General features: G+C 31.1%; 5 protein-coding genes across 7 annotated transcripts in view; all 5 read right to left on the bottom strand.

The window, feature by feature from the left end:
• The window catches only part of LOC107935085 (dihydroflavonol 4-reductase), a 4,315-nt gene extending 1,835 nt beyond the window's left edge, over positions 1-2,480 (bottom strand). Inside the window, exons 1-4 of the mRNA XM_016867639.2 lie at positions 2,181-2,480; positions 1,677-1,846; positions 913-1,107; positions 58-217 (exon numbers count right to left, since the gene is read on the bottom strand). Coding sequence (XP_016723128.1) covers positions 58-217; positions 913-1,107; positions 1,677-1,846; positions 2,181-2,298 — 643 coding nt within the window. The 5' untranslated portion in view covers positions 2,299-2,480. The remainder of the gene's footprint in view (positions 1-57; positions 218-912; positions 1,108-1,676; positions 1,847-2,180) is intronic.
• A 28,412-nt stretch (positions 2,481-30,892) lies between these two features.
• Positions 30,893-32,034, bottom strand: LOC107935057 (F-box/kelch-repeat protein At3g06240). Its single transcript, XM_016867602.2, has one exon. It carries the CDS (start codon positions 32,003-32,005, stop codon positions 30,962-30,964), a length of 1,044 nt encoding a protein of 347 aa, XP_016723091.1. The 5' UTR covers positions 32,006-32,034; the 3' UTR covers positions 30,893-30,961.
• A 4,894-nt stretch (positions 32,035-36,928) lies between these two features.
• LOC107935059 (glucose-1-phosphate adenylyltransferase large subunit 2, chloroplastic) lies at positions 36,929-40,020 on the bottom strand. 3 transcript variants are annotated; one of them, XM_041094866.1, is made up of 14 exons: positions 39,612-40,020; positions 39,411-39,518; positions 39,143-39,316; positions 38,984-39,076; positions 38,829-38,912; positions 38,695-38,750; positions 38,528-38,621; positions 38,246-38,431; positions 38,076-38,156; positions 37,888-37,974; positions 37,705-37,809; positions 37,523-37,629; positions 37,355-37,431; positions 36,929-37,271 (listed from the first exon to the last, which is right to left on the bottom strand). In XM_041094866.1, exons 1-13 carry the CDS (start codon positions 39,843-39,845, stop codon positions 37,359-37,361), a joined length of 1,482 nt encoding a protein of 493 aa, XP_040950800.1. In that variant the 5' UTR covers positions 39,846-40,020; the 3' UTR covers positions 36,929-37,271; positions 37,355-37,358. The 3 variants fall into 3 exon arrangements, with proteins under 3 accessions (XP_040950800.1, XP_040950799.1, XP_040950801.1); XM_041094865.1 differs by having other exon boundaries at positions 37,355-37,415; positions 39,612-40,015; XM_041094867.1 differs by having other exon boundaries at positions 37,355-37,415; positions 39,411-39,525; positions 39,612-39,747.
• Positions 40,021-52,192: 12,172 nt separating this feature from the next.
• LOC107935060 (abscisic acid 8'-hydroxylase 1) lies at positions 52,193-58,270 on the bottom strand. Its single transcript, XM_041094864.1, has 10 exons — positions 57,895-58,270; positions 56,690-57,011; positions 55,490-55,639; positions 55,192-55,375; positions 55,029-55,108; positions 54,198-54,284; positions 54,011-54,089; positions 53,242-53,348; positions 53,008-53,132; positions 52,193-52,404 (listed from the first exon to the last, which is right to left on the bottom strand). The coding sequence occupies exons 1-10, from the start codon at positions 58,149-58,151 to the stop codon at positions 52,299-52,301; spliced, it is 1,497 nt and encodes a 498-aa protein (XP_040950798.1). The 5' UTR covers positions 58,152-58,270; the 3' UTR covers positions 52,193-52,298.
• Positions 58,271-59,495: 1,225 nt separating this feature from the next.
• LOC107935062 (probable jasmonic acid carboxyl methyltransferase 2) lies at positions 59,496-62,753 on the bottom strand. Its single transcript, XM_016867608.2, has 4 exons — positions 62,629-62,753; positions 62,109-62,516; positions 61,747-62,019; positions 59,496-60,015 (listed from the first exon to the last, which is right to left on the bottom strand). Exons 1-4 carry the CDS (start codon positions 62,692-62,694, stop codon positions 59,647-59,649), a joined length of 1,116 nt encoding a protein of 371 aa, XP_016723097.2. The 5' UTR covers positions 62,695-62,753; the 3' UTR covers positions 59,496-59,646.
• Positions 62,754-72,089: the final 9,336 nt, after the last annotated feature.

The raw sequence follows: 72,089 nt of genomic DNA, 5'->3' as shown, positions 1-72,089 counted from the left end.
CCTTTTTAAAAATTATTAATTAAATCCCTCAAAACTTAATGTTTAAGATCTACTTACCAGTAAGGGGTGAAAGGCCAGTAATTAGACTAGGTGGCATTGAAGGCATAAGAAATGGACCAATGACAAGAGTTGGAATTATAGTGATGAGATCCAAGTTATTCTCCTTTGCAAACTTCCAGGCAGCTTGCTCAGCCAATGTCTTGGAGACAAAATACATCTACAAACCATAAAAGAAAATGAATTTCAGTTTAAAAAAATCAATTTTAATTAAACAAAATTCGTATTTGTAGGGGTGAAGTCAGAAATGTAATATAGAAAGAGTCGAGATAGTAAAATAAAAATTGTTGAGATTAATAAATTCATTAATCGGAATTTCATCTATAAATACGATTCGGGTTTTAAAATATGACCTTTAATTAATTATAATTTTAGAATGATTAAATACAATTTTACCTTATAGTATTTAAAGAAAATTAAAAGAATAAGGGTCCCAAACACATAAATAATCCTTTTTTATTATGGATGCTTAACTTGAAAATTTGAAGTACCAAACAAAAAACAGTTTTTTGTTTATTAATAAATGCTGAGACCTGCAAAATAGTTAGAAATTTATTTGGGGTTACTGCCTGCCAACCACCTTTTCTTTCCCAAATAAATATTTTTAGAACCGGATAAATGATCGAACTGACAAGATTAGTGAACCCATTGTTTTATCAATCTGGTCGGTTTGATTAAAAAATATAACAAATAAAAAATTCGGTTCAACTGTTGGTTCAATCGATTTTTAATCAATTCGATTGATCCATACCAGTTCACGATTCAACTGGTCCAATCTGGTTCTAACATTTTAAACATTTTATTATCGATGTACCGAATAATAATTATTTAAAAAAGAAAAAGAGAGAAACTAACCCATCCAGTCATTTTCTTGGCATAGACAAATTCCAAATCACTCCAATTACTTTCATCATAAACAGTTCCTTGGTGTTCTTCAACATTGACAGTTCCAGCTGATGATGTGAAAATCAATTTTTTTACTGTCTTTGCTTTGATGCATGCTTTCATTATATCCAATACTCCATTTATTGTTGGCTTTATCACTTCATTCTGCCAAAAAAAGAGAAAAAATCAACTCAGCAGTAAAAAAGTAAAAAAAAAATTCTAGCAAAATAGGGTTGCTATTTGCAGACACACCCCTTTTTACAATATAATGTTTTGATCACCAAAGGGCCAAAAAAGTTACCCATTTTTAGACTTATCATAATGGTTTCCATCCATTAGTTACTATCATATATAACATATGGTAATATATAAAAATTAGTAATAGAGATTTGCTTATAATGATGTAATATTTTAACGATTCAGTTGTTGAATTTATTGATATAATTGTGCTTGTCAAGCATGCAAATTCTGAAACTAATCTAATATATCTATCATATAGATCTAAAATACTATATATTTTTACATAAAATAAATAATTAAAATTTTTTAAATAATATCAAATTTGACATGTATGATTTATACGAATGAAATATTAAACATGACGATTGAATTGTTAAAATATTAATCGTACAAATAGATTGTTATATATTATATATTGTATAAAGTATTTTAAATGAAAATATATATTATATACAACAGACATGCAAATACATCAGTGTAAAAGGAAAACCAACCTCAGGGTCCTTGGACTCAAAATCCATTGGAGTGGCAACATGGAAGACACCACAACAGCCATTAATGGCTGCATCAAAGCTTCCTTCTTCAGATAAATCAGCTTTCCACAATGTCAAATGGGTGTTGGCTTTTGGTAGATCAAGCAAGTGCTTTACCTTCTTTTGATTATCTATTTATATGGGAAAAAAATTAGTTTCACTGTATTTACAGTTAGTTTAACATTACTTAAAAAAAAACACATATATATTATAAAAGTAAATATCTTTAAAAGCCAAAAGCATTATTTTTTTAAGGTTTAAAGTTTAGCTTGTAGAAACCATTATTATTATTTTATCGAAGTTAAGAGTATCAACTGGAGATCGAACTCCTGACCATATTGAAACCATGATTTTAATAACAAAAACGGATCATTATTTTTACTATGGAAATAGCTTGCTGTGACCTCAAAAACTACGCCAACATATCTAGAGAAACGTGTATCGAAAATAAAAAGGGAAACGAACCGGGATCACGGACGGTGGCGCGGACAGTGTAACCGTGTTCGAGTAGCCTCATGACCAGCCATGAACCAATGAACCCAGAGGCACCAGTAACACAAACAACTTGAGATTCAGATCCCATCGTTGTCTAGAACATTTGATAAAAAATGGAGAGTTTTTTCAGTTTTGGAGCTCAAAAACAAAGTACTGTTTTATCTTGTGTGATAAAAGTGTGTCGGAAACATGTATATAAAGAGATTTGGGGGGTGAGTGGGTATCTGCTTGTAATAAAAAGGGGACCTTCAAAGTCAATGATTCAGTTCTAGTTTTTGGTGATGTTTTTTTCTTTCTTATCTAACAGCCAACTCCCAACAATTTGGTTAAACGCACGTGGTCAACTTACCGATATTCACGTGCTTGGTTGGTAGGTCACGCCGTCACGGGGGTAGCTTTGTGTTGTCTTTGATAGGGATGTGTATTCGATTAAATTAAGTTGAATTAAATAAAAAAAATTTCGAATCGAGTCGAGTTAAATTAATAAATATTATTATTTATACTCAATGTTCTGTTTATATAGATTGATTACGAAGTATAATCTTTTAGATTAATTTTGAGTAAAGGAAAAAGGGAGAGTGTGGCAATTCGGGAAGGAAAGTAAGACTAATGGGTAAACATTTATCAAAACAACGTAGTTTTAGCTTTTAACTTGATAGTTTTGAATTTTAACTTTAAAAAATGTAAACATTTATCAAAACAACGTAGTTTTGCCTTCTTTTTTTATTTGGATTTTTGGATAACTCGAATTAGAGGTGAGCGTTTGATTGAATCGAGTGAAACTGTTTGAGTTAAATTAGAAAAAAATAATAATGTTAAATTAAAATCTTGTACAATATAACTATTTCCATGTTAGAACACAAATTTAAAAAAATATATATTAGAATTTTTTTTAAAGAAAAATAAAAAAAAATATTTTAGTATGATAAACTTGAATCATTAATCACATATTTAGATTCCAAAATTATTATTTTATTAAATTTTTATATATTTTTAGATTTTTTAAAAATTTATAATTTTTTTAAAAATATAAAATTTAGAAGTTCTATAAATATTTAGAATTTTAAAAATTATTTTCAAAATGTGAAAATTACTTTGATTTTTTTGTTAAGAGAGATCAATTTGCTCATTTTCAAAATTGACAAGGACCAAAACAGTATTTATACTAATCTGTTATTCAAATTATTCGAGTTATTCGAATTGTAAAAATTTAACTCGACTCGAACTCAAAATCCAAAATTTCTTATTCGAGTTGACTCGAATAATTCAAATAACTCAATTTGATTAACTTGAAATTTGAATTTTTTTTTTATTTTTTTGAATTGAATTGAATTTTGCTCACACCAACTCTTTGATATACACTTTCTTGAGGTACTAAGTTGATAGACTTATTGTTGATGACTTACCTTCGTAGGTTGTTTGGGAATAGAGGGCGGTGGCCCTCCAAAATTGGTAAAATTGCTTTATAACCCCTTCAAAATTTAAAATTACAAATTAATATAATGTTAAATTTGCTAAAGTTTAACGTAAGCGGAATGGCAACTGAGGAAGCTACGGGCTATGGAGGAATAACCATGTGAAGCCATTAATATAACGTAAGAGACGGGGAATGAACTGTAAGAGCTTTATTCTCGGGACCATGTGATGCCATTGATGCAGATTCAGCTGAATTAGGAGCAATGATTACAGCGTTGGATGTAATAATTGAGATAGGGTGAAGGGGATTTGATTTGATTATTGTTGAAATAGGGTCACTGGTGACGTATAACTGGTTATTGAACAAAGACAAGAGACCTTGGTTGCAACAAACTACATTCGCAGATATGGAAAGGAGACTAGCCTATGTGGGTGAGGTAACATTTTCAAAAGCAGAGCAGCATGGCAATGACATGGCAGAAACATTAGCGACAACAGGTATTAATCGCAGGGTTATGTTCAAGGCGTGGTGGTGAATGTTAGATTGGTGATTGGAATGCCTGGTTTTCATGTTATAATAGCTTGTTTGACAATTATATTGTTTAACTAGAACAACTATTCTATTACTTTTAAACAGAATAGATTGAATGAAGAAAAAAAAATTGCAAGTTGTCACTCAAAAGATATGATTAATCTCTAACCTCTATTAAAACAATTTTTTGGCTTTGCTCTTGATGGGTATATTTTAGTGTTTGGGTTGTCATGTATGAGGATTGGATATACGCCAATAGATATCCTATATTCATGTCAAGTAGGTGGTACCAATAATTCGGGTTTGTAAGTGTTTCAGTTCTTAAAATAATTCTCCTTAATTAAAGGTGTTGACTCGTGAGCTATAGGTATAATAAATATAAACTCAAGTTATTAGAAAAGTAGACACCGTAAAACAGAAATAGACAATAATATTTAATACTTGTTAAGTAAATATACCTTTGATTATACCTTAATTAGGCTTGCATTTGATGCATGTCACATAGATAACTAATTAAACTTAGTAATATATCAATAATGCATTAAACATAAAACATATATATCTATATTTACCTATAGTCTGACTAATTTAATGAGGGCAAGTTAACCATCTAAAGGAAATCACATGTTGAACCTTACATTCTATTTTTCGATTCAATAAATGGAAAACTAATTAGATTCTTCTTTTTTCTAAGATTTCAGTGCTATCACTATCTTTCTTTGAATGTTTGGTAATAAATATAGGCAGGCAGCCACTCTTTGTAGACCATAGTATTTGGTCTACTAAATAACTATAATTTGAAGGGTGGAAACTATAGTAAACCCCTAAATCAAATACTATTTAAATATTTAACTATTTCTTCAACAAATATTCAAAACCCATTAAACTTGATAGTAAGAAAGTTGGTTGGTAGGTTTTTTACGGTTATAAATATGATTTATTTATAGAAAGTTGAGGTGGTGGATGTTCAAGATCTAACTCGAGAGTACTATTAATTGAAAAAGGTTAACGATTTGTTTTTGTTGAATTTGTCGAGTTCGTCGTTATTACAAGAAATATAACAACAATGTTGTAGGAACTTTTGAATATCAAGGTTAATGAACCTTCAATGAAAATAAAAATCTTAACGTTTGAGATGTTTCCGAAGCTCGCTGGAAAAAAGCTGTCGAATTAGATGTTACAACATAAAATTCATCATGTACAAGTTTAGTCACTTGATCGCCAAACATTCCTAACACAAGATTTGCGATAAAATTCATCTCCCCATAGCATTCAGTTCCATTCACCATTCAATCTAGCTAGAAATTCTAAATTCGACAGATTTGCCGAACAAATCTTTTTCACCACCAACACCAATTCAACAATATTACTCCTCCGACTAAGTTGTTTAGAGGGGATGGGACCGAATTTTACATCATCAACATAAGGGTTGTAGTTCGTGAAACAATATGGATCTTTTTCACGAAATCTAGATGAAGTATGTCTGATATTAGATATATCTTCAATATAATCTATGTGAGTTGTAACTTCATGTTTCACTCGTGCATTGATATTCAAAACTATTGAAAAATATAGAAAGGATGAAGGAGTACCTGCGAGAGTTCTCACTCGTTGGCTAACTACGACAGTTGAGATTGTTTCCATATTTGGGTTATTGACAATTTATTGAATAGGATATTTGGACTGAACTAATATTGTGGAAAGTATCTAGCCCACCAATAAATATTATATCACTTGAGGAAACTTGTTGGAGATTGGATTGGATCATACTTATCAAATCCCTTGGATCGAGGATATTAGATTGAATTGGAACATTGATATATTAGTTGCCGACAATCCTTGTTTACCTTATTTGTTATTGTTACATTGTATTCAACCAGTTTACCTGCTGTTTAATAGAGATTATAATAGATCTTCATTAGATCTCAAAAAATTCTATATAATTGAAAGACTTGTAAAGGTTACTGTACTGAGATATATAGCAATTAATCTGTTCAAGTGAAGAAGTTTATTTTTACGAGTGCGTTGCGATAGTAAAACCTATTATAGTTTTACTTACTAAGTTTATTGGGATGAATTTAGTGCTGATAGTATCAATTTTAAAAATAATTTTATTGATAACAATATTTTATTTTTAAGTTCGCAATGGATATACCTAATTATCCCACTAAGGCTGTTCGTTACGAGCCCCAGATAGTAATGGCTCTCGACATCCCCACTGATGTAGGGCTATCGATGATAGCAATTTGTTTGCTTTTAGCAACTCATATTTTACTAACCATTTTAGTTAGTTCTACCCTTTTGGGTTATTAATTAATATTTTACTTTAGCCGACCAAAAAGAAAAAGCTTTACTAATTTAATCAGGGGAAAAAGCTATACTAATTTAATGAGGGACAAGTTAAACCATTTAAAAGAAATCACGTCGACTCTATACTTTTACCAATAAAAAATGCTTTAATGAAACTAAAAAGAAACCTTTAGATTCTATTTTTTATTCAATAAAAAATTTAAATTTTCGTGATTGGCTCAGTGATAAAGGATGTTGACCCCTAAAATTCATCTGGGTTCAAATCTCCAAAGAACAAATTGAACACCTTTATTCGGTTAGCTTTTGTTTAAAGTAACGAGATAATATTATAAAATTTAGGGTCAAAATAAAAAAAAGTTATGTTAAAAATTCTTAAATTAAATTATTAATTTTTCAAAAAGGTAAAAATTAAAATTTTTGGTTTAATTAAAAATTAAAAAAGAACTAAATGTTAGTCAAATGCCATTTAATTATGTTACTATATTTCCAACCAACTGAAAATCCATTGACCTTGATAGTATGAAAGTTGGGTAGTCTTACCTTGATAGTATGAAAGTTGGGTAGTCTTACCCAATTTTTTTAAATATAAAAAAATAGGCAGTGGAGGTCTAAATTCAAATCGATTTGACAGTCAGTGTCGAAGATTGAAAAAGAAAGCTGTTTGGACTTTGGTTTACATGTTCGTGACGTTTAAAGTAGTTTCATGAAAAAACTAAAATGTAGAAAAAAAGAGGGATGAGAGCTTTCAATTGTTGTAAGTGGTGCGAATAGAGAATGTCATACGGCAACGATTTTAACAACCCGATAACTTAAATGAAAACTTTCGAATAGATCAATAACCATTTTGTAACTTTTTAAAATTTAGTAACCAAAAATAAACTTACTAATAATTTAATGACCTTAGATGTAATTTACCTTTTAAATTATTGGAGTCGTAAGACCAACATACTTATGTACAATTTCCACCAAACTTATTCATTGTATGTGTAATGCCCTGAATAATTTATTTCTGTTTCTGTAAATCTTAACACAAAAATGAGTGTTTGCTTTAATGGCTAAATGTTTTGGGTGTGTGTGTGAGGTCTTGGTTTCAAGTCCCACTTTTGGCAAATTCTATTATTTTTAATCTTAGCCTTATCCCTGCTGGGTAGGCTTATGTCTTATTGTTTGTGAATTCATATTAGAATAAGCTTGTTGGTTCGAGTGGTAAGGAGTTAACTTATTGGAGGTCTTGTGTTCAAATCCTTGTGCGAGCGTGGATGTTAATTTTTGTCTCGGTTGTCTGAGAGAGTTTGGATGGATTATTTTTCTCTCTCTTCCCAATTTTCCTCTGATGTTAGTTTCTTCAATTTTCTGACGTTGTCTTTTCCCTTCTGACATTCTTCCTATTCTCTGTAAATCTTTGCTTTGTTCTTCTTCGATTCTGTTCGTGAACCTGTCGTCCAATTGTGCTATTAGAATTTTCGAGTTCTTTATTCGTCTTGGTAAGTAGAACTTCGTTTGTCGTTAACGTTTGATTTTTGAGATGTTAACGATGTTAAATGGTAGCCATTATTTGGTGATTAATCGATGAAATCTGTGATTAGGTGAAGGTTGGGAGGCGAAAAATTACATTTCAACGACTTAGTACGCGTTAGCGGGTGTTTATCGTCGGCGGTGAGTTCTTCAAGAACTTTGGGCATTGTTGAATTTCTATCGTGAATTTGTATTTTGGTTGCTAAATCGGTGTTTGGGGTACTAGTTTTTAGGTTTAGAAAGGCTCGGGATTACTTTCGCATCGAAACTGTACCAGGTGTGTACCCTAAACATGTAAAATTGAGGTTTGGCAAAAGTTAAAAAAAGGGTCTGTCGACACTACACGGGCGTGTCCCTGACGTGTGGCTGGCCGTGTGCAAGACACGGCCGTGTGATAGCGAACGTGTGGCCATGTGGGCCTCATGGGCTTGGGCATGTGGGCCCACACGGGCAAGCTATATGGGTATGTGGGCTCAAAATTCTAAAATTTTCCTTAGGGTCACACGAGTCATTCTGATTGCCTGTGGGCCTATCGTAGGGTCAGTAGGGCAAGCTATACGAGTGCGTTGCGATAGTAAAACCTATTATAGTTTTACTTACTAAGTTCATTGATATGAATTTAGTGCTGAGAATATTAATTTTCAAGATAATTTTATTGATAACAATATTCTATTTTTAAGTTCGGAATGGATATACCTAATTATCCCACTAAGGCTGCTCGTTACGAGCCCGAGATAGTAATGGCTCTCGACATCCCCTCTGATGTAGGGCTATCGATGATAGCAATTTGTTTGCTTTTAGCAACTCATCTTTTACTAACCATTTTAGTTAGTTCTACCCTTTTGGGTTATTAATTAATCTTTTACTTTAGCCGACCAAAAAGAAAAAGCTTTACTAATTTAATCAGGGGAAAAAGCTATACTAATTTAACGAGGGACAAGTTAAACCATTGAAAAGAAATCACGCCGACTCTATAGTTTTACCAATAAAAAATGCTTTAATGAAACTAAAAAGAAACCTTTAGATTCTATTTTTTATTCAATAAAAAATTTAAATTTTCGTGATTGGCTCAGTGATAAAGGATGTTGACCCCTAAAATTCATCTGGGTTCAAATCTCCAAAGAACAAATTGAACACCTTTATTTGGTTAGCTTTTGTTTAAAGTAACGAGATAATATTATAAAATTTGGGGTCAAAATAAAAAAAGTTATGTTAAAAATTCTTAAATTAAATTATTAATTTTTCAAAAAGGTAAAAATTAAAATTTTTTATTTAATTAAAAATTAAAAAGAACTAAATGTTAGTCAAATACCATTTATGTTACTATATTTCCAACACACTGAAAATCCATTGACCTTGATAGTATGAAAGTTCAGTAGTCATACCCAATTTTTTTAAATATAAAAAAGTAGGCAGTGGAGGTCTAATATCAAATAAGAGATCAGTGTTAATTAAATATTTGAATGTAACTCTGATGGGTGTCGAGTCCACCAATATAAACCTACGCCTAATTTGCAATTTAAGCAGTATAGGGAGTAGGGTCGATCCTTCAGATACTGGATTTACTGCAAATTGTTGCTCTCTTGACCAGATTTATGTTGGGGCAGTTGTCGTGCCCAAGATATTAGGGAGGAGGATAAAATCGAAAACCTGGAACCTAAAATAAACAAATAAAACGCGTAAAAAGTAAAAGTTGAAAATGAAATAATAAAAGCAGTTAAATAAATTTGAAGAAAAATTAATTAGAATAAGCTCAGCTTTAGGCACGGGTTTTCCTCGTCTTTGAACCGATCCTCGAAATTAGATGAACTCCTCTTTTCCAATAAGCTAGTTATAGCTACCAAGGACGCCTCGGACACCAACTCTTCCTTGTGTAAATTAGTTATGGAACGTCCAATAACTAACCCTTACCGATCGAACAACCACGAAACGTTCGTGATTTAGAACTCCGACAGCCTTGCGTTCTAGAAGAGCCTAGCTCGAACCAATGTCCTCAACCGCGTGGGACATTTAAATCCGGTTACTACTTCCCTTGACGGAACCAAACATCTATCTCCACTTGGCACGCCAATGTGTTCACAGAAAACCGATTAGAAACGTTCCTTTCGAAATTCCAACTGTACGTCTAACCACACTAACTCAAATGACGTCTTTTTTGACTTAGTGTTGATCTGACTTTATGAGCTGACAAAATCATACTCTTAATCCGGAGAAATAATAAGTACTGGAATTTAGGAGTTAATTTGCTCGGGTTCGTAACTCACGAGTTTTGACGAGGCTAACTTCAACCTAAAGCTGAAAATGGATTTAGTTAACTAGGATTTGGGACATGATGGTATTGGGCATAATTGGATAAGGTAAAAATCGGTGGAAAGGATGGGTGGCGTAATTAAGTATGGGGCTGGAATTTTGGTGGTGTATTAAAGTAGGGTGGCTACTGGAAAAAAAAGAAAGTTTGAAAAAGAAGTTGTAAATGGTAAGTGGTAACAAGCTGGAAATTTACGAATTGAAAGTAAAGGAAACTAAAGACAATAAATTCGTGAATAGAAAGGAGAGAATGTATTGAAAGATGAAAGCTTGATATTTCAATTGATTCATTAAGATGAACAATGTAGCCTCTATTTATACTAGTGGCCTTGCTAAATTAAGAGCCAACTAGTATAGAAAATCAAGGAAAAATATTCCATAATATAAAAAATATCCCAAAATAATCTCCCACTAAGTCAACAATTTCAGCCAATTATTCTTGAAAAAATTCTGCTTTGGCCCTCCTTCTTTGCTTCTTTCTTCAATCTAGCCCAATTGTTTCCTTTTTCTTCTATTTAGCCCCAAATTGCATCCCTGCACAAAATTCAACAAAAACATGGAAAAATTAGTGGTGCACTCTCATAAATTAACCAATTTAATTACATAAAATATGTAACTTTGGCATTTAATCAAACTCTCTTTATTATTTTACTCGTAATTTTATTGAAAATAATTTTCTATCTTTGAAAAGTTGAAAAATACATAAAGATATTAGATGTGGATCCCAACTTACAAATACTAGGAAGCTTAACTCGAGATGAAACTTGGTTCTGTGATAGTGTTGGACACAGAATGCATCTATATGGCTATGAATAAAATTCGGATTAATGTACATTTGGATGAGCTGTGAAATTAGTACCTATAAGATTACGGTGAAATTAAACATTGTAGCGATAGTATTTGATATTATACTAGTGAGATTAAAATCAATTGTGAGATATGTATATTTGAATTCAATTATAGTGATGATAATGAAGTGAATTTTAGTGAGAAGGGAAAATGATTATTGTTGATACAGTGTTCTACAATGGGAGAGTACAACAGTTGCTGAGAAGGTAAGTTCACCTAGTCGGGACGGAGAGCTGGAAGTTATGAAGAACGGAGGTGGAGAGAGTTTGAAGACGAGGGTTGGAGAAGTATAGAGAGAGAGTAGGCTTAGTATCCTTGAAAAGTCAATCCTTTTTTCATAGTTTTTGGGGGTATTTAAAGGCAAGAGTCTCAAGTAATATGATGTTAACGTGCTGGACTTGTCATCTAGCCATTATTACGGAGTGCGGGGGAGGAATGTCTTCGATAAGACGAGGATGTCTGTGATAGGACAGACCCTGTGATACATTTTGACTATGATGGGATAAAGTAGTTGTCTGAACGACAGTTGTCTTATTTGGGAATGAACCACAATTATCTGAATGGAATCACCTATATATGAAATCATATTCCCAATAAAGACCAGGCCATTCGTTTTCTGAGTGGTAGTCTTCTTGGAAGGATGATTTCATAGGTGATTTCCTGGCTTGTTGGTGGCAAGTTTATTGTTCAGATGTCCTCTAGACTTGTCATGTGTCCTAACATGGGTGGAAGTATAACAATCATTAAGGACATTATTTTAAAATTTATAAATATAGGTTAAAAGTTATAGTTTATTTAATATTTATGAAATTAATAAATGTGATAAGTATTTATATATATTTTTGTAAAATAATCCTTTTACTAGAGTGACTTTAATCTCACCAATATATAGAGTGCATGAGGGAAGACACGGATTGAGATTGTTCGAGGTATCCCCGTTAGGGGGAATGGTTTAGTTTATGTAGTTAATCTACTTATTTTTCCTTGTCGCCAAAAAAAAATCTAGTTAAATCAAAAGGTTAAATACGATTCAATCACTCAACTGCAAGTCATCGTGGTAATCCAAATAACGCATAATATCATTTAAAAGGAACATAATTTTTTTTATTCCATGGTATCCAATGAAAACCTTAATTATGATTTTAGTCCTTTTATGATCTTGAAACTTTAAGATTTTTAGATTAAAAAAACATATAATAACCGATTAATCTGATTTTATAGCTGATTCAAGTCCATTATAATGTTATTTTTTGTTATATGTTTATTGAGTATTTTTTTAATTCTAAAATGTCATACCGGGAAATTTAATAGAATTTTAACTATGTTAACAACTAGACTCAAGTTTTTAAATCTAAAGAGCAAATTGACTAAATTTCTCAAAATAAAAGTATGTGAACTAAATTTTAAATTTACGAAAAAATATAAGAACTTGAAACATATTTTAACCTTTAAATTTTTACTTTGTAATTTAACTCCAAAGCATAATTAACCAAACGTAAAACATGATAGGAAACCATTAGTATTATTACCAATGAGTGTAGGAAAACAATATTATTGGGGTCCTAAGATCAACATACTAAAACACAATTCCCACCAAACTTATTGATTGTATCCTTTTCTTTCTTTGAAAATAGGGTAAACTACATTCAATGTCACTAAACTATTACTAAGTTCATGTTTTGGTTAGTCAACTTCAAAAAGCTATAAAATAGTCACTGAACTATTCAAAAGTTTTTATTTACGTCACTGGGCTGTTAAGTTCATTTAAAAAAAATCATCTAGCGAGGTCCAAGAGACGATTCGACGATCGGTGATCGGTATAGTGGATCAGTACTCATCAATGAGTAGAATAACATACCTTAAATTCAAATCAATTTGACAGTCAATGTCGAAGACCGGAAAAGAAAGATGTTTGGACTTTGGTTTACAGGTTCGTGACGTTCAAAGTTGTTTCATGAAAAAACTAAAATGTAGAAAAGAAGAGGGAGGAGAGCTTTCAATTGGTGTAAGTGGTGCGAATAGAGAATGTCATACGACAACGATTTTAACAACCCGATAACTTAAATGAAAACTTTCGAATAGATCAATAACCATTTTGTAACTTTTTAAAATTTAGTAACCAAACATAAACTTACTAATAATTTAATGACCTTAAATGTAATTTACCCTTTAAATTATTGGAGTCGTAAGACCAACATACTTATGTACAATTTCCACCAAACTTATTCATTGTATGTGTAATGCCCTGAATAATTTATTTCTGTTTCTGTAAGTCTTGACACAAAAATGAGTGTCTGCTTTAATGGCTAAATGTTTTGGGTGTGTGTGTGAGGTCTTGGTTTCAAGTCCCACTTTTGGCAAATTCTGTTATTTTTAATCTTAGCCTTATCCCTGCTGGGTAGGCTTATGTCTTATTGTTTGTAAACCCATATTAGAATGAGCTTGTTGGTTTGAGTGGTAAGGAGTTAACTTGTTGGAGGTCTTGTGTTCAAATTCTTGTGCGAGCGTGGATGTTAATTTTTGTCTCGGTTGTCTGAGAGAGTTTGGATGGGTTTGGAAGCCTGCGTAAGTGAATGAGAGACTGGGTTAGTAGGAGATTATGCCTAAAATTGGGGATTGTAAGATTTTATTTGATTTTAATTTTTATTTTTTTTCTCTCTCTTCCCAATTTTCCTCTGACGTTAGTTTCTTCAATTTTCTGATGTTGTCTTTTCCCTTCTGACATTCTTCCCCTTCTCTGTAAATCTTTGCTTTGTTCTTCTTCGATTCTGTTCGTGAACCTGTCGTCCAATCGTGCTATTAGAATTGTCGGGTTCTTTATTCGTCTTGGTAAGTAGAACTTCATTTGTCGTTCACATTTGATTTTTGAGATGTTAGCGATGTTAAATGGTAGCTATTATTTGGTGATTAATAGATAAATCTGTGATTAGGTGAAGGTTGTGAGGCGAAAAATTACATTTCAACGACTTAGTACGCGTTAGCGGGTGTTTATCGTCGGCAGTGAGTTCTTGGGCATTGTTGAATTTCTATCGTGAATTTGTATTTTGGTTGCTAAATTGGTATTTGGGGTACTAGTTTTTAGGTTTAGAAAGGCTCAGGATTGCTTTCGCATCAAAACTGTACCAGGTGTGTACTCTAAACATGTAAAATTGAGGTTTGGCAAAAGTTGAAAAAAGAGTCTGTCGACACTACACGGACGTGTCCGTGACGTGTGGCTGGCTGTGTGCAAGACACGGCCGTGTGATAGCGATGTGTGGCCGTGTAGGCCTCATGGGCTTGGGTATTTTGGCCCACACGGGCAAGCTATACGGGTATGTGGGCCCAAAATTCTAAAATTTTCCTTAGGGTCACACGGGTCATTCCGATCGTCTGTGGGCCTATCGTAAGGTCAGTAAGGGATAATCAAACGCTTTTTCCTATGATATGATATTCTGATAGTCTGATCTGAGTAGGAAAATGATATCTATGTTTGACTGTACTGTTTAAGTATGTATGTTATTTGTATACGAGCATATTAAGCATGTTAAATCTATTATTTCTGAATCTGTATTCTGTATCAGTGTTTAGGATGAGATTTGTATGTGTGGAAGAAGTGATCTGTACACAACCTTTCGCATACATTCTAGAAGCTTGACTGCATATTATCTGTTATGTGTCACATATTATATGGGTGAGTGTTTTTAACCCCACATGGTGTGATAAGATGGACGAAGATGGTGTGTAGAGGATGGGGGTAGGATTTTGTATATTTGACTGGATTATTTGATTCTGATATTTGTATCTTCTAAGAACTTAGGTCTGAATTTGTATTTGATCTGCATATAAGAATACTGTGTACATTTGTACGTCTATCTCTATTGGGTTACACACTGGGTTTATGAAAACTCACATTGTTTGTCTGTTTTGGTCAGGTAACCTTTGGACATAGGCGGGTCGGTGCGACGGAGGCTCAGTGGTGACCACTAGCTGAAAAACTATTTTTAATATTACTACTTATATTTCTGAAATTTGTGATAGTTTTGTAATTTTTAGACTCTCCGGACTTTTGGACTGTTTCTTTGAATTTTGTTTTGGTTGCATTTATGTTTTTCTATAACTGCGACTTTTTGAAAAAAACACGATTTACGCAGACAAAGGTTTTTTCTAAAAATACAAACTGGATTTCCAAATTATAACGATTTTTAAAACTTCCGCTGCAAATTATGTTTTGGCAAATGAATTAACCAAATAACGTTTTCAGTAAGAGTTATATAAAAGAATATGTTTGATAAAACTTGGATTTTTTATCGTAAAACTATACAAAGTTTTATCGAAGTATCATTGATCTCAAAACCCTTCTTCGTAACACTCCCTGATTGGGTCGTAATGTCTAAGTCGGGTTTGGGGTGTTACAGTATGCTTTCCATTAATTTAACTTGAGTACAATTTCCACCAAACTTATTCATTGTTTGCTTTCCATTCTTTTAAATTATTGGGATCCTAAGATCAACATACTAAAATACAATTTCCACCAAACTTATTCATCACATCATTTTCTTTCTTTTAAATTAGGATATAATACAATTAAGGTCACTAAATTATTGTTAAGTATACATTTTGGTCACTCAATTTCAAAAAGTTATAAAATGGTCACTAAACTATTTGGAAGAATTATTTAAGTCACTGGGCTATTAAGTTTATTTTTTTTAAAAAAAAGTCTGGCTACTGAGGTCTAAGCGACGATTAAACAATCGGTATAGTGGATCAGTACCCATCGACGAGTAGAAGAACATACCTTAGATTTAAATCGATATGACTGTCAGTGTAAGAGATTGGAGAAGAAAGTTATTTGGTTCGCAGATCCATGACACTCAAAGTTGTTTAATGAAAAACCTAACTATAGAAGAGAAGGAGGAGAGCTTTCAATTGGTGCAGGTGGTGCTAAGAAATAATGCCATACGACAATAATTTTAACATCCCAATAACTTATATGAAAACTTTCGAATATTTCATAACTATTTATAATTTTTTGAAATTTAGTGACTAAAACATAAATTTATTAATAATTTAATAATGTTAGATATAGTTTGGTTTCTACTAATTGATGGTATCCTTTTCATTGTTTTAAATTTTTCCTAGAGTACAATTTCCGCCAAACTTATTGGTCATCTTGGTTTTCATGATTGAAGTACTTGAAGGCTAGTTGTTTGTTTTTTTGCCTCTATGTTCTTTCATTACAGCAAAAATTGTTGAAAATTAGTACAAAAGTGTTTCATTAAGAGAGAAAGTGACCCTCCACGGTGGGGTTTTTCCATCTCAAAATAATCAAATGGGTTTTTGGTTTTACTCTTAACCTTATTCTCACCTATATCGTTGTGTAAGCATTGTATTTATGTTAACTCTCACTTTAATGATTTATCCTTCCAATACATTCGTAGAAACGCTAATAAGATATCTTGTATGCTTGCGATGATAATTTTATTTTATGTGGATTACGTTGAGTAAACCTATGTCCTTGAAAACTCGTATTGTTGAAACTAATGGAGAAGATGGCAATAGGAACATGTGTATCGGGTAAGCATCGGCTTGGGATTTAGTTTCGTCCGCTTCTTGTTTCTTTCATTTTCCTTACTAATAATATTTCGATTTTTTGTTAAAAAATATTTTTTTTCTCAATTTTTATAATTTGAAAATATTTTTAAACATTTCTAATAAAAAAAAATATAATGCCACATCGCACAATCGTGGAGTAACACATTGCAAAAGCAAATAAAAACCCCATATGTTAATGATGAACGCTGGTAAATATTAAAACTTAATAGTCAACTTTAGTCAAATGGTTTAATTGGTACATTTTCATGGGGATGCCAAAACTAATAAGTTGCTTGAACAATTGATGTTGCATCATGCAAAAAGGTATAAATGATGTTTATGTTTTTGGATGAAATTGAGGTTTAATTTTTAAAAGATTATGATTGAGTTCAATTCCGATCCAATTAAATCTATCCAAATAACTCATTTACTATTTAAAAATAATAAAAAATATTTTTATTTAAATTTAATTTAAATAGAAAAATGAATAGAATCACATCAAATTGGGGTTAAAAAATATAAATCCGAACTTAACCCAGAGCAGCTATGCCTGGCCATCAACAGCTCTTACCACGACAAAGGAAAAAGAAATTGTCAAATTCTTTCTTTTTGATCTAATTTAGTTTTAATATTTTTATTATATTGAAATTTTGAGTTTAATCGCTCTAGTTTAATTGAGCATACTTTATTTGAAATTTCATGTGGCATTGAATATGTGATTCAACGATAGTAAAAAAGTTTCGGCTTGTCTCTTCAATAACATCAACTAACTAACGATCACTACACCAAAACAGGCTTTTAGCGGCGTTTTTAGCAGCGGTTGGATAACAAACGCCGCTAAAGATAGATCATTAGCGGCGCTTCATGGAAAACGCTGCTGAAAATAAACATTAGCGGCGTGTTTGGGAATTAGTGGCGTTTCTAGGTAAGCGCCGCTAATGCTCAGGGATTTAGTGGCGTTTTTGGGAAAGCGCCGCAAAAATACCTAAGACCAACGACGCCGTTTTCTGAGCTGTCGGGGATTTAGTGGCGTTTCTATGTAAGCGCCGCTAATGCTTAGGGCTTTAGCGGCGTTTTTGGAAAAGCGCCGCAAAAATACCTAAGACCAACGACGCCGTTTTCTGAGTTGTCGAGGATTTTGCGGCGTTTTTAGAAAAGCGCCGCTAATGCTCAGGGATTTAGCGGCGTTTTGGGAAAGCGCCGCAAAAATACCTAAGACCAACGACGCCGTTTTCTGAGTTGTCGAGGATTTAGCAGCGTTTTTAGGAAAGCGCCGCTAATGCTCAAGGATTTAAAATAATTTAAAATATTTGTTAAAAATGGAAAAATTAAAATACTATTATTTAAAAGGATACATTACTGATTTTTTAGTTTATATATTAAATAATTTCTTATATAATCGTAAAGGAGATAGTATTAATTTTAAATATTGAATTAATTACAGTATATGGTTTAGAGTTTAAGGAGTAGGCCGGGGTATGGATTTAGGGTTTGAGATTTAATGTTTAGGGGGATTTAGGGGTTAAGGGTTATGCTTTAGGGGTTAGGGGATTTAGGGGTAAGAGGTTAGTGGGTTATGGATTTGGGGTTTAAGGTTTCAACGATTATGTTAGAGTTTAAGTTTAGATTAATTTGTTTTATTAATTTTTATATTAAATATGTTCTTATATATTTCTAAAATATATAATATATAGTTTAAATTTATTTATTTATCAATAAAATTAAATATTATAAATTTCAAACTTTATACAAAAAAATAAATATTATAAAGATAATATTACAAAAAGTTTTTACTATTAATTATTGTTTAATCAATTATAACTATTTTATGATTATTAAAGATTTAGGGATTATTTTGGATGGCTGTGCTATTTTAAGGATTAGGGGGTATGGATTTAAGGTTTGGGATACAAGGGTTAGGGGTTTAGGGGTTACGAGTTACGGGTTAAAGGTTAGTGGTTTAGAATTTAGGGTTTAGGGTTTTAGGGTAGAATAAGGGTTTTAGGTTAGTTTAGATTAATTTCTTTAAATAATATTTTAAAAAATCAATTTAAAGTATCAATTGATATATTTAAATATTATTTTAAATAGAATTCATAAATAAGTTAAAAAATATATTGATATATTTTATATGGATGGATATATTTAGGACCAAATACATAAGAAATGAAATAAAAAAACAAAAAATGACAAAAAAAATCTAAAATTTACAAAACGGCGCCGTTTTTGAATGAATAGTTAAACTTTTAGTGGCGTTTTAACTGTTAAACGCCGCAACTGTGGGAAGCAGTAGTGGCGTTTGTTCAAGAAACGCCGCAAAAGTGTCTTTAAAATTTGAGTAAACGACGCCGTCTGTCTACACGATTTTTAACTTATAAAAAGTTTAGAATTAATACTTGAAACGCACTGTTTGGCTTGTTGTACGTTAAGTAGTAGTGGCGTTTTCGTGATAGTGCCGGAAATTTTGGAATCAATAGCGGCGTGTTTTCAGTAAACGCCGCAAAAGGGTATTAAAACAATGTCTAAACGGCGCCGTTTCTGTATTTGAATTTTAACTTAGCATTTTCTCTATATTAATTCAACGGCGCCGTTTCTGTTAATTTCTAGTGGCGTTTTCGCGGGAAATGCCGCAAAAGTGACTTAAAATATTAGCTAAACGACGGCGTTTAGCTTAAGCAAATTATTTTTTAATGGTGTTTTTTATAGAAAATGCCAGAAATATGCATTAAAGCTTTATTAAACGGCGCCGTTTCAGATTAGAACTTCAATTTTTAGTGGCGTTTTTTGGAAACGCAGCAAATATACAAGCAATAGTGGCGTTTTTCTAAGAAACGCCGCAATGGTGTCTTAAAATTTTGGCTAAACGACGCCGTTTCTGTTCATTGTGTTTTAACTTATCATTTTCTCTATAAGGCAGAACACAAACAGAAACAGAAGCAGAGGACAAAATGAAAGGGATAAAAACGAAAGAGAAAATACAAAGGAAAAAAGGGAGAGGAGAACTCATAAATCATCAAAAACGAAGCAACAGTTGAGTCAATCTTGACAGGATACTATCAAAGTTGCGGAATTTGTGGTTAAAAGGTAAGCTTTTTTCTTTCAAAACACTGTATCTTGATTTAGGGTTTGGGTTCAGTGTAATTTGGGAATTTAGGGTTTAGAGTCCAAGTTCAATCACCAAGCTTGTACTAGTTTGCTTGGGAATTTGGGGAATTTGGGAATTTTTGAGTGTCTAGGGTTTGGGAAGAAGTACCGATCTTCTGTGTTTGCTTTCTAGTTTGTTCTTCTCATTGTTGAAGAGTTAAAAATAACACTTGTTCTTATGTTCAAGTTTTTTTCCCCAGAAGTAACACTGCATTTGCCCAACTGTTAAAGAAAGGAGAACTCAAAATTGTGGATTAACCATTTGTTACTGCCTTATTGATTAGCTCGTATTTAGGTAAGTTTGCTGATATTATTTTAATCAAAATGTCCTTACTTTTATTCCTTCTGATTTCAGAGTTGAATTTATTTAGTTATTACTAAAAATGGGTAAACAACTGAACTAAAACTACAAAAGTTTACTCTTCGACAATCTCTAATTTTAGTTGACTTCACTGTGAATTTCCTCAAATAAGCATCACAGTTTTTGCTTTAAGTGTTATTTAAACTTTTAACTTGGTAAAAACATTTGAATGGCTTGGAAATTTTTGTGCATTTTAAAATCTCTTTTAAGAAAAACTTATTGGGTGGGGCTGGACAAAGCCTAATTTATTCATATATTGTTGAGGCTTTGGAGTAATTTAGTATAAAACTGCATCTACAGGTAAACGCTTTAGCTGCTCTTCCTTCTTTATATATTTTTAAATTTTTCTCCATGTTGCAGTAAAAATTGTTGAAAGTAATTTTCTTAGAACGTAATCGATTTCCCAGCACTCTGTAATTAGCTCTGTAGTTGGTAAACAATGTTAAACAATGTTACACGATTTCTTCATTCTCCGATTGTTCCTAAAGTATCCATCTGACAGCTATATTTGGATTCCGGACACATATTCAAACATTGATATAGAACACATGAAGAACAAAAAGTTCCTTTCACACCGAGTTCCTACATGTCTGTTCTGCTTTGTTCAATGAGTTTGTTAGTTCTCTGCTGTTTGTTTCTTACACACGAGATTTGGATATTGTATATACATTGTAAAAATGGGCTGCCCAATTTAACAGAATGTTAAATACATGACTTACTAAAATTACAGTATATATTACATTACTTACTAAAATATATTACATTACTTAAATATATTACTTACTAAAATTTATAACTTACATTACTTAAATATATTGCATTACTTAAAATTTATATATATTACATTACTTAAATAAAAATTAGCTTTTATTGTTTTATTTAATTATAAATATATTATTAATTTATTTAACGTAAGGCAGAAAAATAAATTTATTATTAATATTCGCTTATTCGTCATTTCAGTCTTAATTTTATTTTTTATCATTTCTTTCTATATTCAAACTTAATTAAATTATTTTTATTTTGCAAAAAATACTTATATTAAAATTTTAATGATATTGATAACATTTCATATAATGTATACTTTATTACCGTTGTAGATATTTGTTTTTTATGAATATTTTTAAATTTGTTGAAATTTTAAAATTTTTTGTTATTTTTTCTGATTTTTATGCAATAAATATGAATTATTACGTGAGTTATCACTTTAATGTCATTAAATTTTAAGAGTTTATCTAACCGTTTTATCTAAAAAATTATAATTTAATTGAATGTTAAAAGTTGAAAGTGAAAATGATCGAAAAAATCAAATTAGTGTTGAAATGATAAAAAGTAGTAAATATTAAAGGGGGAGTGATCCACTTACATCCTCGATTACATAACTTAATTAATTAATTAATATTATACATAAATTACATAACTTAATTAATTAATATTATACATAACTTACATTAATATTATACATAAATTACATAACTTAATTAATTAATATTATACATAACTTACATAACTTACAACTTACATAACTTACATTTTTTTAATTATTCATAAATTACATAACTTACATTAAAATGTTTGGCAAAAATTACATTAGTATTATACATAACTTACATAACTTAATTAATTAATATTATACATAACTTGCATAACTTACAACTTACATAAGTTACATTAATATTATACATAAATTACACAACTTAATTAATTAATATTATACATAACTTACATAACTTACAACTTACATAACTTACATTTTTTTAATTATTCATAAATTACATAACTTACATTAATATTATACATAAATTACATAACTTAATTAATTAATATTATGCATAACTTACATAACTTACAACTTACATAACTTACATTTTTTTAATTATTCATAAATTACATAACTTACTTAATTTTCATAATAAATAACTTACATAATACATAACTTATATGACTTACAAAACTTACATAGCATAATTTTCATAATACACAACTGACATAATTTTCATAATAAATAACTTACATAATACATAACTTACGTAGCTTAATTATACTTATTCCTAAATCCTAAACCCGTGTAATTTATTGTCAAGATTAGGCTTCAAGAAATAAGAAATGGACCGGTCTTGGATGAATTTGTCAAGGGTAAGCGACAGTTATCGAAATGGAGTACAAACTTTTCTAAATTTTGCATTTCAATATGCAAGCCAAGAGAACATGATTCTTTGCCCATGTAAGAAGTGTGTCAACATAAACTGGCATTATCGTGAAGTTGTATACGAGCATCTAATTGTTGATGGGTTTGTTCGGGGTTATAAACAATGGTTTTTTCATGGAGAATGCCCGCCTAGTACTTCCTCTTCAAGGAAGGATGTATTTTATGATAGTACTGCTTACCATCAGTCTGTTAGAGGGGATGACATGGAAGGGATGTTGCGGGAAGCATTTAATATTCACAGTCATGGTTTACAGTCGTTCCCACCCGACTTTGTGCCATCTGATGATTGTAATCTCGGTGGAAATGCTTTTACTGAATCCGGAAGAAGTGTACATCATGAAGAGCCGAATGGAGAAGCGGCAAAGTTCTAAGCGCTACTTAATGACATGAATGAAGAACTGTATGAGAGATCAAAATTCTCAAAATTGTCTTTATGTATTCGTCTTTTTCAGTTAAAATGTTTGAGAGGATGGACCGGGAACTCATTGACAATGCTGTTAGAGTTTTTGAGAGAAATGTTTCCGTTTGCAAAAATCCCTCAATCATGCAAAGATATGAAGAAAATGATAATAAATTTAGGTCTTGGGTACACCAAAATTCATAGTTGCCCGAATGACTGCATGTTGTATTGGGGCGATCGGAGAAACCAACAGTGCTGTCATATATGCGGCCAATTGCGTTGGATTAATAGAAACACAGAAGATGGGAACGATAATGAAAATGTTGCACACCCAAGACAGAAGCCGGTCAAGATTTTGTGATATTTTTCGCTGATACCAAGGCTTCAAAGGCTTTTCATGTTTTCGAAGACAGCGGAGTCTATGACGTGGCACCATGATGGACGAACCGATGATGGGAAGATGAGGCATCCAGCAGATTCTTTATCTTGGAAATCATTTGACAATAAATTTCTAAACTTTGCAAGCGATCCTAGGAGTGTGAGGCTTGGGTTAGCATTTGATGGATTTAATCCTTTCAAGATCATGAGTACTGCGTACAGTACTTGGCCAGTTGTGCTTGTTCCTTACAATTTGCCTCCGTGGATTTGCATGAAGCAATCTTCCCTTATTTTATCTATGATTATCCCTGGGGAGAAAGGGCCTGGGAATGATATCGACATTTATTTACAGCCACTTATTGAAGATTTAAAACAATTATGGGCTGGTGTCGAGACATACGATGTGCTGAGAAAAGAGAACTTTAATTTACGTGCAGCTTTGATGTGGACCATTAATGACTTTCCCGTTTATGCCAATTTATCCGGTTGGAGTACCAAGGGTCGTTACGTGTGTCCTTGTTGTGCTGCACAAACATGTTCGCAATGGTTGTACAATGGGAAGAAGTTCTCTTACATGGGGCATCGTCGGTGGTTACCGAAAAATCATAGATTTAGATTTCAGAGTTCTGTATTTGACGGCACTGAAGAGTTTAGAGAAGCTCCTTCGCAGACCAGTGGCTCTGAAATCTTGTTCATGTTAGAAGATATGAATTTCATTTATGGTAAGATGAACCAACCGCCAAACATGCAAAGAAACAGAAGATCAAATGATGAAGCTGATGATGACTCCGACGAAGAGAACGATCCTAATGAGGCGAACTTGTGGAAAAAAAAGAAGTATTTTTTTCAGTTGCCTTATTGGGAGCATCACCTTTTACGACACAATCTTGATGTTATGCACATTGAGAAAAATGTCTGCGAGAACATTGTGGGTACAATTTTGAATGTTGACGGAAAATCAAAAGACAATCTTCAGAGTCAACTTGATTTAGTCCAAATGGGAATTTGACCTGATCTTCATCCCAATCCACTTCCGAATGGGAAATATCGGTTGCCGCCTTCTATTTTCTCAATGTCCAAGACGGAGAAAGAACTATTTTGCATGGTGCTGAAGGATATAAAGGTTGCAGATGCGTATGCATCAAATATATCTCAATGTGTTAGTGTTAAAGATCGAATATTATATTCACTGAAATCACATGACTATCACATCTTAATGCAAGATTTACTTCCAGTTGCTCTACGATGTTGTATGTCTAAGAAGCTGACGTCTTGTATAATTGAACTATCCAATATAATGAAAGCCATTTGTGGAAAGTTTTGGATGTTCAAGAACTTCAGAAGGTATAGGATCGAGCCGTTTTGACTTTATGCAACATGGAGAAAATCTTCCCACCTTCATTCTTCACCATTATGGTTCACTTGATAATCCATCTCCCACACGAAGCAATTCTTGGCGGACCCGTTTTCTATTGATGGATGTATCCCATAGAAAGGTGTTAATTAAAATTTTTAAAATTTTCTTTCATTCACCTCTATGCCTTTAGTTACAACTTTTGATAATGTTGTATATTGTGTTTAGGTTCCTATCCAAATTAAAGTCTTACTGCCGTAACAAGCGATATCCAGAAGGATCGATTGCTGAAGGCTACTTGGCAGAGGAATGTATGACCTTCTGCTCAAGATATTTGGAAGATGTTGAAACAAGGTTGAACAGACCAAATAGGAATGCTGGACTCGCAGACCATAACTTAGCCGATACTTATTTGTTCCAAAGTTTTGGAGAACCAATCGGCAAAGTTGAAATTGCAGAATTAGATCATTTATCGTGGGTACAAGCACATAGATATGTTCTGTTTCACCACGAATCATTGGAACCTTTACAGAAGTAAGTTCTACAAATTTGATAAATATTTATCAAACTAATAATTGTTTATCTTCTAACAAAGTGAACATTTTTTTAACACAGTGAGTACAAACAAATATTGAAATCTCGTTCGCGCTCCTGAAGAACACAACATCGAGATATCAATAAGTTGTTTACAGAATCTTTTTATGAATGGTTAAGCCAAACGGTATGCAGTTGGAGCTTCCGCTTACAAATAATAATGTTTTTTCATAACATTTTTAATTACTCAGTTTACTTTCCATTCAATAGGTTTGGAGTGGGAAGAACGTAGAAGACGAAGTTAAATGGCTCTCCCAAGGTCCAAATCAAGTGGTTAAAAGATATAGTGCATTCCTCATCAACGGATTCAGATTTCATACAAAATATCGCGAGAGGTTGAGGAGAACGCAAAATTGTGGAATAGTTGTTAATTCTGCAATTACAAGTTATGCTAGTGCTAGGGACAATAATCCTGTCGAGGGAAATGTGGAATATTTCGGACATCTTACTGACATAATTGAGTTGGATTACTACGGCAAATGGAAAGTTGTCTTATTTCGAGGTGATTGGGCCGATGTTAATACAGCTCGTGGAATCAAGAAAGATCAATTTGGTTTTACAATGGTGAACTTTGACCGATTGATTCACACAAGACAACAACTGATAGATGAGCCGTATGTATTCTCATCTCAAGTAAAACAAGTTTTTTACACAAAAGATCCAACTGATGAGGGTTGGTACGTTGTACTCCGTAACATCCCTAGAGACTTGTTTGACATAGGCAGTGGAAGTAGAGATAACATCGACGACAGATCAGAAACTTTGCCATTTCCTGGACAAAACTTAAACGATAATATCCCTAGTACTAGTGCACAATTTCAATGGGTTCGTCAGGATACGGATGAAGATATTTACGAATAATGATGTAGTAAGATTTTATGATTGTTTAATTATATGTAACTTACATTAGTATTAAATCTTGCTCTTATTATATATTTCAACTATTTTATATGTGTTGTTATTGTTGTAATTAGTTATTAAGTTTAATTACATTTTATGTGTATTGCAGATAAAATGTCTAGAAGAAAAATTATAAGGGAAAGCATTGTTCAAAATGATCCAAACTCGACAGAAACAAATAGTACTGAACAACAGACAGCAATTGGATCTTCGAATGTTCCGATTACACTTGAGGATCCTACGGAAGTTCAAAGTATTTTTACATTTAATTTACATGCGTGTTGACTTATAATTGATTTATTTTCAAATTCTTATATTATAATATACCATTTGTAGCTGAAAATGGTGGGACGCGCAGAGGTCGAGGACGTACGCTACTTAGAGAGTTATACGAGTTAGATCCACTCGAGCGTGTCAAGGTATGCAGAAACAATTTTGGTCAGCCTGTTGGATCAGAAGCTCGACTTTTAGTAGGATAAATGAGCATTTTAGCACGAAATGCGAATATGTTGCCTATCAACTACGAGTCATGGCGTCAAATGCCCAATAGCAACAAAAACCAAGCCCTTGATAATATTAAGGTAACAAAATGTTAATGTCATCTATAATGCTTGGGAAATAGTTTCATTTATATTTACTTTATTAACTTGTGTTTTTTGTAGGCGAGGTTTGCTTTAGAGGTCTCGGATGCTTATGTAAAGAAGGCATTGGGAAAAAGATGGAGAGACAATAAAAGTACTTTGAAGAAAAATTATTATAAGACAAAAACAACCCTCGATGAGAAATTGCAAAATGTCCCGCCGGGTATGTTGAGGTACCAATGGGAAGATGCGGTTAGATTTTGGCATTCTCAGAAAGGCGAGGTACGACGTACTTCCAAACTATTGTAATTATTTTGGTTTATAGTATTTACTATTTACGTACTAAAAATTTTATAACGTAGGATCGTGAACGAGTTGGAAAAAGCAGCGAGCAGCAACAAAAATTCACTCACACGGCCGGGTCGAGAAGTTTTGCATGTGTAGCTGAGCCGGAGGTATTTTTAATTTTTTAATATTCTCAAATATGTATAACTTTCTATTAAATAATATTTTTACTACTATATTGTAGGAACGATCGTCCGGTCAAAAAGTTGGATGCCATCAACTTTTTGAAATTACACATAAGAAGAAAGATGGATCTGCTATGACTCTTGAAGCTGGTGAAATTATGGTACGTTTACTTAATACGATTTGATTTGTTTTAGTTATTTATAGTGTTTATTTTCTAATGGTTTAATTCATTGCTTGTAATGCGACTATTGTTATATTGCATTTGTTTTTTTTAATATATATTGCATTCCTAACTATGTGATTTATTTATTAGGAAAAACTAAAGGAAAAAAAGACAGAGTACGAAGTGATTGCTTCTAGTGATAGTTCTGTTCATCTTGAAGACATTGATAACCGGATTATTACTGAAGTTTTGGGTCCTGAAAAGTATGGTCGGGTTCAATTTCAAGGATTTTTTATCAGCCCAACCCAATATTTTGGATCCAGCTCGCACCAATACATGGCTTCGGGGAGTCAATCTCAAGCTGAAGTTCAGAGGTTAAAAGACCAGATGGCTCAGATGCAAGCGACCACATTTGAGGTTCAAAGGAAATATGAAGAACTTCAGCAACAACTTAAAGTAGAGGCGGCAGCGAGGGAAGCAGAGGCTACAGCGAGAGAAGTAGAGGCCGCAGCGAGAGAAGCAGCGATAGAAGCAGAGGTTCAAAAGAAATATGAAGAACTACAGCTACGACTTCAAAAAGATGCGGCATCGAGAGAAGCAGAGCAGAGTAAAAAGTACAACGAACTTCAACAACAGCTTCAGATTATGATGAAGATGTTTCAGCAGTCGCAACTTCCGCCGTCATAGTGTATATTGCATAAATATTTTTATCATTTTAACTTTTAACGTTTTTGTAAAGAAAAGTATGAATTCACTTTTATTTATATCAATTAATATTATTTTAGTCATTTAATTTGAAATATTATATAAATTTATTGTTTTTGGTTAGTTTAGATTTGGTTGCTTTTGATTTGTTGTTGCAGGAGGGCTGAAAAAAAAGAAAATTTTATTTTAAAAAAATCCCAAAATTAGTGGCGTTTTTTAAAAAAGCGCCGCTAAAAGTCATATCAAATAGTGGCGTTTGTGAAATAAGCGCAACTAAAGAACACTACTTTTAGCGGCGTTTTTGACCACGCGCCGCTAAAGAACATGATCTTTAGTGGCGTTTTCTTCCTAAGCGCCGCTAAAGAACATGATATTTAGCGGCGTTTTCTCCCAAGCGCCGCTAAAGAACATGATCTTTAGCGGCGTTTTTTCCTAAGCGCCGCTAAAGAACATGTTCTTTAGCGGCGTTTTTTTCTGTAAGCGCCGCAAAAGTTAGCGACGTTGTCATTAGCGACATTTTTTGTGGCGCTTCTTCAAGCGCCGCAAATGCCTTTAGTGGCGTTAAAAAGCGCCGGTAAAGGCCTAAAAAAACGCCGCTAAAAACCTGTTCTGGTGTAGTGGATGTTATTAATATAGTTAATAATATTATAAATTTAAAACTTATGTTGAATTAAAATAGTGAAATATATATTATTATAAAAGATAAAATAGATAAGATCAATGTTGTCCTAAGCGGAGCTATCAGTCGGATCAGTTGGATTGGGAACCGGTTAAGAAGATTAGTTTGATTAGAGATATAAAATTAGTTGCTCAACAAATCGATTGAATCGAACTGAAAATGTAGTTGAACAATTTCTTTATAATTTTTAATAATTTATTTACTTTTTGTCTGGACCGATCGAATTCAGAATTGATAATTTGACCAATTAATTATTAATCTTATTCCAAAAATATTGGATAGAATAAATATAAAATGAAGAAAGAAAACGAGTAGGCCGAGAAACTTCCTTTGATAAATATTTCAAACTTGTTTGAATAGAGAACAACAAACAAAAAAGATTTCCTTGGTATTTTGGCAATACATGGAGAAGAATTTGACATTTTCTTCTCAGCCAGTGTAAAAGTATTATTAGAACTCAAAGGGTTAAAAACTGACCACAAGGTTACCTAAAATGAGATAACATAAGCTTTTATACACCCTAAAATGCTCAAAACAAAATCAATTGTGAGCACACACTAGTGAATATGCTTCAATAAAACTTTCCACATCCCATCAACCCAACACATCACATCGTTCCTTCAACTCAAATCCAAACCAGCTTGCAAACAATTATTTGACTTGACAACTATTTTAGTTTGTTCCATGAATTTGGACAACTTTTTTTTAGTTTGGTACATAAATTTGAACTCATTAACGTGTGATGATATAATACTTTAATATTGTTGTATATTAATGCTTAAATTTTTAAATATATATAATATAAAAATACAAAAATAAATAAATTTCAACAAATTAAGTGATGATGTGCACAATATTTGTAACATCTCAATTTTTTTTGTTTTAAATCTGTAGAACTATGTTAGGTAATAAGTTTAGCTCAATGGGTAAAACCTTTCTTTCTTCCCTTGAGAACCCGAGTTTGATTCCCCTTATTTATATAATTTTAGATTATTGAATTTTTGCTCGGAATCCCTAGGGTGCCGTTGTAACGATCCGAAAATCAGTAGAGTCGAAAACGATGGTTTCGAAATTCTGTTTTAGGATGATAGAGTCAGTGAATATTATTTATTAATATTTACGAGGGTATTACAGAATTATACTGAAGTTTGGTCTAATAATTTCGGTTATTTAGAAAGTTAGACAAGGTGCAAGTGTATAAGTTCTAAAGTTAGTAGTTTTGGGAAACTAAGTTATCGGGACCTCGTTTTCGTAAATCAAAATCGTAAATATTTTTATTAAATATTTACAGATTTATATTAGAATTGGATTGAATATCAGTCGAATAATTTTATCGAATGAAAGTTTTATTAAGGTACAGAGAATAAATCATAAAAGTGGTAAAAAATTAATGGTAAAAGAATATTTAATTAGATCTAGCATATGGGACTTAGAAGGCAATTATCCCACTACTACACTAATAGTGGACGGTGACTTAAGTTTTAATTGAAGAAAAGGTTATAAAATTATAATAAAAAAAGTTATGAATTAAATAACTTAAAATATATAAAAGAAAAACATAATTTTCTTTTTGGAGCATGCAAACCGAGAGAAGAAAGGGAGAAAGGAGAACGTTCGGTCCTTAGAAATTTTAATTCAATTCCAAAATCGGTTAGTATTTTTTTGTAATTTTTATGTTTTCGAAATTTCGGGAACTTAAGCTGGCTGACCTATATAGTATTTTTCAGTATTGTTAAAGATTGAAAATGTTACCATTGTTAAATAGTTGAAGTTTAAGGGACCAATTTGATAGATTTTAAGTTTAGTATTGAAAAAGGACTAATTGTTGAATGTTAACATTATATCTTAATGGAATCAAGTTGAGAGATTAGATTGAAAAAAGCTGCCAAATTCTAAGACTCAAGTGAACAAAAAAAAAGTTTCAAGTACCATGGTGAAAAAAATTGCCAAGTAAATCTAAAAAAATAACAAAAAATTAAAAGAAAATTTTAATTTTTTAAAAAAGAATTTAAGTGGTAATGTAGAACAATATCAATATATCATATCATCATCGTCTTAATGAAATCAAAGATCAAAATGTAGAGTTTAAATTAAAAGAAAAATTGTCAAAGAAATTTACCCAATTCAAGGTCTACAAAGGAAACATATGTAATATTTAAAAGTAGATTTACTATTTTAGAAAACGATTGGATCCCAGGTTAAATTGATGGTGTTGAAATTAATAATTTAATCAATTCGGTCAATAATTGAATTCTCATAACTTTCAAACATAAATCAACTTTTAGGGATAAAATCCATGATTTTACATTTGTTTAATCACCAACTTGGAAAAGGGTTTCCACATGTTGGCTTACATGAAAATAGTCTAAAGAGAAGCCTTTGATATTAATTGGCCTAAACCCACCTGTCTCCATATTATAGCAGCTCAAATGTCCCAATCCTTTGATAAATCCATGCAGTAAAATCTCTTTCTTATTAGCTTTAATCCCCACTGGACGAGTAGTATCAATAGGTTCTGATCTATGAACAATGGTTCCAAGCTTCACCCAAAGCCCTCCGTTGCTTTTGAAGATCCAAATATCAACTCTTTTCTTATCTTCAAAGTCCATATCCACCATGCATAGTTCCCCTTTCAATTCCACTAAGTAAAGCTTGTACTTGTCCTTGTTTAAAGCACTTTGTGGTAAAGAAATGGTTTCAAAGGTTTCTTTCCCAATATCAAATGAAACAATGGAGGATGAAATTGAAAACCAATAAAAAACCCCATTAGCAAACACTGGTGGTTGATGGTGTTGAAAACCAAAACAAGGTGAGTAAGTGTACCATATTTTGTTCCAAGAACCATTCACCATTGTGAATATTTCAATATTATGAGGGTCGAAAATTTTAATCACTTTATATGTACCATTGATTCCATCAAACCCAAATCCACATGATTGAAACCTTTGAAGATCATCATCAATATTTGGCAAATTGACGATGGTTTTAGTGGTGGGGTTACATACATGAACGCTACCATGAAGACCATAAAAGCAAATTAAACCATTACAAGATGGTAAGATATGGTAAGTGTCGAAACTTACAGGAATTGAGTATTCAATCATTGCATGCTCGTTGTCTTTGATGGTGAAGAAGTGAATCTTGGATGTATTGTTGAGATTTTGGTGCTCTATGCATGAAAGGATTAAGCAAAGATCACCATGAACAACACTATGGTTCTTGAAATGGGCATTGATGAAGTGTGGATCTTTGATGAAAGAGCAATAAAGCTTGTTTAAGGACTTGAATCTGGCTAGAGATTTCACTGGTAGTTTACTGAGGATGTTGTAGATTATAGGGCTTGGAATGAAAGCCATTGCTGATAGCTAGCAAGGGTTTGTCCTTTAATTTATTTATTGGTGTTAGGTGCATCAGTGCATGGATATCATTATGCCAGATCTCGAAGTTAGTGACAGACAGGCATCGGTCAAATTTTTAAAAGTTCATCTAAACCAATGGATAATATTAAATGTAAGATTATTATAAAATTATTAAAAAAAAGTAACTAACTAAATCTAAGTTTTAAACAGAAAAAAATTCATAAAGTCAACTTATTGGCAACCATCCATACCTTGAAAAGTCAAATATATGGGTGTTAGGATGTTGACACCGGAAATCAGAAAATTTAAGGCGGTTGAAATTTGGCATGGGATAATTGCAATTTTGGTCTCTAGTTGTATAGGGACTTTGCAAGTTGATCCGAGAACCTCAACTATAAATAGGCCTAACTATTTCTCATTTTCAGTATCCCACATTTGTCATTCTCTACTTAAGGCATTGTTCTCTCTCCTTATTTGTAAATTTTCACTTGTATTTTGGAGTGAAATATATTTGGTAGTGCCCGAGGACGTAGGCAAAATTTTCTGAACCTTGTTAAAATTCTAGTGTTCTTTATTGTTTATTTTGCATATTTTGTGAGTGTGATTTTAGTGATTTATTGTGCTATTAAATTACGATAGAGGAATATTCTGGCTAGGAAAGACCTGGTACTTAAGTAATCCTCGTGATCCACCTCTCTTTCCTGAGAATTGAACTTGGAGTGATTTTTCAGTACAATAATTTTACTCTTTTACATGCTTCCACGCAACACAACTATATTATTAGTATTAGATCAATAGTAATTTACAGAAGTGAAGTCTTCTAATCAATAGGGATATATTTATCACTGAAAGAAAATCTCATTTTGCAATTCTCGTCAATAGTTGGAAGATAAAATATAATTTCTTTCACAATAATAAAAGTTACCTAAGTGTTTTTTGATGTCATGAGAATGCAATATCTAAAACATAAGATGAACATAAACTCAAGATGCACGAAATCACACCAGCAGCAATTTTTAATCTATATTCAAGAAATGCAATATTATACAGACAATAAATTCTAATTTCTTCACGGATTTGTATTAATATTCTCTAAAAATTATAAAGTAATCAAGATATCAGTAATCTCATACAAAATCAATATCCCAAAAGCATTCCGTTGATGAAAACTTAATCTTACATGAAAATCCTAATCTATCACAAGTAAAGTCACAATCTTAATTTTTTTAGAGATCAATCAATAAAGCTTGAAAAGAAAAGAAACAAAAAATTGTTACCAAATTAGGGAAACCTATTTAAAAGTATTGAAAGATTGATAATCTATATATTGTAAAAGTTATGAAGAGAGAGTGAGAGAATAAGAAAATTTTGAGGAAAAAGAATATGAATGTTGAATGAAAATAAAAAATTATTAGTGGTTGTTTTCATATATTTTTTTGGGATCAACAACTCAATTTACTACTAAAGTAATTTTTTCTTAATTTTTTTTGGGGTCAATTGACCCACAATCTCACATGTGGCTCCACCAAGGTTTAGTGTAGCACCCCGATACTCGATCCGGTTGCAGGATCCAAATTACAGGGTGCCACATTCGATGTCAGAGGAACTACGATTAATTACATTCAATTTACCATTAAATATTCAATTACGAGTATTATAATCACATAATGCAATACACAATTATTTTTGGGTCTTATACGAGCTTACGAAAGCTCTAATGCTAATTTAAAGTTGAGTTAAATCCAAATTAAGATAAACCTATTGATTCGGGTTTTCGCTTATTTTTTAATTCTCTCATAACGAATGGTTTTCCTTTAAAAATTATAAAACGACTAGTTACTTATCCATGTATCGTGAAACTTGTTGCACACTTTTTGACAACAATTTAGCAAATTTTATAAAAGGAATAAAAGCACAATCTACCATATTATAAATTATAAAAGGAGTATAAAAGACAAAAAAATTCATCAGCAACTTATTAAACAAATTTAGAAAAATAAAAAAGTACAACGAATATCAACTACCAAGTCCATAGCAGTTTTCTTTTTCTTTACTAGGGGTTGTAAACTTTCCATTAAAGCTTTGAATTTAGAAATGGAAATGGAACAAGACCAATATAAGGAGAAAACAAAAAATTCAACATGTGACAGTCTTATCTCATTCTTTAAATTCATACTTAAAGGTGGGTTTGAATGGACGGTAAAGTGTGGTGTACTTTTTTTACTTTTTATTTCATATTACATTATTGCTACAATTTTTAATATCACCGTCACAATTGTTTTTACACTAATTGTAAATAAATGCACCGTCCATTCAAATCCAGTCTTAATGTAGAAGTATAACAGCGAGCCTTTTACTCTCAGTGATGATCATTAAGCTAAATTTCGAAAATATAATATTTAGTCATATGATCGACAACCTTATTATGAATTCTTAGAATACGATAACTCCTTACTTTCCAACGCAACCTCATAAGTGTTATCTCATACTTTAAGTTCATACTTTATGGAGAAGTGTAACAGTGTATTTTCTACTCTAAGTGATAATCATTAAGTTAAATTTCGAAAATATATGAGCTCCCATCATTTTCAGCTTTGGCATCTCAATCATTCTGCATATACTTTTTATAGAAATAAATTTGTTAAATTAAAGAAATATATTAAATAATTTATTAAAATTTGTTATTAGTAATGCAACTCAATATTATTAAATAAATTTTCTACTTTATAATCCAAAATTTGAGTTGCTTTCCATCGAACACAACAAATAATGCAGCTTTAATGAGCAACAATAATTGTCAACTTATATCTTCAAAGGCAAGTACTGTAAAAACGTATGATATACAAATAAATTATATTGAACAATATATCTTTAAATAATATATTTTATGATCTATAATATAAGAAATTTTGTCATAATTATCATAATTTTTAAAAAAATTGAATTTGAGTCTCACCTTGTCCCTTAAGACTTGGAAAGTGTAATTAGGGTGCTTCAATTACACCCAGTTTAGTGGAATTCATCAATTACAATGGTTATCCAAACATGTCATAATTGTGTAATTACAAACAATTATATTTAAATCTAACTATTAGGTGACTTTCTAAGCACTACCTTACTAAGTAGATTTTAAGAGGGTTCATGAGATTTTCTTCAAATTGGAGGAGATAAAGTGAGCATTCTTTAAACCATGGGAGGTAAGGGCATTTTACATTAAACATGAAGTAGTAAGTGTCTTTTAAAAACAAATAGCAAGTTGTCAAAATCAAGGTTTTCATAACTAATTGGTGATTGATTAAATAAATAATTAAAAAATTCATAAAAATTAAAAATTAAAAATAGAGAAAATTAATTCAACAAAGTTTTAGTCAATTTAGTTGATACAACCGATTTGCAAATTAATAATCAATCTAATTCCTGTAATTGGACCAATACTCTAATCAATTTTAGATCCAATTGATGGACGGATTCCATCCTTAGTGAAATAGAGGATAGATAGATACTATCCATGATAATAAGGTGTTTATTAGAAGTTTTTTTTTTCCTTTTGCTTTCTCACTATATCTAATTAAGTAATTTATCTTTTTATAGGAGTTATTATCTTTGAGGTGAGATATTAGGACTTGGTAGAGTAGAAAAGAAATTTGAAGGATGCAAAATTAAAAAAATAGAAAAATAAAAGGACGGGAAATATAATTTTTATTTTCATAAGTGTGGACGATTGTAAAACTAGCAGAGGGAAGAAGATGCATAAGAATGGCTTACTTACAAAAACGCCAGTTCTATTTATAGATGTTTTTTTTCCATCTAACAATCACGTGGTCTACTAATTCTCACCAGGTTGGTAACCACTAAAGACTTTTTTGGGTAAATTTTATCCAAGATCACTAAACTATTAGTAAATTTATGTTTTGGTCATTTAACGTTAAAAAGTTACAAAATGGGCATTGAACTATTCAAAAGTTTTCATTTGTATCACCTGCACCAATTGAAAGCTCTTTTTCTTCTTCTCTTCCACAACTCAATTTTTTCATGAAACATCTTTGAATTTCACGAAATTACGAACCAAAATCTAAACAGTTTTATTTTCTGTTCTCCGACATTGACTGTCAAATCGGCTTGGATCTAAGGCATATTCTTCTAATCGTCGATGGGTGCATATCCACCCTATTGATCATTGAATCATCACTTGGAATTCGCTAGCCGAACTTTAAAAAAAAACTATAATAGTCTAGTGACTTGAATAAAAACTTCTGAATAGTTCAGTGACTTAAATGAAAACTTTCGAATAGTTCAGTAACTATTTTGTAACTTTTTGAAGTTGAGTGATCAGAACGTAAACTTACTATTAATTTAGTGACCTTAGGTGTAATTTACCCATTTTTTCTAGGATCAAGTATCTTTCATGTTCGTTTTAAGATCTAATATAACATAGTCCTTTCAAGATTTGTGGTTGCATCTTTCTACACTATCGTCTCCAAGATTCAAACTTGAGTTCTCTTTTTTTAGAGTGTAATATTATGTTTTATCATTACACACAACACTTGTTGGTTAATTGCACTAGACATCCTCAAACATTAGAACATTCTAATTGAGTCTTCAACATATTGATATTGTATCAATAAGGTCTTTCCATCAACCTAACTACCGTTAGCTTACGAGTTAAAAATTTGCTCAAATATAATATATGCATATTTAAAACATGTAGATCAAATTGTAATTACGTTTAAACCTAGTGCATAGATATTTTGGATCTTACAGTTGATAATGTAAAATTTTAAAAGCACTCTTATGCATTTGATTGACAATTTTTAAAGAACACCCATAATCATTCAATTGGCATAAAATTCTTTTTTTTTTAAAAAAAATCCATATCAACACTTTATTAGAATATCGATATTAATAATTTGGACTAACTAATAACCTAATAGAATGTGAAATTATTAAATTTAAGCACAAACCACTACAAAATCGCAATTAAATTTCCTTTGTAAAATTCGCAGAGGAAATTGTACTTTACATGTACAAAGCATTACTGCTATATATTTTTCACTGCAAAAATAGCCGAGCAAAACCTAGCAAACTAGGGCTCTAAGCTTTCCGATGATGTGCTCGATCGAATATGACAACCTCTGAAACCACTTGAAATCAACTTGAAATTTCATATTACGGATCCATCTTTAATTGTTGCATTCTTCATTATCACTGTAATTCCGGACCTAATGTAAAAGCCTTGTTCTGGTCTCTCAGCTTCTTCAACACCCTGAATGACCAAAGTCAATGAAAATTATTTGAAAAAAAAAATATAATTATACTAAACATTCATGAAAGGAAAGAAATACTTACATCACTATTTGATATGATCACATTTTTTCCTATCTTGGCATTCTTGTCTATTATGCAATTCCTTCCAAAACACACAACTTGCAACAATAAGGAAATATTTTTCAAAACAATAATTTTCTCAATAGGATTTATCGATTGTAACATTTGGTTTTTCAATCTAAATCTTACTTTATCTTGGTATTTTTTCCGACACCGATCGGAACCTTTCCTTCTTTCAGGAGAGACATTATTTCCATCTCCGTTTGGTAGAAGTCTGCTCCCATCATCATGGTATCCTACAAAGAAAGGAACATAAAAGATAAATAAATGTGGTATTGGAATTTGCAGAGCTTTTAGAAGTTGTGGATCACCTCAAGCTCAACACCGGACTCCAAACGCGACCGCACCCCAACTACAGAGCGTTTTACACTACAGTTCCGCAAGAAACAACCGTGTGAAATTATGGCATTAACAATCTGCAACAATCATTTGCCGTGAGATAAGACGACCAGATTTATTAATCAAGATATAAACAAAAGGCTTGAAGTAAATACCCTGCATTGATCAATTTTGCTAGGAGGCAAGAATCTCGGAGATGTATAAAAAGGTGTTTTTGGATCATAAAATTCGAACTTTGGTGGCTGCGTAGAGCATACAAAGAGAACAATTTTCAGGGAACGAATATCATATTCCTTACCTAATAACATAATAATGCAAACAATTCACATATCTATATGCAAACCTGATCTGTGAGGGCTAAATTAGCATCAAAGAAAGACTTTATTGTCCCAATGTCTTCCCAATAATCATTGAATAAATATGCCTGCAAACGAGTCCTTTATAGCATTTGATTACTAGTGAAAATTCCAAAGAGAAAACTATAGGTAAAAGTCCTTGTAAAAGTTATCTTACCTGTACGTTATGTTCCTTTACCGCGGATGGAATAATCTCCGAGCCAAAGTCATTGCATGACGGATAGCTTTGTGTCAGAAGCTTTAACAAGATATCCTTTTTGAACACATACACAACCATTGATGCAATGTAAGAATATTTTGCAGCATCTTCCGTTGATAGCCCTAATATCGAGGTATCAACTTGCTGCCATACAAATGTGAAACAAGCCATAGTATATGTAAATACATACACAATTATGTTAGTGGGATTAAGAAATGATGGAGTAGTAAAAGCATGTACCATAGCGTTAAGATCCTTGCCCTTCGGTTTCTCAGCAAATTGAATAATCCGTCCTGTTTCATCTATCTTCATCAATCCAAAATCCGATGCACGGCTGCACAAAAGTCGATATTAATAACTATTATAGCCACTATACTCATCATAACAAAATAACATTGATTAAGTACCTATTATCCATTGGTAGACATGATACTGTGATATCAGCATTTGAATCAATATGCTTCTGCAAGAACAATAACTGTAGATTAGCCATAATGATTTTCTGAGCTACACCACGGATCCTAGAAATTGAACTAGTTACCTGCACAAAATCCATATAATCTGCGCGGTAAAGATGATCACCAGACAATATCAGTACATGCTGGACATCCTTAACTTTGGCATCCTGTTAGAAAATAAAATCATAGCCGGTGAACATCGAATGACTTCAGCTTGAATAAAACTTTAGTAACTAACCTCAAAGACCCAAATGAATTGCCTCACGGCATCAGCCGTTCCTTGAAACCATTTCTTCCCTGCTTCTCCTGATGTTTGAGTGGCAGCAAGAACCTGTTACAGAGCCTCATCAAAAGCTTCACAAAAATAAGCTATAATGTTAAATTAAAATTGGCTTACCTCCATAAATCCATCTCCAAAATTTACACCATTACCAAAATTGTATGTCCTAGCCAAGTGACGATTGAGTGAAAAAGAATTAAATTGAGTTAAAATAAAGATCTTTTTTATGCCACTGTTGATACAATTGCTCATTGGAACATCGATCAGCCTGTAACAACCACCAATAGGAACCTGCAAACCAATAAAAAACCATCAAAACCTCTAAATCTAATCATTGGGATTCTAATTTTATTCATAAAAGAGTAAAAAAAATTGAATTCCTTACGGCTGGCTTGGCTCTCATGCTTGTAAGAGGAAACAAGCGAGTGCCAGCACCACCACCCAATACGATAGAAGCCACTTCCTTTGGATCTGCTTGTGGACTCTCAAACATCTAGGAACTTAAAATTCAAATACTTAGTGATGATCAAAATACCCACATTAAAAAATAATAATAATAATTTTAACAGAAAAATCAAACTCTTACCGTAGGATCATCATTTTCATTGGTTGGGGTTTGAACACAGTGAACAACACCAAACTTTGCTTTTCTAACATCATTTTCAATTCTCAAACTCCTCCATAAAACTCTTCCATAATCCCTAGTTTTAATAGACCAACTGATTCTCTCACCCAAAAAACCAGAACCACCGTAACTACGACCTTTGATAAGGTTACAGGGATTGGCATTGGCGTTGAGTGATATGAAGTGAGAAGCCATTGCTGAAGAAATTTTAATCAATAAAACAAAAATAACCAGAGGATTATCTCAAGATACTAAAAAGAAAAAAAAAAGAAAAGAAAAAACTATTTTTCTTTAATATAGATAAAAAGATATTAAAAAGCTGTAGACTGTGTCTTAGTCAACAAAATACTAAATTCGAAACACCCAGATCCGAGAATATCTCAAAACCTTAAAACCTAAATAAATAAATTTGTTGAAATAAGAATAGTGGCGAAGCATCTAAATTTGTTCAATTTTCATTTTTATAATAGTGCTACTTTCTAAATTATGATAAGTATTTGAATTTGTAGAGTTTTAAATTAGTCTTTATACACGTTAGAATATTGTATTAAATATCATAATTATATCAAGTAGGTTCTTTTGTGAGTTTTTTCGTCAATTTAAGTGTTATATGCTAACTTGAATATAATGTGAAACATGTTTAAAGCTCGCAATATATTCATAAAAAAATGTTCCATGTTAAATCTGAGTTGACATTTAATGTTTGTATTGATAGGTAAGTTGAGTTGGCAATATTTATAGGTAAGTTGATGAAAGGAACTACTTGATACCACTTTACTCAAGTCTTACACTAATGTATACCTCTAAGTATAACCTTCAAACCATTCAAGAGAGTTACTTAACAAGCCTTTAGGTCTAAACAAGCACACCAAAAAGAGCACACTAAATAACACAAGAGAGTTGAGAGAATGCCAGAAGTGTTATTAAACTTAAGCTAGCTTATGTTACAATGAGAGAGGATTGAAACCTTTATATAGGCCGAGTCCCTTTGATCCAATGGTTTGAGATTGAATACAATGAACAGTTAAGATCATTTATCTATGGATAATCTATACAAGTTTATACAAGTATTTATACAAGGGTTCGATTCCTTCCTCGGACTTTCAGATTTTTAGAGCTTTTAAGGTGTTCTCACATATTCTAGATCATTTCGAGACATTCAAAGAACTCTTGTACTCATTATTCTCGCATATGCACCATTCTTGCTCCTGCTACACTTGAGGAGGCCCTCTTAAGCCCTTGTTGGTCGTTGTCTACACTCTTAGTCGCCTCTATCCCCATCTGGGGCCTTTGCCAACATTAAGAGGGCTTTGTTTCATCGGTTGGCTGACTTGTTCATGGGCAAACCATGACATGATACATAGGTTCATCATATGTATAAATTAAAACACGCTAAATCATTTTCTAAGTCTTTACAAATTATTTTATAATTTATATATAAATTTTATGAATAATATGAGTATTATTTCAAAATTAAAAAAAAAAGTTAAAACTTATAAATGATATATTCAGCGAAATGTAAAATGAATAGTGTAATTTTAAAATAATTAATGTAAGTTCATTGTTAAGATATATATTTTTTTCAAATTTTAAATTTGATAGTCTAAATTTTAGATAAGTAAAAGATAAATTTCAAATTTGATATATAGTTTTTTTTAATTTTAAAATAAAAACTTTAATATATTAAAATATTTAAAGGTTAAGTAAGCAGATGAGATTTTCAAACAAAGTTCAAATATATTTAAGTATTAAAAATTATAGATAATACCAAGAATTGTATCAACTTATAAATTCTTCTAACTAAGAGATTATTTGATGTTTCAGCTAAAGATATAGCAAAAATCCAAAATCCTGAGTCCTATCCTACATAATTAGAAATGTACTAAATTGAATAAATTATACACTTGAGACTATTTCAGGCATTAGATCAAGCTGAAAGCGATGTGAGTAACAGATCGGTGGTCAGGACTCAGGAGCCATAGTAAGAGACACGGATGGGTTGATAGATGCCATGTGGCTGTCACCTTCTTAGAATCTATGTCTCTGTCAAATCAAGAAAGATATATTTTGATGGTGGCCAACAAAAATTTTAATTGTAAACATTGGATTTTATGATCAAATAGTAAACTAGGTGACAAGGAAATGAACCATTCCTCAAGATAAAGTAGGTACAAAGAATGTTATAACAATTGAATTGATTAGATTGTTAATTTTTATTTAATTATCATAAATTAATTTTTTTAATTATAAAAGTGAATAAACATAAATAACTTATAATACGAAGAGAAATATTTATTTTATAAATTATAATAACAAGATTAAATGTTTAAGTTGTTATGATAAACGTCGATAATGGACGTAGAACAATCGCAAAGTAAGTAATAAGAAAAGAAAAATAAAAAACACAGATTCTACATGAATACTCTTTTGGAAAAAAACACATGAGTAGAGAAGAAGAAATCTACTAATGTTAAAAAATGAATCATACAAGAGGAGTTTTGACTAAGGGTTAAAGAGGCTTGTTCTAATCAAAATCAAATAGTAGAAGTATAGTTTTATACAGACTCAACTTGTTTGCCCCCCGCAACCCAGCCTACGACCCTCAATCTCTCGCCCCTACGAACCTCTTTATTTTGCCACTGTATTTATTTTCTCAATAAATGACGGGATTCTTGTCACACAAATTCTAACATAAGCAACTTTAAATTTGATTCAAATGATTTTCTAATTAATTTTTATTTGGTTTAATCGATTTTATATCGGTTCACTCCTCTAATTTTATAGTGGATTAATAGCATAACTTTGATTGACTCCATATATATATACACTTTATTTTTTCAACTTTTAATTTTCATACTTTATGAAAATTACAAAATTAGTTTAATTGGGTAACATTGTTAATATTATTGTAAAATTATTGTCTTGAAAATCAATAATTCAATAATTTATTTTAAAAAATATTAATAAAAATTTATAATTAACATAAAATAGTAAAAACCAAAAATTTAAATTAATATATTTACTAATAATTAGATTAATTTTTCAATTTTTTGAGAGTTGTAATGTGAACTAAGGAGCATGCTATGCTTTAGGAAGGGCCAATGGCATCATGTATTTGTCAATTGTCACCTGTTGTTGAATTTAAAGCTATGATATTGAGAGGGAATGTTGGGATATTGACATTATTGTGAAAGAAATTGATGAGAGCATCATAACACTTTGCCCCACTCTTTGTGTTTAATCAAAAAGAAATAATATTTAATTAAATGTTATTAAATATTTTTTAATATTATGTGAAATTAAGTTTGAGGTTCTTGAAATTCTGTGCCATTGCCCCTCACTGCGCAAAGGACATACAAACCTGATCAATTTGTCCAAAAGCAATAATTAATTTTGAATTAAAAAAGAAGAAGGAAATATCAACATGATAATCTTATTCAAATTTTAACTTCTAAAATATTAAAAATAAAGAGGCTAATGGGATTGCTGATAGGGTGAAATTAGAAAATATTTTAAGCAAAATTAAAGTGTAATTTTATAATGTATGAATTTATAATTTTATCATGTTTGAAATGATTAATATTTTTTTTTCATTTTTGAGAAAGTTAATGTATAATTTTATTATATATCAATTTTTAATTTTTAAATATTAAGGGACTAAAAAGCCAATTTTCTATTTTTTAGAGCCAAGGCACTTGCCTTCCCTCAAACAAAATCTCTACCTTCACCCTTACAACCAGGTCAAGAAGTTTAGGCAACTGCTAGAGATTATGGAGAATCCAATGCTTAAGGGTGAGAATCCAACTTAGATTCTTCAGGGGGGTCATTGAGAACATAATATCTTATTGCCCGCATTTTTGCACGAGTTGCCAAGGAATTTACCACACCATTTATCTTACGATACACATGTTTAATGTGAAAAATTCATCTCCACTTCAACATACGTTGTATTGCACGGATCTCTGCATCTGATGAAGGCTCCTGGTCTTCTTGCCAATGAGATTAATAGTTGTCAAGCTGTCTGTCTCAAGAATCAAATTTTTAATCCCTAGTGACCATACAATATTTAGGCCATCATAAGCTCCCATCCATTACTTTTGTGTTCATTTTTATCGAATACAATTTTAATTACCATTTAAAAGTAAGATTTTGACCATTCATGAACTTTACACATTTAAATGATGATGGTTAGTGTATTAGAAAACAATGGGTGAAAATGTCTTGGTCAGGATCCAAACCCATTTTACCCACAAAATGAAAGTTGGTCGGTAAAAGTGACCACAAATAGATTCTACGACAATAAAAGTATCTACCATATTCATTTATTAAATGGATCAGTTTAATTTTTATACTATTAAAAATTAAATAATATCAAATTTTAACGGAATTAATAATTATAACAAAATCACTTGTCAAGAACAATTTTTCATATTAAAAAAAGCTGTGAAAGTAATCCTAGTAACAAATAACCTTTGGTAATGGAAAAACTAACAATAATATGATTGTATTAATGTTATTTCCAATCTTAAATCCTCTTCTCTTTTTGAACCTTGGGCTATTGAGCATGGTACTAGGTTCACTGCTTAATTTAGTTTCACTTTCATCCCTCTAAAAAATTAATTTAATCCTTATCAATAATTTCAAATTAATAACCCTATTAATTATTGCAGATAGTAAAAATATAATTTCACTATTTTAATATCTATATCTTTATAATTTTTAAAGGATTAAATCAAATTTTTATCATTTTAAGGGTTAAAGTATTATTTTTATTAATTTAAAATTTTATAAATTTTAAAAGGACATAAATAAAAATTTTCCATTTTAAAAGGAACCTGGTGCCTACCAGCACCTGGCTACCCCTGGTGGCACCTGTTAGCTTGAAATGCCACTTGTTTAGCTTGGATATTTTCTTTCCACTTGTACATATAATTTCGTTTTCTTGCTAGATTATACAAATATTAGAATCCTTCAAAAATAAATTAAAAAAAGGAAGTGTAAAAGGTTATTAGGCGTTTCTTAATCAAACAGATATCTTATTAATCATTTTCCTTGTTCTTTCCCTTATGATTTATGAAGGTTCGAGAAAGAATTGAGGTCTAGAGTTACTTATGGTTAATTTTATCAGGCATTCTCAAACTTTGATTTAGATTATAAATTGGTCCTTAGACTTCAAACATTCTAATTGAGTCTTTAAATATATATATATTGTATCAAATAGGTTTTTATGTTAGCTTTGTCATTAGCTTGGGGTTAAACACATTCAAAAACATGTGTGTAGTTACTGTATGAACAACTTAGATTTATGTATTAGAAGAAAGAAATAATCCAAGTTGTACATGTTGTAGATACACATATATTTATGATTCGATCTATATGTTTTGAAGATGTTACACATTATATTAGAATTGACATTTAATGCCTAAATTAATTGACAGACTGGTAGTATGGTTTGATTACTATAGTACTGATATTTTGAGGATTCAATTAGAACATTTTGAAGTCTAAGAACCAATTTAGAATCTGGGTGATAATTTGGCAACCTTTGGTGCAATTGACCCTTTAGATTGTCATTGAAATCAAAACTTATTATTATATTTTATCCTCATCAAAACACCATCTTTCATTGATTTTCTTGACCATTGACCTTAGTGACAAATCTTCTAACTTAACTTCCAAGTTTTTCATATAAATACAACTCATACTTTTGACCAAATAAGGCATCCAAAATCCAATTTTGTTCGATTTTAGCTAGAGAAAAAGAAATTTTTAAATTTTGGGTTTTTTTCTTTTTAGAAATATATGGAAGAACACTCATACAACAATAATAATGTTCCTTCGCGTGGGATGATGTTGGCTTTGGCATTTTTGTTTTGGTTATTCATCCATGTAGATATTGCTAAAGCTCTTTCAAACGAGCAATTGCCTATTTTCATCTTCATCACCTTCATCATCTTTGCTCTTTGCTTTCTCTCTAGCCACACACGGCTCAAATCGCCTTACGTTGTCGACGATGACGATGTTAGATCTTATCAAGATGACTTGCCCATCGACGATGTTGAATCTGTTCCTTCACTTTCTGAGGAGGAAATGGAACGTTGTTGCAATTCGGAGGAGATCATAGTGGACAAGCATGTCATCCTAGTGGAGGATGATGTTGGGGATATGGATGCATTTAGTTCGAACAATTCCGACGAAGATTGGGAGCATGATTATCCGTCAAATATTGACCCAAATTTTAATTGGCAATTCGTTTGACTATTGTATAATTCTATAGATTGAAGATTTCTTTGTGGTGTAGGAATTTTAGAATGATGAGAAATATGTAATCTCTAAAGGATTAGAAATAGTTTGATATGATATCGGATTAATTGAAATTAAAAATATCATTTCATGTAGAGGATAGGAATTGAATTTTGTTTTGAGTATTGAGTTTAGTGTTATAAGTGTTTTTTTTTTAATATTTTCATCATGAATTTAAGCATTCGTGATCAAATTAAATTAATAAAAAATATTTTCCATTATAAGTTTTAAATTTATAAATATATATTTAGCACAGTTTTTATTTTATTTTATTTTATAAGATTCAATATATCTTTGATTTAAATTTTTATTCATTAACATAAAATAAAATATTGGCTTAATGGTATTATAAGCACTCAAATTTTTTTAAAAAAATCAATTAAGATTCTTCGAACTTTTTGCACCAAATTGAGCCCTTGAATTAACAACACTAATCAAATAAGCCCTTTGATTGATGTTGATCGTTAGTATTTAATAACAACGCTGATGTGGCTGTTAAATGATGCCATGTCAGCAAAAAATAAAATAAAAATAAAAATTCTAAAATAAGTACATAATGAAACTGGATAAACACGTGTCCAGGTACATTTGAATATGGACACTCTTGTGTCTAGATACATTCTGGAATTTTAAAAAATTTTAAAACTTATAAAATTTATTAGAAATTAATTAAATTCATAACATGTTATAAAATTTATAAAAAAAATTTTAATATTTTAAATCAGAAAATGCTATAAAAATTTGTTTTTATATTTTATATTTATAAAATGGGGCTAGAAATTAATGAGCCTAAAATCAAGTTAAAACATAAAAAGGATTTTATCAATCCAAAACAAAAAACAAAATTAAAATTAGAAAGCCCAAATGAAAATCCATAACAAATGGGTTTATCCAACATTAAAGACCCAAATGTAGATGCTAAGTAAATGGTCTTGAATCAAACACTTAGCTCAAAATCCAATTTAGTTCAATTAAAGAAATTTCTTTGGTGATTAAAACGATTTTACATAAACAAAATAACTTATGTTGGATGAAATTCGATGCCTATATTAGATTTGGAGACGGATTCGGGTGTTCTCGAGATGAAGGTAAATTGTGGGAGGCACCAGAGCTTCTACTTCAAGATGTTTTCTGAATGCTTTAGTCAATGACGAGATTTGGTAATCAAGAAAGAAAGAATACAAAGGTAGAAAATTGCTTTGGAGGCAAGAGATGAATTATAAAATTTTGGGGTCAAAGTATAATTTTATCATTATACTAATATGTAATTTTATAAAAACTTAAGAGGTTAAATGAAAAATCTACCATTTTTGGGAGGCCAATATCACTACCTGCCCCCTTTGCTTTCATCCCTGAATATGGGGCTGAAGATAATAGAAGATATGAGAAGAAAATCACAGAAAGATGATCCTATAAGGGATAATACCTCTTGTCCTTGTGAAGTAACACTCGAGATTCAAACCTAGTGAATCGGGTCGGGTTTAGGGCATTACAATATGATTTTAATAAGGTGCGGATTGAGTCTCAACTCGGTTAGCATTGACATTGTTGCCAGTGCAAGAGGACATGGGTTCAAGCACGTTAAAACGTGTTTATCCTCCTATTTAAGGGTTGAGAAGGGGTTATGGGCAGCTACAGGCATTGTATAAAAATGATTTTAATAAAGTTAAAATATGCCATAATTCCCTATACTCTTCAAAAACTTGAAATTTAGTCCCTCTACTTTTCAATTTCTAAATTTCAAATTTCAAGTTCAACAGTTATCATCGTTAATTTTTTTTGTTAGGTTCAGGTTAATTACAAAATCATTTTTCAATTACATGGCTACCAAGTGAATAATATTTTTTTTATTTCAAGATGCCACACCAATAAATTTAACAATATTAATAGTTAGACCAAAATTTTGAAATCTGAAAAAGTGAAATACAATGACTAAATTTCAAAATTTCTAAAAAGTATAGGAACTTATGAATATTTTAGCCTTCTAATAAATGAAAAATATAAAAAATCGATAAATTGAAAATAATACGGAGGACCTTACGATGCATTTGGATCAAGTCTTTAGAAATATAAACTTGGATCAGATTTAAACAAATATAAAATAAGACTTAATCTAACCATGAAAACCTCCAGGTGGCACCTGTTGAGCTCCAATATCTTCAGTCCACGTGTACATATGTTATCGTTTTCTTGCAAGATTAAACAATGACTCGAATCCTTCAATATTTATTTTCATAAATAAATTAAAAGTCAAACAAACAAACGATGGCAAAACGTTATTCTGTAACATTATTAATATCTGATTATTAGGTGTTTCTTAATCAGACAAATATCTTATTAACCTCTTGCCTTGTTCTCTCCCTTACCAGAAAGAACTAAAACGTTAGCCTCTATCCAGAGTTATTTAGGGTTAATTTTATCAAGCATGATTTAGATTATAAATTGGTCCTCCAACTTTAAATATTTTAATTGAATTTTTAAATATAAATATCGTCTCAAATAGGTCTTTATGTTAGCTTTCTCATTAGCTTGGGGTCAAACACATTCAAAAACACCTGTCTAGTTACTTAGATTTATGTGTTAGAAGAAAGAAATAATCCTCCCAAAATTTAGTGACCTTGTTGCTTTTTTAAGACTCAAATCCAAGTTGTACATGTTTTCGATACGCATTTTGAATATGTTATATATTAGAATTGACATTTAATGCCTAAATTAATGGATAATATTGATACTTTGAGCATTTAATTAAAACATTTTGAAGCCTAAGAATCAATTTAGAATCTGGTGAAAATTTGGGGACTTTTGGTGCAATTGACCCTTTAGATTGTCATAAGCTGGTAAGAAAGCATCATATTTCTGGCCAACTTTTATTGAGCTTCTTGACCATTGACCTTAGTTAAAGATCGAGCAACAGAATTCAACAAAAAAGAGAAAGATCTAGTAATCTTACTTCCGACCATATAAATAGCTTGCATACTATTCACCAAATAAGGCATCCAAAATCGAATTTTGGTCGATCTCAGTTAGTGAAAAAGAAATTTTTAAATTTTGTTTTTTTTTTTTTAGAAAAATATGGAAGAACACTCATTCAACGCTCCTCCGCAGGGTATAATGTTTGTTTTGTCATTTTTGTTTTGGTTCTTCATCCATGTAGATTCTGCTAAAGCTCTTTCAAACAAGCTACTGCCTATTTTCATCTTCATCATCTTTGCTCTTTGCTTTCTATCTAGCCACACACCGCTCAGATCGCCTTACGTTGTCCGCGATGACAATGTTCGATCTTATCGAGGCGACTTCCCCGTCAACGATGTTGAATCTTATCTCGCCGACTTCCCCGTCGACGTCGACGATGTTGAATCTGTTCCTTCACTTTCTGAGGAGGAAATGGAAAGTCGTAATTCGGAGGAGATCATAATAGACAAGCATATCATCCTAGTGGAGGATGATATTGGGGATATGGATGCATTTAGTTGGAACAACTCCGAGGATGATTGGGAGCAAAATTATCCGTCAAATATTGACCCAAATTTTAATTGGCAATTTTTATGACATTGTATAATTCTATAGATTGAATATTTCTTTGTGGTGTGGCTATTTTAGAATTAAAAATGGTTTGATATGTGTCGATTGAGTTTTAGTTTGATTGGCACGTATATTTTTGTCAATACAAGAAGACGTTGATTTGAGTGCGTTAAAACGCATTATCTTCCTATTTATGGGTTAGGGAGGAGCTATAGCTAGTTCTAAGCATCATTCAAAAGGAGCAGATATAATCAGAATCTATGATGAAATTTATACGAGATCAGATTGATGGAAAAAATAGCATTTCATGTTTTAGAGTATTGAGTTTAGTAAGTGTTGTTTTGAGTATTTTCATTATGAATTTAAGCAATAGAGACCAAATTATCAAATTAATAAAACATATTTAATAGCATATGTTTTAAATTTATAAATATATATTTAGTACATTTTTTTAATTTGATAAGATTCATATCTTTGATTTAATATTTTATTCATTCACATAAAATAAAACATTGGTTTAATGGTGTTATAAGCTCTCAAATTTTTTCAAAGAAATCAATTAAGACTCTTTGAATTTTTTGCACCCAATTAAGCCTCTAAGCTAACAAAACTAGACTGATGTTGATCATTAATATTTAATAACAATGTTGGCGTGGCTGTTAAAAGATGTCATGTTAGCATTGTTTTTGTTGATGTGGCAATACCACATTAGCAAAAAATAAAAATAAAAAATTTAAAATAAGTACATAATGAATCTGGATAAAAAGTTGTTCGGATTCATTTGAATATGGACACTCATTTGTCCAGATACATTCTGGAATTATAAAAAATTTATTAAAAAATTAAAATTTATAATTAAAATCATAAAATTTTATAAAAAAATTATTTTTCTATATCTTAAATCAGAAAATGTTATAATTTTTATAATTTTTTATATTTTTTTTATTCATGTGAATAATGGGGCTAGAAATTAATGAGCCTAAAATCAAGTTAAAACATAAAAAAGATCTTATCCAATCCAAAACAAAAATAAAATTGAAATTAAAAAGCCCAAATGAAAATCCATAACAAATGGGTTTATCCAACATTAAAGACCCAAATGTAGATGCTAAGTAAATGGTCTTGAATCAAACACTTAGCTCAAAATCCAATTTAGTTCAATTAAAGAAATTTCTTTGGTGATTAAAACGATTTTACATAAACAAAATAATCTACGTTGGATGAAATTCGATGCCTATATTAGATTTGGAGACGGATTCGGGTGTTCTCGAGATGAAGGTAAATTGTGGGGGGCACCAGAGCTTCTACTTCAAGATGTTTTCTGAATGCTTTAGTCAATGACGAGATTTGGTGATCGAGAAAGAAAGTAATATGAGCAAAGGCAAAGGTAGAAAATTGCCAAGAGATGAATTATAATTTTTGGGGGGTTAAAAGTAAAATTTTATCATTATATTAATATGTAATTTTATAAAAATTTAAGAGGTTAAATGAAAAATCTATCATTTTTGGGAGCCAATGTCACTATCTGCCCTCTTTTGCCTTTATCCCTAAATATGAGGCTGAAGATAATAAAAGATATGAGAAGAAATCACAGAAAGATGATCTTGTAAAGGATAATCCTCTTGTCCTTGTGCTTGGTCCCAAAGCTTGCTTCTTATTGGTTGTTGGTCTAAAGAGTGATCTCGTATTATATTAAGTTCATTTTGTCTTGTTTAACAATTAATTAATATATGGGTTAACATAACTTTTAGTCCCTGAACTTGACAATTAAGTCTATTTTGGTATACGTACTATTTTTTGATCCACTTTGGCACATGAACTTGGCAAGTAGGTCAATTTACATTTTGAGATTGTGCCACATCATCAGATCTTGATGGAATCTAAGTTCAGGAACCAAAATGGACTTAGTTGTCAAGTTTAGGTACCAAAGAGAACAAAAAAAAAATACATAAAGATTAAAGTAGACACAAATGTCCCATCTCTAACTCATAAATAGGAAGATAATGTGTTTTAGCGCACTCAACCCACGTCCTCCTACATTAGTAACAATGTATATGCCAATTGAACTATAACTCAATCGACTTAATTATTCTTTTTTCTCATTTTAACATTGCTTTTATTTTACTCTTCATACAAAAATGAAAAAACAAAACATCATCATGTAAGAACCATGTTCGAAATTTAATCGGGATAAAATAACATCTAATCTATAAATTTAATAATTTTTAACTTTTTTCTTAATTTCTTTTGTTTAGATTAGTCCTTAAATTTTAATTACATCTAACATGTTAAATGATGTAGTAAAATTATCACGTGTTATCTATTTATTGATTTGACATCACGGCATTAATGGTTTTAAATGTAAATATCATTTTAATAAATGGAATTAAAGTTCAGATACTAAAATCAATATTTTAAAAGTAAAAATATCTCATTAAAATATTTGTTAAATTACATGAATTAAATTTAACATTTTAAGTAATTAATTATTTATTTATAGCCCTTCAATAGTGAATACTTAATTTATATTGGTATTAACCTCCACACTTATTAGATTTAAAATTTCTAGTTGAAATAGTGTCACGAATTAATTAAATTTCATATCAATTTAAAAATAAATAAAAGATCCTTTTTTTATAAAAATAACAAATATTAATTTAAATGAGTTTTATCGTTTTATATTTTTTATATAAAATTTATAAAATGTTTACACATAATTGAATTTAAACTTAAAACACTATTAATTTTATCATTTCAACTAATACTTTATTTGATTTTTATATAATTTTTTTATTTACATTACGGATGTATCATAATCCAATATTATTCTATGTTACTAATACGTGACACTTGCACAGGACAACCACTCCTTAACCTTGAAAACAATGCCCATTTCTCAATACTTGAATCCGAATTAATTACCTTCCACCTGAAAACCAAAACAAAACATAATTAATTAAATTAAGAGATTAGAGGTTCAACTCTTAATTCAATCCTTCAATTCCATCGCTTAAAAGTAACAAGAATTATTAAAATTATATTTTAAAATGATAAAAATAAAAGAAAACATGAAAAACATTCCAAAAATTTATTAAAAATAAAGAAGTACTCGAATTTTATTATTTTTGTACCCAATTTTCTACTAGTTCAAAACCAAAGTTTTAGAATTAGATCGGTTGTCCATCTTAGAGCATCGATTTCTGATTCAATCGGTTTGTTCAATTGAATTGAATAAATTGTTAAAAATAAAAAAGAAAAATAGAAAAACCAGTTTGACCAACAGGTTTAATTGGTTCGCGGCTCAACCAATCCAACCCTTTATTTTGAATTGATACTCTAATTAATTATCAATCCAACCAGTGCAACCAATCTGATTATGAAAACAATATTCAAAACAGTTAAAATTATTTTGATTATATGTCATCGTTTAGACTTTATCTAATCCTAAATACTTATCAACATTTTTTTTGGACTTTAGGGTTATTTATTATATAACCCAATGAATTATTATAAATAAATAATGAAAACTTGCTTGTATGTGGTTAGTAGACGGTGGAGAAAGACGAGCATCATAGCTTTAGCCATGTTGATTCCCAAGCAGGTCCTTGCTCCCATTCCAAATGCTAAGAAGCTGTATGGCTTACAAAAATGTTCATCCTATGTTGTGCCAAAAAAAAACACACATACACACACTTTCATCATTCTTCCACGATTTTATAAATCAGATTGGTTGTTTTTTTTTTTTAACATAAGCAAGGAAACTTACATCAAACCTTGAAGGATTGAAGTTGTTGGGTTCATTGTAGAGCATTGGATCAAGGTGTATTGATCTAGCATCAATGTTCACATTCCACCCTTTCTTTATCTTGTATCCTATTGGCAAAACAATAAAAAAAACATTAAGGTAGGTTTGTGAATTTTGATTCAAGTCCAATTTAATTCAATTTGATCATATAAAAATTTAATAATTTGATCAAGCTTAATCTAAATTCGAAAATGATTCAAACCCAAGTATTAAATCTCAAATGAAAAACTCAAAATGATCTGAACTTGAAAAACTTGACTAAGAAACTCGAATGACTAAATGACCCTAATTAGAATTGAGTTGAACTTGAAATAACTTAAACTTGAATTAGGGACAAAGCCAAAAGTTTTTTTTTCTTAGGAACATAACTTAATTCTAAATTTTGGAGTGCAAAATGCAACTTTATCATTTTATTTACTTAAAAGTTTTACATTAAATTATAAATTTTAAGAGGAAAATACAAATTTACCATTGTATTAACATTAAATTTTATAATTTTTAGAGGGATTAAACTATAAATTTATCATGAGAAAAGAGGATAAGAATCCTTGCCTCCACCTCTAAAATTCAAGAGTAACTGAATCTAAAACCATTCAAACCCAAAATGATATGAAAATTTTAAATTTTGAATTAATCCAATTGAAATTCAACTTACCCGATTCACATATTTTTATCACCTAATATGAGAAAAAAAAAACATTAAATTTCATCTTGGTGGTAGAAATCAAACCTTCGATCTCACAGTCTTCGAGTACAAGTCTTGGGAACCATGGTACGACAGATGCCATTCTCAGTGACTCTTTAATCACCTGTTCATGACCTTTCACTTCATTAATATGTTAAGCCATTCCTTGAAGTTTAGAAAATTTAAAACCTTGAAGAATTTTAAAAAAATGCACCATTTTCATTTTGCTTACCTTAGAAGCATAGGGCATTTCATTAAGATCGTCCAAAGTAAGAAATGACTTTTTTGAAGTTTTTTCTGCAAGTTGACGTTGCTCAGCCTGCTCTAGTCATTAAAAACCAAAAAGTAGAATAAGTTACTTAAATCTAACTGAAATTATTACGTAGGATGAAGTTAATATACCATTTGATACTTGAGTTCGGTTTCAATGTATGCTTTAGTAGAAAAACATAAGTATTTAATTGGGACAAAAGAAAATTTCAAGTACCAAATTGATCATAAAAGTCAAACTCAGATACTTGTATGGAACAAAGAAAAACTCAAGTATTAATTAAACAAAAACACTCAGGTATCGAATTGAACATTAAAGCCAAATTCAGATACCAAATTGAACATTGAAGTAAACTCAAGAATCAAATTGAACGACAAACTCAATTATCAAATAATATATTATTTAAATCACTTAAATCTAACTAAAACCGTCAACTACCATAAATTTGGCTTGAGTTAATATATCATTTGGTAATTTAATTTGGCTTAAATGTTCAATTTGATAGACTTTTTTTGTCCCAATTATGTATCTAAGTTTGACTTCTATATTCTATTTGGCATCATGTGGTACAATAAATATTTGAGTACTCTAGTATAAAAAATATAGGTACGTAATTGAGACGAAAGAAAAACTCAATATCACAAATTGACCATTGAAGCCAAACTCAATTACTTATATGGAACAAAAAAAACACTCAAGTATCAATTAAGAAAACAGATGTACCAAATTAAACATTAAAACTAAACTAGAGTACCAAATAGTATATTAACCCATTTGGGTTTTTCTACTTGCCTTGATTGCCTCAAGGGCCTCTTCATTTTCCCCTAGATACTTGACCATCCATGTGATTGCACTTGCTGTTGTATCTTGGCCTGAAATTTGATAAACAAATGTTAATTGAAGATTATGAATGATGAACATTGTAATGAAAGCAAAAAAAAAGGGGGGGGTTCACCTGCAATAATCATGGTCAATATATTATCTTGAATCTCTGCATCTGTTAGTCTATGCATTCCATCAAAACTAGAATTGTCATCCTTTGCCAATAGACATTGAAGGAAATCTTTGGAATTAGGGTCTAAACCCGTTCTTCTTCTACTAATGATCTTCTCCAATATGCTCATGATTCTTTTTCTAGCCTGGTTTTGTAATTGGAATTTCAAAGCTTTAGTGCTAAATTATGGGATTCATGGGATCAATGTAAGAAAAAGGAAACCTCAAAGGGTTCTTTTTTAAATTATTATTCTGATTACCTGAAGGCCTTTGTAGAATCCTGTCCAAGGAAACCTCAAAGGGAATGCAAGCATCGCTTTACAAACTTGACTTACATCTTCTTGCAATAACTCTAGCTCTACTCCACTTTCCAAACTTAGCAACATTTTGCATACTGCCTTGAATGTTATCTGCACCCAATTCAATTTCCAATCTATCAAATAATAATCTCTATATATTTTTGATGTTATGTTAATTTCTTTTAGAAATACTGTATTCTTTAGTCTTGGAACTAAAGAATACTAAAGTATTACAGGCAAGAACACTTGAGCTCATCAGGATAACACATTTTTCAATCACACATCACAAAGCATGTGTTGAGAGTCTTTCATAACTTAGCTACTCTCTCACGCAAGGTACCTATATAGCAAGGTCTAGTCTATAAACCTCTCATCTATACTATCTTCATTATTGTACTTGGCTTGCCTAAGCACTTATCTCGCTATTGCTCGACCCTCAGGGCTCTCATCATCATTATGCGAACCTCTCCCTTTACTAATCGTACTAAAATTTACTTCAACATTGTTTATTAACATAATACCCCAATATTTGCTACTCTACTTGTTGTTGGGGCTTAACATTGTAAAAGGCCACAAAGCATTCAAGAGAAATAAAATTTGTTATACTTACACTTGGCAAGTTCACCTCATGTCCTAATCACTTTATTAGCTAACGTCATAGATAAGGATCACCTTGCAAGCTAAGACAACCTACAAGCCCAAGACCCTGCGAGGTCAAAACTCTATGAGCCCAAGTCCTCGAAAAATTACTGTCACTTGTACATCACATATATTTGTTGGTTTGACATTACAACTATACTTAAAATAATAGGACATCAATAAGTCAATTGAGTTGTAGAAATTATGGAATTAATATGAGAATGACGGGTGGTGACTAGAGACACTCTTTTTAAGGCCAACAGGCTTCAGAATAAGACAACTCGCTTCCATCACACACTCTCAGCTATCTCTCTCTCTCTTCTTGAACTCTAATTTCTTAGGAGACTCTAGTCTCAATCATCTTTAATTACCTATAACTCTCCGTCTACTAAATGAACCGTCATGAACCACAACAATCCCAACCTTATATCGACCAAATTAAAAGAGCAACCCATCATGACAAATCATGTACGTGTATACATCTAAATCTTGATCCAAGAAAAGGATGTTTCATTGGCAAACCTTTAAAGCTTCATCAAGTACTATGATAGTGCCACCATGTTCCCACTCATTAAGGGCATCAACAACGAGTTGGTCGAACTGTTTAACCAACAACGATATGGAATTCGAGGAGAACAAGTTGATTAGCCTCGCACGAAGTAGCTTATGATGGTGGGGCGAAGCACAAAGCAAGCTTTGATTCCCCACTAGCTCAGCAATTGACTTTATGTACGTCTTTGTGAATCGACCCAGCTCATTGTTTAGTATTGTTTTGGCTGATTCGGTGCTCTTTACAAACACATGCGTCTCGCCAAATATGTTGGTTTTGAAGCAATTCCCGTATCTGTTTTACAAAATGACTCTTTCAGCAAAATTTGATAGTGAACCCCATTGAGAACAACAACACATTCATTTGCAAATTGTTGAAGAAAATTATATTCTTTTTATCAACTCGATTGGACGCTTTGGAAATTTGGGTTATTGAAAAAAATGTGCGAAACCCCCGAAGTCGATGCTTATTCCCCAAAGAAGTGTGGGTCTTAAAAACAAGGTTTTTTTAGACTTTTTCATGAAAGCTGTGCTTTGGAAACATAGTTGAGGAATCTCAAACAATTTAGTTTAGTATAAGTGGGAAGCCACAAAATTTTTATGGGTCCGAATTTAGTTATATTATGAGTTAAAATGTAATTTTATAATTTCAATAACTTATATATTTATAATTTTAAATGGTTAAATTAAAATTGTATCATCTTTGAGGAGTTAAAATGTGATTTTACTATTTATTAAATTAAAATCTTGTAAAATTTAAAGGATTTAATAAAAAATTAATGGTTGTTAAATTTGGTATCTGAGTTTAACTTTAATATTCAATTTGATGCTTGATCTTAGCTTCAATGTTCAATTTGATATCTGGACCAATAGACATCATGTGACCTAATAAATATTTGATATTTGTGCTCTAGTAAAAAAAGTAAAGATACTTAATTAGGAAAATAAAGGTCGTGTACTAAATTGAACATTAAAATTAAACTCAGGTATGTAATTGGGACAAAAAAAACCTAAGTATTAAATTGAAAAAAAATCAGGTACCAAAATAAACATTAAAGATAAACTTAAATACTTAATTATTGAAGATAAACTGAAAGTTCCAAAATTATTGAAACCAAATTTAAGTATCAAATAGGATATTAACCCTTTGAAAAGGAAGGCACCATATTCGTACATACCTTTCACTTCGTACACGTACGAAGTCATAAAAACCTTTCTCACCATTAATGGCAGCCATAAACTGGATAGTTTCCCCGATAAACGGCAACCCTAGACTCCCCGGAGGAATATTACTGGTCCCGGAATATTCCCCGTTAAGCTTCCGCAGCACCATCTTCTTCCACAGCTCGCTCGCAACAAAAACAAAGGCACCAACACCCAAAATTGCGTATAAACAAAGGCCATAAGGACCTACTTCCACCAAAACCTCAAACATTTTTGTTCCTTTTTTCTACTATACTCTCATTTGAGCGGGGATGATATTGATCATCAACAACTTCAAGATTTCATTATATGCTTATCTGAAAAGCCTTTGAAAATTTCATATTGAATCATTGAATGGGAAAAAAGCACGTTTACGGTTTAAAAAGAATGACATGTTGGTGTATTGGCCTACAATGATTTTGCCTATGGTGCTTGAAATCATTGGTTTTCCTCTATTTTCAATGCTGAGTGCACTTCGAGTGGATGTTAGTACACTCTAGAGTAGTGGCACTAGGAAGTTTCTGATCCGGTTGGGTTTAGACGTGTTAATGTACAATCAATGGCAGATTTTGGGAATAATTTTAGGGGGTTTAATTAAAATTTTTAAAAATTTTAGGAGTTTAATGAGATTATTTTTTAAAAGAATTAGGGTTTAAATTAAAATTTTTTAAAAATTTATGAGATTAATGAGAATTTTCAAAAAAATTTAAAAGAGCTTAATTTTTTTTTAAAAAGACATAATGAAAATTTTCAAAAGTTTAGGATAAGGGCTAATTAAAATTTTCAAAAAAATTTAAGGGAGAAATGAAAATTTTCAAAAATGTTGGCCCCTTGGCCACCATTAATTTAAGAAAAAATATTTCTTAAAAAAAGGAAAAAAATATGATATTTAGTAACTTTATATTTTTTTATTCCAAAAAAAAGTTTAAATTTTTTTAAAATTTATTCATATTTATAAATGATTGGTTAAAATTTATTTAGGCCAATTTATATTAATTTAATAAAAATAAATTAATTTTTATTTAATATTTAGTAATTTTATAGCTTTAATTAAATTTTCATGCATTAACAACCTCACATATTTTTTAATATTTAGGTTATATTCTTATATATCTAGTTTTTATATGATATATTTTATAATATATATATATATAAATAAAAGAAATTTAACATATTTTGAAATTGAACCCACTAGGTACTTGATTCTTGAAGCCTAAGCTTTGAGCTTAATAAACCGTCTTAAAATTTTAACGGATTTTCGAACTTGAATAAATAATCGTAATGTTTTAAAATCAGATTGGCGGTCAAATCGTTTAGATCATTAGTTTTTGGTTCGATTGTCGGTCTAATAATAATTATATTTAAAATATTTAAAAAATTATAAACCGATTCAATTGTCAATTTTTATCTCGATTTTTTTTTTATTTTGAACGGTTTGTTTGAAAGTTGATTCAATTCTTTTATCTAGATCAGTATACCAATTGATTCAATTGATCAATTCAATTCAATTCCAACAACGTAGACTGAACAAAAAAAAAAACACAAAAAAAAAACATAACACTCCTAAAGAAAATTACTGAAATTCAGCCATCAATTAACTAAATTATACGAAGCAAATATGAATCGTGATGGGACATTGAGGATATGTGTATCAAAATACAATCCCATTACAATGGCTGGTTTCTACTGTGATGGAACTTATTGCGATTTCCAATTTGATTATGGTTTTACCACTTTTTAGTGAGGGCCATCACCAAATTGATGTAGTTGGTTCTAGACTTGGACAAGTGAGTCCCAACAATGTCTCCATATCTAATGAACAAATCATCCATGACATCAGGTTCGATTCCGAAGTGAGATTCGAGCATCGATTCAACAACAGCTCGGATGGCTTTGGCCACTCGTCGTCCGACGGATAGCTTCCCATGAGGGGTATGGGTATCGGTCACAGCACCGCCATCCCAATCGATTTCGAAAGCTTCAAGGCGATCAATGGTGAAGGACCCTTCTTTTTGTATCTCATCTTTTATTTCCTCAGCGCATGGAGCATAGTATGGGGCATTGAAAGAATCAAGTTTTTCCTCTTCAATTCGACCCTAGAAAAAGTTCAATAAGATATATTAGTCATATAGATATTTGGAAAAGGTTCAATAAATTAATTAGTTATATATTATATTAATTAGTCATATATAGAAATTCAATATATGTATAAAGGATAAAATTTATTAAATTAATAAATCAATTTTTATATTATATTATATCAAAATAACAAAATTAAATATATAATAAAATGTATAAATTCAAAATTAAAAAAATTAATATATAAATAATATAAGATAAAAAAATCATATAAAATATAAAAAAAATTCTAACAATAATTCACGCTTTTAATGTTGATTAGCACCAGTCAATATTAGTCAACAATTGATCAACAGTCTATGGTCACGTCACCGATGACATAAAGAAATGCAGGCACGTGACATAATCGCATGAGTTGGATGTGTCACGTATGGTGTTTTTAAAATTATTAATAATTTGGAATTAAAACTAAGTAGCAAAATAAAATTAAAAAAATTAAGAGTAAAATTCAAAGGCAAATTTGATATAACATATAGTTAAATCAACCTAGAAAGCTCAGTCCATATATATACTTCCACCTTTTACTGATTTAGACCATTCAAGAATTTTATTCTTCTCTAATTCTTGAGGTGATTCTTTTCATAAGTGATAAAAAGAAAAGAGCTAATAATAAATTAAAATTCCCAAAATTTTGGTAAAGTTTGAGACTTAATTCCTTATCCCTAAAAAACTCCAAAAAAATTTTAAATCATTTTTTTTAATTTAAGAATTTCAGTTTAAGTTTAAAATGGTCAATACTTCATGTCAAAATTTGTCGACATGACATGGTAACATATAATTGGCCGAAAATAAAAATATTAAGTTGAATTTTTTTTATAAAAATTAATAAATCAACAATAAATAGGACGTGAATATGAGCATGTTTTTCTTCTAATTTAAATTTTATTTTTTTAATTATAAGGATTAAATCTTAAATTTTGTTAAAGTATAAAGATTAACAACATATTTTAATATTTTTGTTCTCTTTTGCGGCAAAAAGTATTGCCGCATGAAGTGAACTCGGTTACGAGTTGTTTCACGATTTAATTGTCCCAATTGTCTAAATAGGTAAAAAATAAAAAAAATAAAAAAAGGTTATGGAATTGTAAATGAGAATAAAATGGACAAATTTTAAGCCTTAAAGTCCACATGCAAAACATTGCATGGCTTTGATCGATTCTCATCTTGTATTTAGGCCCTTCAAGTTTGGCCCAATCTCGCGACCTTTTAATCGAGTCACATGACGTGACCAATATCACGTCATAGAACTCACATTGTGAGTATGAAATAATCTAGTTGTAAATTTATGAGACTAAGCAAAAGCATAATTGAAAAATATAAACTCAAAGTCTAACCTAAAATAGACCAGGTCAATCGAGCCGAGCATGCCACCCTAGCGATGAACACCACTACCAGGGGCGAAGTCAGAAAAAAAATTTTAGGGGGTCGAAATTATGTTGTAATTTTTACAATAGTAAAAATATAATTTCACTATTTTAATAGCTTATATCTTTATAATTTTTAAAAGATTAAATCAAATTTTTATCATTTTTAAAGGGTTAAAATGTAATTTTATCTTTACTAATTTAAACTTTTTAAAATTTTGAGGAGTATAAATGAAAATTTTTCATTTTACGTTATACGCAGCTGACCACTACATGCATGTAATTAAATCAAAACATTGAAAAGAAAAAAAGCAATATATATACCTCTCTAGCCAAGCTCATGATTGCTTGGGCCAACAGCTCCCATTGGTAGCAGCTATTTTCGGTGGTGGGATCGGTGGAGCTCCGGCCCATGAAAGAAAGGACCATGCGGCCGCCGGCAACCAGTTCCCGGGAACGTGACTTTATAAACAGTGAAAAGTCATTTCGGAACTGCAGCAAGTAAGCATCCACCACACTCTGTGGGCTGCTCTTTGAAATATACAGCTTTCCCTTATTCAATCGTTTAAGAGCATTGCTCTCCAACCCGGCCGGAACCTGTAATATTCAACGAGTAAATATCTTTCATGTTCGTTTTCCAGTTTTGAGTAAAATTTAAATTCGGGTTAAGTATTATAAGCACTAACCTGTGAGAGCCAATGAAGACTAGAAGAAGAATGCACGAAATGCAAGCTGTTAGTAGGGAACAATCTACCATAGAAAGACCCCGGGGCACCCAATATGAAACAAGACTCGAACTCGAGACCTTTCTCTTCCTTAAGTCTATCGTAGAATGCTGGTAACGACATGAATATGTTGTTGAAATCATTGCTATAAAGATCATTCAAGAATACTCTGAACTCCGATACCAACCGCCGACCGAGAAGACGATTCGCAGCTTCCACCGTGTCCATGATCTCGGAGATTACTGATAAAGAGTTTGGTCCCGATGAGCAACCTAAGTCCGCAATTCCCATGCTTTCTATCACATTGTTGCATAACATTTCCAGCACTGCTTCTTTCATGATTGGTTTACCAACAGATATGATTTTGCTCTTGAAAAACCATGAAAATTTTGAAAGAAGAAAATTTTATGAACAGTAGAACAGACATAAATAATGCATTGGTTTCGAAAAAAGAAATCCAAATATTAAAAGAAAAAAAAACCTGAACAGTGGAGTTCTTTGCATAGCTAGTGTCACCATTGCCTTTGTTCATGTGAAGTACTTGCATTGTTAGCAACTTAATTGCTTTTGCCTCACTACTTTCGTTTGTTCTATTTTCAAGGCAAAACGAAGAGCACCCTTTATATAGAATGGCAAATATTGAAAAGAAATAAAGTTATGAATATGATAGGTCAAGTCTGGTAGGTCCATTTGTTGGAATATTAATAAAAATTTCAAAAGATTTCATGATTTCTTTTTATATATATTTTTTTCAATTTGATAAGAAAAATTGAATATATTGTGAATGCATGAGTTTCATGCAAACGAAAATAAGATATTTTAGAATTTATGAATAAATATTGATAAATAAATGTAGAGAATATCAATAAATTTATTTAAGTATAATTCTTATAATTATTATATTTTCTTGATTTTTGAGTTTGGAGTTTAGTTTAGATTTTAGGAGTTTCGAGTTTTTTTTAGATACAATTATTAGTAATTATTTATAACTCTTTCACTATTGTTTTTAACCATAAGGTTCGGAGTTCGATCCCGCCCATAAGAATGGAGCACATTTCATTGTCAGTCTTTTACCTGTTTGCGGAGCACCCGCGATGAAGGGATTAGTCACTGCGATCGACAGTAGACACCCTAATTTCGACCAAAAAAATATTCAATCTTTGTGTTATACCAAATTCAACATGTGAATATCTAGAAAATATCAACCAAAAAACTAATCATGTAATCTTTTGAAGTTTATATTAAGACGAGTGAATGTTTGATGCACTATTAATGCATGAGTCGTATGCATCATCAATGAACAATAATATAACACCTCATCGATGGTGAAATTAAAAAGAAAAAAATAGTGGAAGATTTATAAATAACACTATTAATTGTTGTCCTTGAAGTTATGACATAATTTTTTTTTAAAAAAAACTTAAACATTCATTTATCATATAATTTTATTATTAATTGATCATGATTAAAAAAGTTATGGATGTGGTAGGTCAAATCTAGGTCCATTTGTTGGAATATTAATAAAAAATTTCAGAAGATTTCATGATTTCTTTTTATATATTTTCTTCAATTTGATAAGAAAAATTGAACATTGAATATAGTGTCCATGCATGACTTTCATGCAAACGAGAATAAAAAATTTGAGAATTTATGAACAAAATATCAATAAATTTATTTAAGTATAATTAATTATATTTTTTATTTTTGAGTTTGGAGTTAATGATTTAGATTTTAGGAGTTTCGAGTTTTTTTTTAGATATAGTTATTAGTATTTATTCATAACTCCTTCACTATTTCTTTTAACCAATAGGTTGGGAGTTCAATTCCACCCATGAGAATGGAGCACATTTCTTGGTTAGTCTTTTACCTCTTTGGAGAGCACCTTCGACCAAAAAAAAAATCAATCTTTGTGTTATACCAAATTCAACATGTGAATATCTAGAAAATATCAACCAAAAAATTAATCATGTAATCTTTTGAAGTTTATATTAGTACGAGCGAATGTCTAATGCAATATCAGTGCATGAATCGCATGCACCATCAATGAACAACATTATGATACATCATCGCTAATGAAATTAAATAATAATAATGGAGGACTTGTAAATAACATTGTCAGTCATCCTTAAAGTTATGACAGAATTTTTTGATTAACATGCTTTAACTATGCAACTGAATAACGACATTATACTAAGATTTTTGCCTACCTCTTATATTCGCCTCTAAATGTACGATCTGGAGTTAGTTGCCTTTTTCTTTAAAAGCACATGTAGAAAAAGCATTGGTGAATTTATCCTCATGTTTTGAAAGCTTTAGTAACAATGGGGGACCGAGTCCATAGATGAAGTAAACATAAAAATTGGGAACCTAATCAAAAAGGCATATGCTAAGAAAATTAGATCAAAATATTCTTCAATTAATATCAACACATTTATTACAAACATTGCATGCCCTTTGCTTGTTGGAACCAATTTGCAGCTGGGAAGAAGGATAATTATTTAATTCGTATATGAGTTTGACATTTTTTTTAATATGATATTTTTGTTATTTTTTGGTTCAATGTGATACTATAAAAGTTATATGTTTTGGTAGATAACAGTGTTAATTCGGATTTTAGAGTTGATTTAAAGAAAATTCGTAATTAACTAATAATATTATAAATTAACTTTAATCAAATCAATTTAAAAACCCGATTTAAATTAGATTCATTGGATTGTATTTGACAAATTAAACGCAAAATTAAACGAATTCATAATCAACACTAAGTTTATTCTATTAACAAAATCATGAAAGATTCAAACATAATAGTATTAGCAATTAATTTTCATCAAATCAACTCTAAAATCAGAATTAAACATTAAAAAAATAACACCGTTAAATATATAACTTTTGTCAAATATAAATAATAGATTAGACTAAAAATAATACAGGTACCACATTGAAAAAAATGTCAAAACTGAATACCAAATAATATATTAAGCCGTTTAAATAAAAAAAATATCATCTTAAAATTATATTTAAAAATTGAAGTTAAATAAAGGAGATAGATAATCTTCGAAACAATTTTCCTTGTCTGTGTAGACAAATCAGCCTATCATTGAATACCACTTGGAAATTTAATCACTTAATATTAATTAATGAAGTGTCCCTACCATTTAATGCCATAATATTACAACTCATTAATTAAGATTTTCAATTGAAATTTAAAATTTTCAAATTGAAATAGTACTACATAAACTTCAATTTAATGCAATTATACATATTTTGTAATAAATTAGTTCATTCGCATTTTGTAATTCAATTATCATTATGCTGGCCACGAGTTTTAAAGTTACTCTATACTTAAAACGAGAATCGAACCCTCGACTACCACTTAAGGTAGAAAGGACCCTTGCCATCTCACCTAACTCTCGTGATTAATTAAATCAATTTGTATACAATTTGATGATATACAAATAATTTGTAATTAAGTGAATTATATAATTAATCATAAAATTATTATTGAACGGGTCAATGTATAAATGTAATGACAATGTGAAGGTCTAGAACTAATTTTTAAGAGTATTTAATTATTTAGAAATATTTCGATTTAGTTATATTTCAAGTTTAAATTATGTCGAGTTTTAATTTTTTTAATATAAGGCTAGATGATATAAATTTAAAATAATTCAATTTTGAAGATATTAAAATTTGCTTAAATCCAGCTTTAACTTGAAATTGAGCTAAAATTTAATTTTAAAAATATTTTGTAAAAATATAATAAAAGTAATATCTACATGCAAATTTGAATTTTTTATTGAACTTCTATGTAAGAAAAAGAATTACAGGCAGAACGGAAAGGTCCTCTCACATGTAATTAAAATTTCTCTGCATAGTTCACTTTTCGAAGCAATTTAATGTGCAGGCAGAAGGGACTGGTCCTCTCACATGTAATTAAAATTTCTCTGCATTGTTCACTTTCCAAAGCAATTTAATGTGCAGTACTTTTAAAACTATGGTAATTTGTTATTTCAAATTTCAAGTTTATAAATGGATGCACTTTTCCAATGATTGAAATGATTGGGCAATAGAAAGCATGACAGACGTTAGATTATTCGTTTATATTTGAAGGTTGGTAGGAAGATTTAGGGTTTTTTACCTAAGTAGGATAAAAAAAAAATACTAAAATAATATGTTAGAAAAAAAAAATTACTAAAATAGGTTATTTTTTCATTGGAGCCTATTAGATAAGCGCCAATGAATAAAATAATAATTTTTTTTGAATAAAATATAATTTATACTTTTCTAGGTTAGTATATAACCCGTATAATACATAATATTGGCGCCTATCTGGAAGGCGCCAATGGTGGTGCCTATTTGGGAGGCGCCAATGGTGGTGCCTATCTAGGAGGCGCCAATGGTGGTGCCATATTGGAAGGCGCCAATGCTGTGATTTTTCTCTATAGATACCCCCAACACAGACATAAATTTGACTACAGAAACGGAAGAAAGAAGAAGGAAGGAAGTAGAAGAAAAGAAGGAAGGAAAAGAAGAAAAAAATTAGGTATTTTGGTTTTTTTTTTTAAAAATAGAATGTAGAGTCTTGTTAGTAATTTTATTATTTGAAAGTTATTTTGTCATGTTATTAATTTTGTTAGCTTCTGAATGAAAAATTTTGCATTAAAATTTTTATGTATTTTGTTTACATTTTGAAACTGTTTTAAGAAATTTGAAATTCTTTTTTACAGATCTAGTATTGAAAATGGAGAATCAGTTTTTTGTATGCGTTTATTTCGATGGAGAAATTTTAACAACAACTGTGGGATGTATATTTGAATGTCGCAAACAAGTAGCAATGAGATTTGATAGAAATATCTTGTTTGATGATATGAAGGAAAAAATTAGTGAAAAAATTTATAGACGTTGTGGGAGAAGGATATCAAAAGTTTTCTACAAGTTTCCAGTATCAACAGATCCAATAAAATTTACCGAAATGGAACTTGTAGACGATGAAGACGTGGAAACAATGGTCGCTCTTTATTGTGGGACTTCGAGTAACAAAAATGCACCGATTCAGTTATTTGCTGAGTTAGCCAATATGGAGGCAACTGAAGATCCCACTCCATTAGGTGAAGAAGATGGAGTTGAAGCGCCGTGTATGGTGGTTCCGGTATCATATGTTGATAGTCAATTACCTATACATGGGATAAATATTGATCTTAATGCTGCAGCCGAGACTGATGTGGTTGGTGATGATGTATACTATAGTAGTGATCCTGTTGATTACGAAGTGGATAGTAAGAGTGATCCCGACGCAGACGAGGTCCCGGATGATATTGACGACGAAGGGGTGAATGAGGATGGAAATGTTAATGCGTCTTCAGTGGGAAACCAGATTCGTCGTATTGTGATACACAATAATCCTGGGGCACACATGTCTCGGATAGATCCCGATGCGGCACGGGCAGCTGAGTTTCCGGAGTACCTTGAAATACCACATGGTTACCGAATGGGCGTATATTCTGATCTAGATGAGTTACGCGTGGGCCAGAGATTTGAAAGTAAGGAAGAATGTATGTTTGCGATTAAGCGGTATAGCATGAATATATCAGTAGATTACAAAGTCATCGAGTCTAAACCAACATTATATATTGGAGAGTGTTGGAGGTCGGCAGAAGGCTGCAATTGGCGGGTACGAGCTGCATTTATGTAGAAGTCGCAGATGTGGGAAATACAAAAATTTGTTAGGCCCCACACATGCACTTCAACACGTATGACAGAAGATCATCGAAAACTTGACTCCAAACATGTCTGTACATGCATCATGCCAATGGTGAAAGACATGCCGACCATTAAAGTTTCGGTACTGATTGCTGAAATACAAGCACGATTCCAGTATCGAGTATCATACCAGAAGGCATGGATAGCTAAACAGATGGCAATGGAGCAATTGTACGGAGATTTCGATGCATCGTACAATGAATTACAGGGATGGATAGCCGCCATGAGGGAACACGTGCCGGGGACTGTAATTGAGTTACAGACACGATCTTATGACGGTCCAAATGACCAACTACAATCGAGAAAAAGAATTTTCCATCGGATGTTCTAGACTTTTGATCAATGTGTGCGCGCATTTCCCCACTGCAAACCATTTGTGCAAGTAGATGGAACCTAGCTATATGGAAAATACACACAGATCTTACTTCTTGCGGTTGCTCAAGACGGCAACAGGAACGTACTCCCGATAGCATTTGCCATCGTCGATAAGGAGAACATGGAATCGTGAGAGTTCTTTCTTACCAACCTGCGGAGGTATGTGATTAGCAATGATAATATTTGCATCATTTTCGATAGAGGAAAATGATTAATTGCAGCCATTAGGCGTTCTGGTGTACCATGGCGATCTGTTTACTGCATCCGGCACATCGCGGCTAACTTCCAGCGAGATTATAAGAATGCAGACTGGAAGAGACAAGTTGTGAGAATGGGTAAAGAATTACCTTATCTTTTAAATATAAGTTTTAATGTTTTAGAGCAATACTGTAACTTAAATTTTTTTAATACATATGCAGCGTACGAGCTAGAGCCACACATTTTTCGCCAAAGAATGGCCCGGCTTGAGAGTGACATGGAGGGTCAAACCAACACATCTTTCCGGCAGTGGCTGGGTACCATGGAGCCGTGGCAATGGGCTCAAAGTTTTGACGAGGGCTTTCGTTATGGTCAAATGACTACAAACTTAGTGGAGGGGATCAACGTTGTGTTATTAAAAACACGGCATCTTCCAATTTCATCTGTCTTCTTGGCAACGTTCTACAGGTTGGCTACCTTGATGCCAAGAATAGGTCAGCAACAAGTGAACCAGATGGAGGCGGGACATGTCTTTGTCGAAGGCATTAGGGATGCAATGGTTGTAAACCGTCGAATGGCGAGGTCGATGACAGTAGAAGTATATTCACGACATAATGAAACGTTTCGAGTTACAGAGACCATCGGTCGTCGACCCAGTATACCACCTAGGTCCTACGGAGTTGATCTCCAAAATAGACGGTGCGATTGCAGAAGGTTTCAAACACTTCATTTTCCATGTGCACACGTCGTGGCAGCTTGTGCTAAAGTTGGGTTCAATGTAGAACAATTTATCGATGAAGTGTACACCATCGAACGCACGTTGCGTGTATGGGAAAATGAGTTCCCCGTGCTTCCTGACCTATCTACTTGGGACGTACCTCCGGCGACCTTCGAGCTAGTCCCAGACATAAGGTTGCGTAGAAACCTGAAAGGTCGTCCGCAATCATCCAGAATCCATAACGAAATGGACATTAGGGAGAAATCTGACGGGAATTTGTGTGGCGTATGCAGATTACCCGGTCATAATCGGAGTAAATGCCCTCTCCGAAACTACCATGTTGGACAATCGTCTCAATCGAGTAGAAATTGATATGTACTTCATTACATAAATATGGTTTGAATCACAAAATTGTCTACAATTTGTTGCAGTTATGGAGACATTTTTAAACCATTGTAATTTTATTTAGATAAGATTTCAATATTCATACAAAATTACAATATTCATAAAAAAATTATAATATTCATACAAAAAAGTTAAAATATTCTACAAAATTCTAATCTAAACTATAAACACTAAATATAGATAATTTATAATTAATAATTAATAACAAAAAATTCACAATATCTTCTAAAATATATTCTAAAAAATCCACAAACTATAAACTTTTTAAATTATAAACAAAATTATTTATTCAAAAAAATTCACAAACTATAAACTTTTTAAATTATAAACTTTTTATGCAACGGTGGGCAGAGGACACCATTGGCGCCTCTCCATGAGGCTCCTTCATTAGCGCCTCTGCATGAGGCTCCTCCATTGGCGCCTACTAGGTAGGCGCCACCCGACTCGACCCAACAGTATTCTGACCCGTATTTTTTAAAAATATATATTAAAAAAGTATAAATTATATTTTATTCAAAAAATAAAAAAATTATTATTTTATTCATTGGCGCCTATCTAATAGGCTCCAATGAAAAAATAACCTATTTTGGTAAAAAAATTTCTGACATACTATTTCAGTATTTTTTTTCTATCCTATTTAGGTAAAAAAAACCCGAAGATTTAAGTACGAATATAAAATTTGAAAAATAATTTTGGAAAAAGAATTAAGTTCATTTAAAATATGGGTTGAGGTCGGGTTTGAATATTCAAAATCTGAACTTGACCCGTTTTTTAGTTTATAATATTTTATATTATGTTATTTTTATATATTATGTAATTTAGAACACACTAAAAAAATAAACCTATACTAAATATATAATATTACTCTTATGCAAAAAATAAATAATGTTAATATGGCTATATGAAAAATTTCAATAAATAAAAAATTATAAAATTATTAGATATTAAAATAATATAATATAAATATTTTTTTCAAAAATTAAAAAAATAATACAGGCGGGCTTAAAATGATCTTGGGTTAGTTTTTTGCAAATATAGGAGGGTTTTGATAAAATTTTAAGCTCATATTTCAAGCCAGACAGGGTTTGAGTAAACATAGAGTATGTTAATATCATGCTTAGGCTCAGCCCAAATTCGACTCAACCCGACCCATAAGTACCTCTAAATATGATAAATGTGTATCAAATAAAAGATTATGTCAAACTTATTCTAATATAATTTATTGTTGTATATAATATAGATATATGGTATATACATATTTGCAACAATCTCATAATGCATATTACATCAAAGAAAGAAAGAAAGAAGATAAAGACATAGACTAAGTATGAGATGATGATCAATTTGAATTGTGAAAGACAAATCATCAAGTTGGTTCAAGGATATTACCATTGATACCTAAGGGATAAATTTTGAGATTAAAAAGCTTTCTTTTCAAACCAAATAATGGTGTTGTTTGAATCGGAGTCGGAAAAGTTGTATCCTTTCAAAGAGGTATATATGTACAATAAGGTTATTTGAATCACATTGGATCAGGCATTAGAATATCGATACGAAGAAGAGCATTGAATTTGACAAAAAATCAGTTGGACCGGATTTTTAGTGATTTATTTAATCGAACGGAACGAATCAATTAGATTAGTAAATTGATGACTTGATCAGTTTGACCACTGATCTGATCTTGAAAACCTTGAGGTACCTATTGATACTTTATATATAGACACTAATAATTAGAATTGAGAGATGACTTGAGTTCTTCAATTCTGAGTGAAATATTCTATACAGGATCATTATTTCATCTTCGAGTGTTTTCAACTAAATTTATTTCAGTTTAAAAACAATTCAAAAGTGCAGTACGAATTGTTTTGTTTGAACAAAGACATTGTATTCTGAGAATAATATTTCTTGATTATTTTGCACAAAAATAAGAAATATTTACTTTTAAAAAGATTTTTTTTCGAAACAATTTGTTTGTATAATTTATAATTTTTTTTATTTTGGATCCAAGCAAATTTTGTCATACAACCATGTCACCATTTATATGCATACATAATTTTTTTTCATAAAACTTTATTGAACTACATGTGTTTGACCAAAGATTTATATTCAAGTCTTTAATTTACATTAATCTCAATTTTGATCTCTCGACAATTCTACCTTTTATATATATAAATTTTTCATTAAAAAATGTAAAAAAAAAAGTGAATGGATTATCAAAATCTAGTTGTAGGTAAGTTTGTCCATAGGTCCAATTCGAAGGCCGTTCGAAAAATGGGAGGGTTTTGGTAAAAATATGAGCTCGAAAAATAGGCTTGGGGAAAAAAACAAGACCTATCTAAAAAATAGGTCGGGCCTTGGGTAAGGCTTTTTTGGCCCGAGCTTGGTCCAGCCTGGCCTAAATTTGCCAAAAGAAAAAATAATTGTTTTATTGTTGTTTTTTATTGTTTTGCTGCTATTTCCCTATTATTTTCTCACTATTTTGCTAC

This window comes from Gossypium hirsutum, chromosome D06 (assembly GCF_007990345.1).
Source record: "Gossypium hirsutum isolate 1008001.06 chromosome D06, Gossypium_hirsutum_v2.1, whole genome shotgun sequence".
Taxonomy (NCBI): domain Eukaryota; kingdom Viridiplantae; phylum Streptophyta; class Magnoliopsida; order Malvales; family Malvaceae; genus Gossypium; species Gossypium hirsutum.
This window is presented reverse-complemented; position numbering and strand designations above follow the sequence as displayed.

What these genes read in the sequence shown, in the direction of transcription:
- LOC107935057 (XM_016867602.2), bottom strand. Translation starts at nt 32,005, where the DNA reads ATGGCTTTCATTCCAAGCCCTATAATCTACAACATCCTCAGTAAACTA.
- LOC107935059 (XM_041094865.1), bottom strand. Translation starts at nt 39,845, where the DNA reads ATGGCTTCTCACTTCATATCACTCAACGCCAATGCCAATCCCTGTAAC. An exon ending in ATGAAAATGATGATCCTACG is followed by an intron (nt 39,519 to 39,611) that starts GTAAGAGTTTGA and finishes TTAAGTTCCTAG; the next exon opens with ATGTTTGAGAGTCCACAAGC. An exon ending in TTGGAGATGGATTTATGGAG is followed by an intron (nt 39,077 to 39,142) that starts GTAAGCCAATTT and finishes GCTCTGTAACAG; the next exon opens with GTTCTTGCTGCCACTCAAAC.
- LOC107935060 (XM_041094864.1), bottom strand. Translation starts at nt 58,151, where the DNA reads ATGTTTGAGGTTTTGGTGGAAGTAGGTCCTTATGGCCTTTGTTTATAC. An exon ending in TACTTGATGAAGCTTTAAAG is followed by an intron (nt 55,640 to 56,689) that starts GTTTGCCAATGA and finishes AATTGGGTGCAG; the next exon opens with ATAACATTCAAGGCAGTATG. An exon ending in ATTGACCATGATTATTGCAG is followed by an intron (nt 55,109 to 55,191) that starts GTGAACCCCCCC and finishes ATCAAATTTCAG; the next exon opens with GCCAAGATACAACAGCAAGT.
- LOC107935062 (XM_016867608.2), bottom strand. Translation starts at nt 62,694, where the DNA reads ATGCAAGTACTTCACATGAACAAAGGCAATGGTGACACTAGCTATGCA. An exon ending in CAAAGAACTCCACTGTTCAG is followed by an intron (nt 62,517 to 62,628) that starts GTTTTTTTTTCT and finishes TGGTTTTTCAAG; the next exon opens with AGCAAAATCATATCTGTTGG. An exon ending in TCATGAGCTTGGCTAGAGAG is followed by an intron (nt 60,016 to 61,746) that starts GTATATATATTG and finishes AACTTTTTCTAG; the next exon opens with GGTCGAATTGAAGAGGAAAA.